The sequence below is a fragment of the Primulina tabacum genome, chromosome 18 (genome assembly GCF_025594145.1).
Source record: "Primulina tabacum isolate GXHZ01 chromosome 18, ASM2559414v2, whole genome shotgun sequence".
Lineage (NCBI taxonomy): Eukaryota > Viridiplantae > Streptophyta > Magnoliopsida > Lamiales > Gesneriaceae > Primulina > Primulina tabacum.
In genome coordinates, this window is record NC_134567.1 from 21,378,553 (window position 1) to 21,447,715 (window position 69,163).

Consider the following 69,163-nt stretch of genomic DNA (forward strand, 5'->3'; position numbering starts at 1 on the left):
GATACAACTTTTCGCATAGTTCGATATCCCCTTACGCATGCACCAAAGGCAAGAAACATCTACTTGAATCGATTTTCCCCGTCGACACATATGTCTGTTATGATTCCTCGATTCATCTTCTCAACCATGTGCAAATAACAAGGCAATACAGTAAAACTCTTCGTAGGATCACCTTTCAAAACATTGTCTGCTAGTTCTTTTCCTCTCCAAACCTTGTAATATGATATATCAGTATTCATACTATTGCGCATCATCGTCATCACCGCTTTTGGTACAATTGGCATTGGATAACCTTGGAAATTATCCACCAACATATCACGAACAACAGCCGAACTCGCTCCGCGGATTCTCTTGCATCTCTCTGTCAAACCACATGTGTGTGTATTGCAATATGTCCAAACGGAGAATGCACGTAAATCATTCTTAATTTTTGAGGTCCAAATTCTCCACTTACAATGAGACACTATACATTTTACGGCGTACACGTTTTGGCTACTTTTTACAATCTCAAATTCAAAGCAGGCTTCCAAACTGATTCTACTTAACTCCTTTTTCACAGCTTCTCTGTTTGGAAATTATTGACCACCAAACAAGTTTGAACCATCCGTGAATGAAAATGTGTCATTACCAATATCCACATCTGCAACCACATTTGCGTCATTACTTGCAACCATATTTGCCTCGACCTCAACATCATTGATGACATTCACATCACGTGCTTCATCGTATATCTCAGTCGTGTTATTACGATCCACATGGATGGCATCCACATTATGTGCTTCGTCGAAAAACTCATTGCTATTATTACGATCCAAAGAAACAATATTCAAGTGAAAATAATAATCAAAATGTCTATGTTCGTTAAAATTACTATTGTATTCATCAATACCAACTCCGTGCACATTATCAGAAACATCAAAAGAAGCAACATGTTCAATTTCAACTTGAAGCACTGGCCTAGTTTTCGGACAACCAAAATACAAATATGTTTTAAAATCATGGTCATTCTCTATATAAATCGGTTGAATGTTGCACGACAACTCTAGAAGATAACTCAACCTCAACTTAGCAGTATCGTCTACTTTCCCAGCTCTATATAGTTCACTTTTTAAATTTTCAAAATAACAAATATCATCATCTACTGGAATAACAACAAACTTTGCATTGGACCCTAGATTCCATTTATATACCAGCTCTTCACTCACTTCCCATTTACCATCGATATGAACAACAATAACTGTAGGCATATCCTACAAAATTCACCAAGGATAATTAGAATGAGCAAAAATTTATATAAAAAAACATAAATAAGCATGGTCGATCAAAAATTTTGTTGGTCGACCAAGAAAAATTCTTCTTGGTCGACCCAAAATTTGTTGGTCGACCAAGAAGAATTCGACCATCTTAATTTTGGTCGAGCAATTCAATTATTTTGGGTGGACTCTTGTTTCTGGTTACTAGCAGCAACCAGGTCTAATAAAAATTTGAATTGGCTAAATGAAGAAAACAATGACATGGGATCCAAGTAAAATGAAGAAAACTTACTTGTGCTGATAGACTTTTTTTCTTCAAATACATAGGCGGTTTCAAATACAGAGAAATCAGACAAGATTTGGAGTAGATCTAGATCTAAGGAATGAGCAAGAAAAGTACACGGAGGGGAGGTGGTGAAGTTGGATTTAATGTAATACGGAAGCAGTTGGAGGATAGATGGCTGTTTTAATGGTTTTTTTTTTATTTCGGGAGCTGATAACCTAATTTTAAACGAAAGATGTGCGTTGACGGAGAAGAAAGAAAAGATGGGAGAAGAAAGAAAAGATGAAAATTAATTAATTAAGTTAAAAGTTAATTACAATTAATGTAATAATCAAGAGTCAACTCCTTGTTTCTTAAAAAAAAGTCAGAATCCTTGTTTTTTAAATAGTTTGTCTCTCGCTCCTATTTTTTTAATTGGGCCTTCAAATTTCCAATGAGCTGCCAATCAGAAATTGCATATTACAACACTGGCCATTTCATTGGCTGCAATTAGATCCTCACAAAGCAGTAAATATGACGAACCCCTTCAACAATGACTAAATAGCTGCGAGCCCCTTGTATTATCGATTCCCATAGCTTTAATACCGGTAGTTAGTAAGAGAATATTTTAGGGCTTTTGATTATTTTAAAAGTGATTTTTCTATATATTATTTTGAATTGCATGAGAAGCAAAAGTAGGAATTGTTTAGAAATAAAAGTTTAAAACTAGTACAAGATAAAATTTGAGTGTTTCGAAAAAAAATTACTTCCAAAATTAATTTTTAGTAAAGTGACAATAATATCTTTAATCTATACTGCATATATCCTTTTAATTATCTAAATTTTGGTATTCACACCATTAACGATGTATTTATATAACTAGTATTATATTTTGTATCAAAATTATTTTATTTTTTTTATAATATGAATGTTTGAAATTTTATATAAGATTAACAAAGAAACACATGAAATTTTTTTGTTTAAATACACAAAAATATATTTAAAAAAAATCATGGGAATGAAAATAAAAAAAATGCAATTTTTTTTTTAAATTCTTGTAATAAAATATGATTGAAATTTTATAAGTTTCATTTGAAACTCTTAAAAACTGATATATAAATAAAATTTAGTATTTTACAAAATCTCCAAAAAAAATTATAAAAATTAAGAGCAATTGTCAAATATTATAATTTTTTTGAGGATACAAATGTCAAATTATAATTTTAAATCATTAACAAAAAAATATAGCAGAAAAAGAATGTCAATCAGAACCTGTCATTTACAAATATCTCAAAACAATTCCACCCATCTAGAATCTAAAAATTGTTTTGTTAATACTTCGTCCAAACATTCACTGAATATATTCAGCAGATTTTCTTTTATATATAATATAAAATAAAGTAAGAGGGATAGACTAGATAACTTTGGTGTGACACATCTCGTAAACTTTAAAAAAAATTTTAAAATTTAAAAAAGTATTTATTTATATTTATCGGAATAATTTGGAAAATGACATTGATCAAATATTTTTTTATTTATGACTTTTCTTCAAATGTTTTTCTTTTTAAACGACCTTCAAACAAACATGAAATGCAGAAATTAAATAAATAATAATAATTGAGAAGGTTGGATTTCAAATTTATGATTAAATAAAAGTCATTTATTTAAATAATTCATATCTTATTTTTTATCTCAATGTCATAACATTTTTAGTATCATTAATAATAATAAAAATAAAAAAAATTATATTATAATTATTTCAACTCTATAAGCACACATGCATGGACCAAGACACTAATATTATATAAGTTGAGGGGTTTAAAACTATCTTTTCTGTCATTATATGTTTTTTATGAGTCAAAAATACTCATCTTATCATATTATGAAATAGTCATTTATTTAATAAAAATATCATAAAACATATTTTTAGTAACTTTGTGTCTCGTCTCCTTAGATTTAGAAACTCTAACAATCTTGATTTTAATGATAACAAAACTTGTTATTGTATTGTATTCTAACATATTTACTCAGGTGTGAAGTTGCTAACTTAAGATGGAAGCTAAAACACGAATTTAGCCAAATTGAAAATCTGGCGAGCTGCAGCATTTATATGATATCTCACAACTCAAGGATGAAATGACCAGCCACCAAAATGACTGAACATAAAACTCAACTAGAGACAAGTTGTATTTCACGTCAATTGGGCAAAATTGGATGTTGTACATGCAAACTGATGGCAGCAGCAAGGATCAATTTGGTTGATCAATTGTAGTATTTTGGTCAGCCTGATTAACTAGGTATTTAATTGAAACGATTCAGTATATATTATGAAGGTAATATGATGATCTACAAATCATATGCACAAGTCAAAGTTTGAAATGAAGTGTAAGATGTTGATAAATAATGATGAATTTATGAGTTCTGCGCAGATTGGCAGACCTCATAAGTTTGGTTTAGTCTAGCTGATTAGCCCAGCGTATAGCGGATCTCAAAATTAGTTAGGCTCGGGAAAAGTGGCCACGAACGCGGAGATGACAGTAAAGTTGAGTTTCAAAGTTTAGATAAGACATTAAACATTATGTGAATTGTGAGGTTGTGACTTGCAATCGAGAGTGTGCTATGATTTTTGACTAGGCAATTGATAAATCTTAAATCGAAATGAGTTTGTACAAAGAGTTGTATAAATTAAAGTCTTATAGTGGATCATTCCTAAGGTTACATCCATAAAAAAATTATATCTGTTTATTTATCACATTTATTTATTATTGCTACTATTTTTAAGATGCATTGTTGAAGCATATTATATGTATTTCAAATACCAAAATATTGCATACCAAATGTTTGATAAAATACTTCAACTAAAAAAGTTTTTACACATTCAACTTGTATATCTTTTTAATATTTTACCAAAATATTTATTCAGTTTCTACGAAGTATTATTTTGAATGTATTTCGTTTGGTTTGAAAACCAAACTCGATTTAATTTATCAATGTTTAATATTTCAAGAACCGAATTATTATAGATAAATGATCACCCCCGAATAGTTTCTATCACATCTATAACTAATATTTATCCCCAAAAATATTTTTAATTTTATCTATATTTTTGAATTTCCAAAACTATCATTCACATATCACATGAAAATTATTATAAAAAACTAATATTTTTAAATTTTATAAGAACCACTAAACTTTTGACATATATTAGTTAAAATAATGTATACATTTATTACGTGTTAATAATGAACACATTGCATGCTTATACAGTTGGTTTTTATGAATAATTACTGTTAAATTAAATTAATATTATATTACGAAAAAAAATTGTATTTAGTTTTTATAATTCGTAAAATTATTGTGCGTATAATCTGTGTGTTTTTTTAAAGAAATAACAACGATGTAATTTATTGTGGAATGAGAGCTTATTTTGTTTTAAAAAATATTATTTTTAGTACGATATAAAATAGTATAAAAGATGATATAGATAACATGCCTAAAATTTTAGATGGAATGTCAAAATATATATACCCTTCACATCTTTATATCTAATAATGAATATTACGCTCGAGCTAAGTAAACGTAACCTACTAGTATTCCAACACACTAAATGCATATACCAATGTCAATCATAAAACAAACCCGAATAATATACATTGAAAAATAACGACTATAAATTACATACTTCCATAGTCTCAAGGAAATGAGAGTTTTTTTTTCCTCACATGTTAATACAAGTGAATCCATGGCTTTGTTTATGGTGTCATATCAGGCATGACTTGATCTTAAAAGGGTTGCGTAAAGTGTTTGTATTCTTGGATTTTTATTTTGGATCCTTTTGAAATTTGACTTTTGGATCATTGTTTTACCTAATCAATTTACTTCTTTTTTTTAAAAAAAAAATCAAAATTTTAGTATTTATTTGTGGTTTAAAGGTATTTTTTCACATTGTTATTTTTCTATGGTTCATTTATTTTAAATGTATTATATTATTATATAAATTCTATGGTCCATATATTTAATTATTATATATAATAAACCAAACCCCCTCTTCTCCTATGAGAGGCCAAAAAGCGAAAATCAACCTTCCATTAGAAAACCGAGTCCTGGTAATGGACATACACCTAACATACATACTCAGTTGAAAAAAAAAAAAAAAAAAAAAAAAATGGTGGCGGAGGAGGAGACGGCGGCGCTGATATTCACCTACGGCACCCTCAAGCGGGGATTCTCGAATCACCCGCTGTTGCAGGATATGATGGCCACGGGCGATGCTTCCTACGTGGGATCCTACCGCACCCGCGACAGCCTACCCCTTGTATGCGGGCCCTACCGCGTGCCGTTCCTCCTCAACCTTCCCGGCCGCGGTCAACGAGTCTCCGGCGAGCTCTACGCCGTGTCGCAGCGGGCGCTGGAGAAGATGGACGAGTTAGAGGGCCTGCAGAGAGGGCACTACGAGAGGCTGGCAATCGAGCTGGTGCGCGGCGACGATGAGGAGGAGAAGAAGAGGTCGCCGGATCCTACGCCGGCGCAGGCGTACTACGCACACCGGAGCTACGCGGAGGAGATGTGGAAGAAGAATGGGGAGGAGGGATATAGCTGTTACACGGAGAAAGTGGCGAGGGGATACGTCAGGCGTAAAGATAGGCCGCAAACGCTTACTTTCTTGGATCAAATTCGTCTCTTTCTTTCTGAATGAAACAAGAAATTTGAGCAACATTATGTTCACGTGTGATTGAAATTACGGATTAAATATAATCCCTCTTCCAGATTTTAATTTTTGTCCACGATAACATTTCTTTCAAACTCGGGTTAATTTGTTTGCTGAAAATCTCGAGCCCATATAATTTTAGTTTTCGAGGGTGATGCCCATGGAATCTGTTCAAGAATATGTTTGATTGCGTTCTCCATGATTTCGATTTTATAGGATATGTAAACGAAAAGAAATGCAATTGGTTATCAACAACAGCATACAATAGATTATAAGATTACAGAGCAGAAGATCACTTTGAACTACAACAAATGTCTTCCACTATGTTCTATGTTACATCTTGCAAGAAATTATATGGTACATTGTCCGACTGAACTAAGTGTTGATCTGGGAAAATGATACGAGAGGTGGAGGCAGGTCGAGAAATTAAAGGACACGACTCCGTACCTTATTTTTCTTTGAATCATTGAGCTCCATCAGTGGTTGTGACCTGCAGAGGCAATGCCAATAAAATACACTACGAAACACCACATGATACCGAAGATGAACGTGACGAATTCATCTACAAAATTCTGAAGTATAGGATTATATCAAAAACTGTACATTACCAAGAATAATAATGAGTCAAATCGGGTTACCAGTGATACCAGTCCTACAATTTTTCGACTTTCATATTAATTAATATTTGTTGCACATAACATGGGGAAACAGAACAAGGACTCGCTAGCAAACTGCACGACTGGAATTGACTTTTTGTGGACTGATGTAATCTGTTGTTACATCATTAAACAGCAGGCATATGAAATCTATAGCTTAACATAAGTCCCTGAGTTCACCTAAACTTCATCCTTTGTTTCAGCTTGATAGCTTCCCCTGATAAGAACCACCAAATATTAAACGCCATTACCCTGTCTATCATTGCTTATCTACATCCAACGCTGCGATTTCCAACTCAATGGATAAAAGTTAGAACACAGCTTCTTCTCCACTCATTTTCATTTGCATTTACCACATTACTATAAAAAGCAATCCTTTTATCACCACAAACTTCATACTATCACCAGAGACCTAGTATTAATACGATGTGACACGCACCAATGCCCCACAACATTTGCACACATGAACATATGGCAATGATGTAGGCACTCTATTTGAAAAGGTAATAAAAAATCTATCACAACATATACTGTAGCAATCATACCAAATTGATGTGTGACTAATGCCAAGCCCATTACTGGTAAGTATCATCCCTTTAAATCTCGACAAATACTCCTGTATCAAAGGTAAAATCCAAATTATCAACAAACAAGTATCAAAGTACAGTCTATCCAAAAAGTTGAGTTTCCAGGGATTGAAACAAGAAGCTCTGAAAAGAAGCCAAAATATTCAGGACAAACAAAACAACCACATGACCAACACTAACCTGTAAAGTATATTTTTCAATCTCATACTTTCCATTCAGATCGTACTCTAGTCGTTTATCAGGATCAATTAACACTGCAAGGAAATGTGCAGAAAAATATTACCCACGACATAATCATAATCAAAGGAAAATAGGTTTGGTAACAGACTAACAGTCCTATGATGACAATTAATTTGTTCTTGCAATGCGTGGCATGTCAAAAGTCCATAGATTTGAATTGCCTAATAACAAATTTTCCAGCAGCTATTTTTGGGATTTCGATGATTAATCATGCCGTTTTAAGATCCTAACCATAAAAGAAGCACTTGGAAGGTAACCCCGACTATACCTTTTGTCTAAATAAAGAAAGAATCAGGTAACGGTGCCCATATTACAATAAAAAAAACTTGACAGTCCTTGTCTTCATTAAAAATAAATGATGCTAAAAGTCGATTCTTACTTCCTGCCCTATAAATTATCTTTGTTTTATATGATTTTGAACTTGAGATCATAACACAACTTAGCACTTACCGAGTTTCCTATAAAGGAAGTATAGAAGAGGTATTTTTTTAAGCACTGTAAAAGACTGCCGATATGGCAAAACCAGCGGTTCCACAATTTCCGGTCAGTGGAATATGTTTGGACTCATCCGACCTAGTGGAGGAATCAACATTTTAATCTATTTTTTAAAATTTTGGTTAGCCAGTTCCGACCCAAATTGGCCAGAATCCATCAACCGGATCACCGAATACTGGCATGTTTATATATATTAATTTTTTTAATAATTTGTTTCCGTCCCTCTCTATATTACAATTTCTTTCTCAATTTCCATTCAAATTTCTCCATCACTACTTTCCCATTCAATTTCACTTCCCTAAGTACCATACATAATCTAAAATACCTCATCCTCAAACACCTCTACCTGAAATACTTTCCCCTACACAGGTGAGAGCTTTGAGTTTGAGATATGTGGTATTTATAGATGAAAACTTCGGATATTTAAAAAAAGAGAAATTGAATTTTTAAAACCAATATTTTTGCAACTTAGGCAAGTTGCCCAAGTTGATCAATTATTGCTGCAAAAAAATTTAAAAAATGTTTTAAAATAATAAAACCCAGCCAAAATATACCAATGGCCAAGTTGGGTCAGCAAGTTCCACTGAACCAGGCAACCAGCCCACCAAAAGTTAAAAACAAAAAAGAAATAAAATGGTTCAAAAGAAAAACAGAAAAAAAATGTTGGTAGAGTCGAAGCATATTCTGCCAATCCGTTCGGTGTTTTGTATCCGCCGAAAATAAAATGGCAAAACCAGCGGTTTTCTACAATATGTTTTTTGAAAAAAAGAACTTAAAAGAAGAAGGCCACAAAGCTGCATTTACCCTGGTTGAACTAAGGTCATACTTAATAAATTGATTTTGATATAAGGTTCACAATAATTTTGTCAAAGGGAAATATATTTTGCAATCGATTAAAATTGCGGCTTGCACAGGTAAGACCAAATAATTCATATGCTAGCATAAACAAATCACCGGTATAGGCTTCGTTGATCTCTTGAAAATTTTCAGTAACAGCACAGTCTCCCTTGTGTTTATCAGGATGCCATTTCTGTAGAACAATAAAAAAGTTCAAGAAAGTTCCCATAAAATATCCATCAGGAGTCAGGACCCTTCGCATGATGGTTCAGAGAAGATAAAATACCAACCAATGCTAGCTTCCGATAATTCAATTTGATTTTCTCATCAGTAGCATCGTAGTCTACTTCTAAGACCTTGTAGTAATCCTAAAACAACAAGAAATCAAAACAACATCCTCTTAGCCACTTGGTCAAGTTACACAAGAAGATTAATGATAAGCAGTTAGTAATTCGAATTTACCTACCATGGAAAGGATTGAAATTGAATTAAAGAATAAATCAACAGCCTAATTTAGCTTGCTCAATTTTATTTCTGAATTGACTTTAGAATTCAATGGTGAAACCTTTCAATCTTCCCCTCATTTCGGACACTATAAAGGCAACGGAGAAACGGTTAGTTAATGTTTGGTATCGGATGATATGGGTACTGTAGAAGTAGTAAGTCGTTACCCTGGGAATCAAGCCTCTAAATATTAAGTATGTTTCCATTTCAGGTAAACAGTTCCAAATTTTCTGAATTCCACAGTTCTGCTCTGTCTATTCCGTTTCAATTTGAATTCTGAGCTAAGCTTATAAGATAATCTGTTTGCCCATAAGTAGCAAGTTGCGCTTTTAATGCATCTGGTTTTAACCCTTGTACCTTGATATATACACATCCATTCAATTTCCTTAGCACCCGTGTGATACGTCAATGCAAATATGTTCTGAGAAAATTGTGACTAAACAATAGTGCCAAAAATTCCAAGTTACATATATGCTTCAATTTCAGCTTTTGTTATCACTGTATTATGCGTAAAATACTCCCAAGAATATCAGAAATAAGATGATAAGCAAATTTTAAGTCACGCAAAAGAAAAAATGAAAGAAAGAGAAAATATGCAAATATTACTAGCAAAAAAAGAGCAGCCGAAGAGAACTACTACCGGAGCTCAAAACTAACAGTGAAAAGGATTAAAACCCTAAAGAAACTCATTTTCGGTCAAACAAAACAATCGGAATTCATGAAAAACAAATCAAGATTGCCAAAAAACATTCACCGATAGCATCAAAATTGAGTACCTTGGAGGTGCTTCGATGGTTATCGTCCATAAGCAGCAGCGAATAATTGAAGCTACAAAGAGATTCATTTGATGGAAGAATCCAGACAGAGAGATTCACACATGGGAATGAAGAAGAATGGATAGAATCGCAGTCACGTGGAGAGAGAATTGAAGTTGAGGGCACGGGCTTATTGGGCTAAATAAATAAAGGCCTTTATTCCCGACCCGACCCGACCCATTCGACAACTGAGATATTTTTAAAATAGTCACCTCCAATGTATTTCAGAAGAGATCCAAACTTCTCGCTATATTCTAGTCACCGAGTCTTCTTCATAACCAAATCTCTCAACTCAAAATGCTCGAATTATAAGCTCGGGTCATTCTTTTACGACAAGTATTGAATCGGATAATTGCTCGGCTTCTCTTTTTTTTTATTAAATCTAAATCCATGGCCCGAAAGTTGTCAGTATCCGAGCGATAATTTATTACTCGAACACTATCTTGACTGATTTTCGTGGATAGGAACGACGCAAATTGAATTAAGTGATAAAAGAAGGTCGTTGATGTCAAAATAGAATCAAACTTTATATATTTTTTAAAGAATAATAATTCTAATTTTGTTTGGTTGAATTATGGGTGAAATTGATTCTACCACATAACAAATCTGACACATTGACACCAAAGTGTGCACAATAGTCATAGCTTAGAGTTTTATTTATTGTCTCCCATTTTTGGTAGTCATTTTTATTTATCCTATTACTACTCCAACGTGAGATTGACTGATATGAGTCGTATTTATATGTTGTATTGTGTTGATTTTAGTCTATTTTGACATGAATTCGTATATCAAGTTCATATTTCATTTATATTTGTTTTTACATATTGCATATGATCACGGCTCACCTTGATTTAATAATTTGCAGGAAAAGATGGAAATTTAGGAGATTTAAGGAAGTTGAACAGTGCAGGTCACGTCGTGGCAATTAATTTTTACCGCTCGGTGCGAGAAAGAAGAAAATGGTGTGCGCGGACAGAAGATCTCGCTAGGAGGTCACTTTTTACTGCCCCAGTAGGCCCGAGGAATCTGCAAGAACATAGACAATTAATGACATTCTAGGACAGTCGCTTTTTACCGTCCCAACACGACGAATTATGGAAATTTTTTGGGACGCGATTTCTTTTCTTATCTGGTGGGTTATTGGACACAATTAGAAGCAAGCAGTCATGATACACAAAATATTGGATGAGATTATCACTTTTCAGCAGTCACAATCAAAATAAATAGATATATAAGTGCTCGGAGTCGAGGAGGCAAACAAAAAACTTGAGATTTTCACGCAACATTTTATTTCTTCTTCATTTCTTTTAGTATCTCTAGTTTAAAAACACTGTTTTGATAATTTGATGACGTCGTTTAATAGCTAAATTTTCTTATTTGTTGGAATTAAGGGGAACCTACCCCAATACGTTGTTTTAGTTAATTTAATTTTGACTTTTGGTTTACTGCTTTATTGTGTTATTGTTTTCTTTAAATTATTGAAGCCTAGGTAACTTCTTTAATATTCTATATTTTTAATGAAATTGAGAAAATTAGTTTGCAATAAGAACAGTAGCATAATCCGTGAATTTACAGTTTGTTTAGACATATAAAATTGAATGCACGTTGATAATGATAACCCAATAGTTCAAAAGCTAAGGGATTCCATAAATCGTTCATTCAATCACCTTTGATAAATAATTGTGTTGAATTAATTTAACATAGTTTGAGATATTATGTTAATAATTTAGAGAATCTTGTCAAAAGTATGAGTAATTGTTGAGATTAATTAGTTGAAATAAACGAGGGTTAGATGAACTAAAATTCTCAACAAATTACTTCCCACTTGATTTTAATCTGAATTCAAATTGCTTAGTTGATTTATTCTTTGAATTTTAATTTTACTTTGAATGCATTTTAGAATTGTAACATTTCAAAATATCGTTTATACTTTATCAAAGATTAATTTCTGAAAATAATAATTGTTTGATATAGTCTCTGTGGGACGATATCTGTACTTAATACATTATACTATAACTTGACTCTTGTACTTGCGATTTATTCGGTCATAGAAGGTTAATTTTATTGGGGATTTCAGTGAAAAAAAGATCGATCAAATTTTTGGTGCCGTTGCCGGGGATTGTTAATTCACGATTATTTTTTCATTTATTTTTCTTGGTATTACTTATTTTCATTGATCTAATATCCTCTCTTTTATTTTTAATACCTCTCTCGCTGCATGTCAAGATAAAATAACTTTGAATTTTAGCAGTTTGATCCTGAGATCGAGACAATCTTTTGTAGACGAAGACAAAAAAGCATACATGATGGAAGGACCTAGACAAGACGAATAACAGCATCACGAGGTGTCATGACGCATACCCATGCTGGAGTATGAACAACCCTCTCTTGATGGGACATGTCCGAACATAGTGCGATCAGTTGTGAACGTAAATCAATTTGAAATCAAGCCAACAATAATTCAGATGATTCAGAACACAGTCGAGATTGGGGAAACCACACTTGATGATCCCAACATTCATATCGCAAATTTCCTTGACATTTGCGACACTGTTAAACACAATTGAGTTTCTGATGATGCTATTCGTTAATGTTTATTTTCATTATTTTAAAAAGACAGAGATAAAACTTTGTAGACTTATTTGCTTGTAGGTTCCATCGCAACTTGGCTGGATATGACCAAGGCATTTCATACTAAGTAATTTTCTTTATCAAAGAAAATAAATTTGAGAGCTGAGATCAATGAAATTTTGAGAGCATGGGAGCGCTACAAGGATCTATTGCGGAGATAAATTTGAGAGCTGAGATAAATTTGATGTATGAGGCATGGGAGCGCTACAAGGATCTATTGCGGAGATGTCCACATCACGAACTGTGTAAGGGCCTGATATCATATTATCGTAAATCATATTGTGATTATCGATAATTCCTGAAATTGTTATGTGATGACGTGTATAATAAAATATTTGAATATAAATTGATTTGTAATTGAATGGTGTGCTGGACCGCGGTAGAAAAATTACACATGTTATGGTTTTCAGCATAATCATCTAAGTATTAGTCCAAATGAAATGAAACTAATTTCGTTGAAAAGCTAATACATAGTATTACAAATTTCATGTTCACCATTTTTGTTAATTTTGAACTGAGGATGTTGGACAGAACATCCCGCGCCCGAGCGCGGCACAATATGCATTCGAAGACAGAACACCTCGCGCCCGAGCGCGAGATGTTACCTCCCGAGCGCGGAAACGGTGAGGTGATAAGAACAAATTTTCTTCTTCAATTTCTTCATTTCCTTTGAAAGCTTTGAGAAGCAAACGGAGAGAATCGATTTCTACCGTACGAAATCACCTTGAAACGTTATCCAAATGAGACACAAATTATATATTCGGAATCTTCGCGTCGAGAGCTTTCTTTTGAGGTAAGATTCTTTTGATTTCAACAGCTTTCATTATTGAAATGTTGGAATATCACGTATTTGAAGTCGAGATTTATATATGTAATAGAATAACCGACAAAAACTAAGTTTTGAAGTCGAAATTGAATTATGTTTTGATTTCGATTTGATATGAATTTTCAAAGTTTCAAAAGATATTTGAAACTTATATTGTTGATTTTGAATGATGTTATTGATTGCAATGAATATGTTATTGATGTAGATAAATTTTTATACTGATATCTTCAGGCTACATCGACTGGAAACGAAAAATTGAAGTATGTTGCGACCGAGTAACATACGACATGTATCTGTATCATATGATATATGTTTGATTGATTTGATTGAGAATATATGTCTATATGCCTTAATTGTTGAGTAGATGTGGCATACATGACAAACACGTTGAGCTATGATCCTTGGATACCTGTTATGATTGGATTTGATTCTGGGGTTTGTGAACACGATGCTATGTTTGGCATTAAATGGCCCTTAAAGCATAATTATTAATGGCTCCGATGATTGATTGAGATTTGAGATTTGATGGCGCTTTGTCGACGCTATCATACGAGTATCCTTGAGGCCAGTGTGCCAGCTCGAACATTGATTTGATAGCAATTCTATTGATTCTGATATATGCTCAGTGGATGTGCATTTGACCTGATACCTCCACGACATACATGCATTGCATATCATATATCATTGTTTAGATACTTGTAGTATATATTGTGGTTGTTTCAGACTGAGCTTTGCTCACCCCAGAGGGGGCTGTTGTTGTCTTTGTATGTGGACAATGACAGGTACTCCAGGATATCAGGAGACCAGAAAGGGTGCTTCTGGAGGAAATCACAGTTTGAGCTGAGGTTTAGTGGTCTTTACCAGTATATAAATATATAAATATATACATACATATATATATATATATATATATATATATATATATATACCGGGGCATGTCCCGAGGATATGAGTTTGTTTTTATGTAGTTTTTTTGGATTACGTGTGGGCTTGTTTTATATTGTGACGTGACAAGACGAGACTATATTATATATTATTTTAAGCATTATAATTACAATTAAAACGTTTTGGGCTCATTGTAAAGAAAAATGTTTACTCGTTTTTCGTTGTGATTAATTAACCCTAATCAAATTGCATTGTAATAACGATTAGGAGCTAAGGGCCCCACAAACTGCCTCTTGGACTTGTGGTACAAACCTTTTACTATAGTTTAATTACTTCTAATCGTACTATGATAGATGCAACTGCACGTGGAACACTCTTGAAAAAGAAGACGAAAGAAATATATGAGTTGTTAGAGGAGATGGTTGCTACCAGTTATCACCCTCAGTATGAGAGAAACAATCAAATGGGAACTTTGGGAATTCATCAGGTAAACAATCTTACTGTTATATCTGCACAACTTGAGGATTTGAAAAAAACAAGATAAAGAATTTGAGTATGAGTGGCACTGCTATGCGCATTCAAGAAGTATTATGCGATATTTGTGGGGGTGAACACTTCACTAAGGATTGTCAAGATAGAAATCCTTTTTATGTGCTTGATGGGCACCAGTAAATTATGCGGGTAGCCATAATCACCCAAGGAACAACCCATACTCTAATACATACAATCCTAGATGGATAAAATATCCAAAATTTTCATTGAGAGACCAAAACAATTAGAATAGTGCTCAAGGAGCTCAACAATGTGGGAAGCATCCTATGTACAAGCTTGAGCCTTAAGTGGAGAAGTCTAGTTTGTAGCAAATTATGTCAGTTTATTTCTTCTACTAAAACTAGGCTACAAAATCAAGATACACCAATTAAGGGCTTGAAAAATCAAATAGGACAATTGGCCAAGATGATGATCAATAGTAATTCTGACCACCTTGCCAAGCTATTGAGTTGAAGAGTGGAAAAGTACTAGAGTTTGAGGGAGGTAAGAAAAAAATTAAGGACAAGGAGGAACAACTAGAGGCACAACATATGACTCTACACATGAACCCATTGCACAATCTAACTTTTTTATATCCCTACATTTTCCTGCACCACTTAAGAAAGCAAATATGGATGCAAAATTTGGTAAATTTCTAGAAGTTTTTAAGAAATTACATATTAATATTTTCTTTATTAATGCTTTGGTGCAAATGCCTAGTTTTGTTAAATTTTTAAAGGACATCTTAGCCAATAAAAAAAAGTTTGTGGATCACATGACTGTGAATCTGACAGAAATTTGTTCTGCATTGGTACAAAACAAAATTCCACCAAAGCTAAAAGATCTATGGAGTTTTCAATTTCTTGCATGATTGGTGATGTTACTTCTCATAAAATGTTGTGTGATCTAGGTGCAAACATTAGTTTGATGTCTTTTTTTGTGTTCATGTAGCTAGGACTGGGAAAGACGGTTTTTTTTTGTAAAATAATATATTTTTAAAATTTATGTATTAAAATATTGCAGATTTGAAAACTTTGTGAAAATATTACAATCTGGAAATCCAAACTCCGGATTCAGATTATTATTTTTTTTTAAAAAAAGAAATTGTGTCACAGATTCGTTCCGTGACACTGTCCCGGATTCAGAATCCGGGGCAGTGGGTTGACCTTTTTTCCTCCCTATAAATTGCACCGAGTATTCAGAATTCTTTCATCGATCTTTGGCGCAAATATTCTTTCATCGATCCTTCGGCACAAATGTCCTATGCAATTTTTTTTCTTCGCTCCGTGGTACTTTTTGATAGTTATATTTTTTAGAATCCGTGACTCTCCTCCTTTTATAAATTGCGTCGATCTTGTGATTATTAGAATTTATAATTTGATTTGAGGGAATTCTGTTGAATATCAGAATTTTAGAGATTTGCGTCGAGTCTCAGTAATTCAGAAGTTGATTTGAGAGAATTGTGCTGAGTATCAGAATTTGGGAGAGTTGCACCGAGTCTCAGTCGAATATCTGTTTTTTCTTTCTATATTGAATATTTTTTTGTATAATATTTATGATAATGTTTGTAATTTATTGCAGATATTAAATATCGTTCGCTGATTCAATTACAATTTGCGTACAACAACATTTGAAAAAGGTAATTTCAATAATTTCTTATATTTTAATTTTATTATTTATGTTTTATTAATGAAATTATAAATTGTTTCCGTTGCATTTTAATATTATGTATAATTTTTTTATATTTTACATTTTTAATATTATTATTATATTATAAAATTATTAATACGAATAGTAATAATAAATATAAATTGTTGATGTTTGAAAAAAAATTTCAAAGTTCGCATTTAAATGTAATTATATTATATTATTAAAATATGAGAATGAGTTAATATTAGCGGGTTTTTCACTGCTTAGTGTATTAATCACAATGATGTAATAAAATAAAGTGAGAAAAAAATAATTGTAAAATTAATGTATCACACCTACTTGGTAAGTGTTACATGTATTTACCATTTTTTTTTAAAAATAATAATATAAATGACTCTTTATAATTATTTCAAAGTTAAACGCCTCGACAGTACATATATTAAATTAATATTAATAATAATAATAATACTAATATATTTTTATTCAATGATATATTTTGAATTAATTTAATTAAAACTTTTATTTTAGTAACTAAATTAAGTTTTAAGCAAAATTTTTTTTATCACGTGCTTATGTGGAAAAATAATTTTGAAAAATATAAGTTTATTTTGTAAAATTTTCATTTGTTTATGTTTATTTTTATTTTATAATTTATTGATACTCTTAATTGTTAAAATTGTTCATATAAAAAATTGATATATTTAATATTATAATTACACATGTTTAAAAATTTAAAATTTTAAATAAGGCATAACAATTTTTATTATTATTATGAAACAAACACTGATATTATTAAATATAAGTTTTAATTAAATTGATTTGACAATATAAATTTGAATAATAATAAAAAAACTTGTAAATGATTCTTGAAATTTTATTATGGTTGTATACATTATGTCATAGTTTTAATATATTTGTAAGAAACTCATAATTAAATTTTGTTATGATTGTATACATTATGTCATAGTTTTCGGTGCAGACATGGATACTGTGAGGGCCTTACTTTGCATAGGTGGCTATGTCATTAATGAAGATGGTAGGGTTGGATATAGTATCCCTGCGACCAGGCCCATTAAAATCTCTCGGTCTACTACATTGTCCCAACTGGTGAATTATGTGCATCGCAAACTGGAGATCGACCAATCAAAATTCTGCATCAAATTGTCAACGAAATATTGTTATAGCTCGTTGTCTCGTTACATTGAAGAGCATGTTTATATCACAGATGATGATAGTCTACAATTTATGTTTGGGTTGCCGACACTGGATTGCATGTACTTGTATGTTGATTCATCGCTAGTGATACAGAACGTAAGTGATTACGATTTTGATACAGTCATGCCGGTAATAACGCAAGGTTTGGGAACAATTGGTTTAAATGAAGCGGGACCTTCTATGTATCACGTCGATGAACAGTCAGCTTAGACATACTCTGGAATTGACACTGGTCATTGGGATCACCATATTACGACTCACACTGTAGAAGACCATGCATGGGGGATGAATAGAACACATGAATGGGATTTTACCTCAGGGTGTTGGGATCATCATATCACGGTTCCATCAGGAGTTGATGTCGCATGGGGTTCTAGTAGAACAGGCCAATTGGATTTAAATTCATGGGTTGATGAAGAAAATACCACAAATGTCATACATTTTGATAGTTCTGCTGAGGCTGCAAATATTCCCACCCCAATTACAAAACACATGGATAAGCAAGATGATTTATTTGGGGACAGTTCGCAGCATGTCATGAATAGCGATGATGATTTGTATACTACATCAATTGATGGAGAAGATGATGATCATGTTGACAATAGAAATGAAGGGACATTGGCGCGTGTGTTAATGTCTGGAGCAACAATGACAGAGAACATTCCTATTGCACCAGAGCAACATTTATGTGAAATTCCCCAATTTTTCAATGAAGTGTATGACGAACAAATTCCGGATTTATTTGGTATTCCTTCTGCATCACGAACAAACTTTTACAATACTGAAAGGCCAGAGCTCAGTGTAAAAATGGTTTTTAAGAGCAAAAATTATTTAATAGCTTCAGTGAAGGATTTATCTGTTCGGGTTTTGAGACGTGAATATATCGTTGTCCAAAGTTCTCCGACAATTTGGAAGGTCAAATGCAAGAACTGGTCCGAAGGTGGCAATTGTGGGCTTGTTTTTTCATTACTATAACTTTATATGTAAATTTATTAGTAAAAGAATAATAAATCACAACCACTACATTCCACGCTATTAAAAAGTCAATAATAAATTGTATACAATATTCCAATACAAATGTTACAGCAACAACTTCAAATTAAAATAAAAAAATTGAACAACATACAACAATACGACGTAAGTAATTGTGCATCTCTAAATAAATAATTAATGATGATGGTGACGATGCCCCCAGTGCCACATGGTGGTCTTCCAATTACTCTACGTCCACGACCTAACATCTGCTCAGCATCTCCATGCGTACTTGTTTGGGCTGCAGATGTACTGTGTTGGAACTTTTCAAGTTCGCAATCTTGATTTTGATGATAACAAAACTTGTTAATTGTGTTACTAATGATCTACCTTAGTATGCAGCATCTAGGATCACTCACGAGATGTTTACATCGCAAAACTAAAGACCCAACTGATCGCACAAAATGAATCAGTCTAACTGGTTACGTCAATTGAGCAGTCCAGCTGATTGTCCAGTTGATAGGTGATTCAACAGGAAAACCTCAGAAGCCTGGCCAGCCGAAGGAGTGTTCAACTGATGAAGAAACCCAGCTGATCAGTACAACTGAATAAGTGTGAAATCAGTTAAACTGCCGAGTCAACTGATTTCACCAGCCCAACTGAAACTGACTAGTTCGAAGCATCAGTTAGAATCTTTCAGTTATGGATGAAGGCAAACTCTTTCAAGTGGAATCCAGCTGTACGTAAAGGTACAAAGCCATTATCCAGTCAAAGGACAATAATGAACGTTGCATCAGTGCATTAAAGACAAAACGTTTCAGAAGGACAATCAAAAAGTCGAGATACAAAGGCCAAGAAACGAATTCAAGATGCAACGGATACAATAAATGAGTCTCACTGTACGATCAGTTCTCCCGCCTATATAAAGAGAAGATCAGTGAAGACTCAAATATATACAACTCAAGAGAGAAAAGAAAAGGGCAGGCTTCAAAGTCATATCAGCTTAAGAGAAGAATTCAGCCCAGTAGATGGAACTCTTTACAGATACATCAGCTTAGATTAGAAGCGTATTTCCCTCAGTGTGTGAGAACATCCTTGTTCAGTTCTCACACACACAAACACTCTCAACCACTCAAATATAGTCTTGCACAAAGACGTTAAACTTGTGTATGTAGTTTTTCTCACATAGACATTAAAGAAGTGTTGACTAGAAGGTGCTGCCTTCAGTCTAAGAGTTCAGTTTAGGCAGTGGGTAAGTCCTAGCTGAGTGGGTTTGTACAAGTGTTTGTATAAATCAAAGTCTTCTAGTGGATCCTACCCGAGGCGGTAGAAGGGGTGACGTAGGAGCAGTTGAAGTCTCCGAATATTCATAAACATATCTTGTGTATTTAACTGTCTAACTATTGTTTTCAAACTGTTTGGATTAGTTAGATTATCCATCAGTTCTGTTGTCACCATAACTGAACTGATGAATGCAAAAGCTAATCTGTCCCTTTTCGGTTATTCAGTTTACATAAGATAAAAAATGATTTCTAATGTAACAGTTTTCTTCGCGAAGGATTACTTCGAGTTTCTTCCACTTGGTTTTTAACCAAACTCGATTTAATTCATCGGTGTTAATATTCTTAGAACACGAGCTATTGCAGCTCATTGGAGAATATTTTGTTTGAAGCATCCGAAAGATTGCTCAGCAAACAATCCTTCATACTGGTATCGGCAATGTTCCCACCAACCTCATACCCTTCTGTCTCAGAATATTGTTGAAATGGTATGGACGACGTGTTAAATGTAGGACGACTCTCATTCATACCCGGTCGAAAGTCACTTTGTAAAAATTGTGTAAAACTACCGGCAAATGGAGTGTAGTAACCAGAGTCGTACGATGGAAAACTTGAAACCACAGGCGGAGTAGTGTATGCCATATTTGAAGATGATGGTCCGGGTTCAAACTCATTTCATGTCCACATCGGTGGATATTGCTCATGAGCTGGGCGTGTCTGTGACATAGATGCATATGTTATGTAACCTATATTTAATACAATAAATTAAATTTACGTAAGTTGAACATGTCTTGCAATAAATTGTCGGTAGTTTGCATCAACAGCATGGTAGCGCATGATGTTTGAAGGTACCACTGGCACGAGAGAAATATTTGTGAAATGCGATGATATCAACTAACATAGTCCACTGTTATGCCGGGTGAACCAGGTATGACATAATCCCCACCAATCACAAAATTATATCTGTCATTCCACATTTCTACAAAATCTTTGTGATATGTCGCCCAATCACAGTTGTTTCGGCCTTGTCGCGTAAATTTATGGAAATTATCGAAGTTAGTAGCAGGTGGCGGGATACCGTGACGCATTCCAAATTTTCGGAGACACCGCTCTGGTCTATGCATCTCAACTATATGAAAATTGATCAATGCACATGCCGACCGACATAGATGAATTCTATTTCCATCAAGAATTCTAGCAACCTCCGAGGACTCCATATCATAAACTGTCCATATAAACTGAAGCAAATAAAATAAAAAAAAAAGATTATCAAGTTGATAATATAAAACTCATACTGAATTTTTAAAAAATTTCAAACTCTAAACAACTAATTTATATATCTACCTGCCCTTCTATCATCCTGTCAAGCATATCTCTCATTATACGGACCAAATGATGGGCCGTGTGTGTCCAAGAGAATCCTCGTCTCCACCTTCAATTTATAAAAGTACACAATACAGTCATTAAAGAAACATAACAAAATAATAATAATAAATGTTAAATAATTCTTATTAGTACCGTGCGCCATATGGTGGGAATGATAGACCCTGAAGCACATCTGCAGCTTGCTCTTCTGAAATAGATACTTCTTGCGCTTTATCAGGGCAAATAAGAGTAATTTTAGACCATACCCAATTTTTCAATAACATACAACATAAATTGTCAAATCATAAGAAAAATTAAGTACAACAAATATAATGACCGTAGAAGTGTAAAAATACCTGCAATATCTGAACATGCACACACAAATCGACCTTTAATCTCATTAATGTGTCGCACAGCTCTCTATAAAGATATTCCAACACAGCAGAACCTCAGCTAAACGTATTCACCATTTCTATGTCCTCAAGAAACTGCAAATACATAAGTTTCACAGCAGCACCTTCTAAGTCCGAAAACATACAGCCACCAATGATCATTAATGCAGCACAACGAGAAAATTGTGTCACGTCATCTTCAGTGATTTGATCATTAATCGTATTATTTAGGCAATGTTCTAGCAAAGCGGTCAGATAAAGATGTGCACCTTTAATCTGACAAGATGTAGGCGTAAAACCCAACCAAGTTGCGCAGCGCTATTGTAAAGTATGTTTGTTGTACGCGGTATCTCTACCAGTGATGGGCATGCCATCAATATTCAACCCCCAAATAAAGGCAATGTCCTGTAGGGTGATTGTTGCCTCGTCGACTGTAAGGTGAAATGTGTGTGTCTCACGACACCATCTCTCAACAATGGCTGTAAGCAAATGATTACCATAATTTTTAATAGGACCACACTGAATGACACCATAGAAGCCCATGCGTGCTAGACATAGGCAGACACGGAGGTGAATCCCAGCATTAAGCAATCTCCAAAGATATTTGTCAGAACGGCGTGACAGAATTAGTGCATCCATATTTTTAGTGTTGATATTATTTGATATGTGTCTACCCCACAAATACAACACATTATCCGTATTTTCAGCTATTTTGCAAACAAAAAATCATTAGTTAACAAATATTATATTTTTTATCAACAAAATTTTTAACTACATATTTTATAGTAAACGAAATTTATTTGCAATTTCCGGCTCGAAAAAATAAAACGTATATTTTGATGATAAATTGGTAATAAAACTAATTACTGTAAATAAACTAATTTCTTTTAAAATTAAATAATACTTCATAATACGTAAATAAACTAATTACTGTAAATAATTATATTATATTTACTTATAATAGTAACATATAATTATAATAAATACAATAGTAATAAGAATAACTATACATATTCTAATTCCAATAATAAAATTAATATTATAATTATTGTAATTAAAATAATTATAGTTATTATTATTACTATTGTTATTACTTAAAACTACTATGATGCATTGATGAAGTGCTCGGTGATGCAAAAAATTCTAAATTATAGTATTATAATTCCAATAATACAATTAATATTATAACTATTGTTATTACTTAAAATTAATATTAAAACAATAAATGCTCGATGACTATTATTATCATTATTATTTAAAGTTAATCAGTACAAATAAAAATATTTAAATTATTGTCATCAATAAAACTAATGTAATTTTTTAAAAAAAACTTATCTTAAGGATGCCGAACAATAATAAATATTAAGGACAATAAAAAATATGTTATTTTTATTACATTAAGCTAATTTTCATAATATTTATTGATTCAAGAATAAAATTCAGTCAATCAAATTTAGTTCAATAAATCAACGAATAATAATAAATATAATAAACAAAAATAATAACGTTACATCTTAATATTCTGAAAAAATTCCCAAGACTTGCGCTAATGAAAAGGGAACTCGGTGCTCGGTGATGATCGAAAGAAAATTGTTCATAAGGGAAAGGGAACACGGTGATCGAAAATGAAGTGCTCGGTTTCATTTAAATAATTGAGAAGTCAATGATTCTAGAATCCGTGACATACTGTAACGGATTCTGAATCCGTGGCAGTCTGCCACGGATTCTGAATCCGTGACAGTATAGCACAGATTCTAAGAATCCGTGAAACCTTAATTTTTTTTATAAGAATCAGTGAAGGCTTAAAAATCCGTGAAGGCTTAAGAATCCGGGGTTCCACTTTCCAGATTGTCATATTTTTACAAATGTCCCACTTCTGCAATATTTTAATACATAAATTTTAAAATTATATTATTTAAAAAAAAAACCCGGGAAAGCCAAAACCCACGAGGATGTTATTGCAATTGGCAGATAGGTCGACAAAGTACCCACGAGGAATTATTGAGGATGCAATACTTAAAATATGAAAGTTAATTTTTCCCGTTGATTTCATGGTATTTGATATGGAAGGACTTCGATATGTCATTAATCTTGGGTCGAACATTTCTTGAAACTGGAAAAGCTCTAATCGATTTCCAACATAGGAAGTTGAGATTGAGATTTAAGATTAAAAAATTATTTTTAATGTTTTTAATGTACTTAAGAACACACTGCACAATCAAGATTGGCTTAGAATTGATGTTATGGATTCAATTGTTCACGATTTTGTGCAGGACTCTTAGAAGAATCCAGTGGAAGTCACACTCACTACTGAGTTGCAAAATAAGGAGTTAGATGAGGCACAAACTGAAGTTGTGGCACACTTCAATGCCAATCCACCATGGAAGAAGCAAGTCAGACTCAGAATAGAAGGCTTGGAAGATATGAGAGACTTGTATCCTCAAAAGTCAAGTATAGATTAACCACCAACTCTATAGCTCAAGCCTTTACCTCCACATATGAAGTATGCATACATAGGTGAGAATAATAATTCAACTATTATTATTTCTTCTTTTATGACATATATAATGGAGGTGAAATTGCTAAACGTGTTGAAAGATCATAAGAAAACATTCGCTTGGTAGTGGCAGACATCAAATGAATAAATCCATCAGTACATATGCACAAAATTTTGATGGAATAAAAGTACTTACCTGTAACGTACCGTTGTTTTAATTACTTAAATTTGCGGAAAAATAAAAATTTTCTTAAATAAATAATAATCTTTCAAATTGCGATAAAAATAAACTATTCGTCTAAAATATTTGAAATAAAAACGATTACAAATATAGTTTGCAAAAAGAACTAGCTTAAACAACGTAAAACAATATCGTGAAAATCAGAGTATTTGAATCAGCATGCACAAATTCTTAAAACATAGGCGGTCCTGATGTTTAGCCTCCGCGTAGTCCAAGCCAACGCACTAGTCCCCACCTCTCGCCTCCTCAAACTCATCCTCACCTGCATCGATCAAGTCTAGTGAGTCTAAAGACTCAACATGTATAAATTGAGAATAACAAGTAATACATAATAAAACCACATGCATTTTAAAGTAGACCATACTTAAACTTGAACGTACATACATAAACATAGACGTGACACCGTTTCATAAAACTTTTCATAAACATACTTGCATCATACATATTTGAGCATAGATAAATATCATCATTTTGCGGAGAGATATGTTTCAAAGGAAGTGACCCATACATAAATGCGTCTGATCAGACTAAGCCACAGTACTGGGCTGGCAGAGATGTCCACTACCACATACATGAGATCCCAGGTCATGCTTTACTGCGTGGATTGGTCACTGTTCATTCTTTACCGCTTTCCAATCCTGATCTAAACCCGGTCATGCTTTACCGGGGTGGAGAGGTCACCGGCCACATTCACCGGCTTCCAAACCCGTTCATATTTGGTCACAAGATATTTAGCATACCTCAAAAATAAAATATTTTACTTTTGCACGTCGAACATACTTATACATTATGCATGCCTGCCCAAGACAAAAATTTTAATTTTTTTTCCAGAATGCTTGGCACTCGGGCGGTAATTCCTTATCACTTGAGCGCGCCCTGTCCAGAAGGTCTGGCGCTCGAGCAGTAAGATCTCGCGCCGGAGCGCTGCCCTGCGCGAAAATTTTGAAAACCAACACAGTTGAGTAGTCACACGAGAATGATCATAACTCACTCATCTCTTGTCTAAAAATTACGAATTTACTGTCAAATCGAAGATATCGAAACGTACTACGTTTTATATGTTGAAAGTTTTTCCAGAAAGTAGACCAAAAATTCACAGTAATCGAAGTGACAGCAAACTCGTTTTTTTGAAATCTAAAATCGTTTAAACATCACAGTTTGAGCAGTCACACGAAAATGATCATATGTTGAAAACTTTTTCAGAAGATCGATCAAAAAGTACAGTACATGAAATGACAGCAACATCCAATTTTGAGATCTAAAAACTTTCAAGAATCATTCCAAACGTTTTTGCTAAAACATTTGTATAACAAACATAAATTTTTACACACAATAAACATCAAAACATATACTATGACAATATCGATACAAAAACAAAATAATATACATGCATTTAATCTTTAAAACTCACGATACGGCGATATCGAAGCGAAAGGAATGCGAGGGTTGATCCGAGACGAATTGTGGCACGATTTCTACTGCTAAAATAAACGTTTTTCAGCTGAAAGAAATCGAAGCAAGGGTGGCTGCTGGGGAAAAGCTTGGAACCGTTGATTTTCAGCTGAAAGAAATCGAAGCAAGGGTGGCTGCTGGGGAAAAGCTTGGAACCCTAACTAATCTCTCAAGAATAAAACAACACAATGAAGTTTGTGTGTGGAAGAAAACCAATGGATGTGTGTGTGTGTTTAAGTGTTGACGTGTGTGTGTTTAATTAGGGGTAAATATTTGCTTAATTAATAATTAAAATGTTAATTAAAAATTTAATCCACCCTAAATTTTACAAAAATCCCCTAATTAAAAATAAAATGCACAAGTGTTAAAATTTAAAGGTTTAAAATTTAAAAAATCACCTAATAAATAAATTAGGCTTTAGAATGCTTAAAACTTAATAAATCATTTAAAATGACACTTTCATGACTTGAAATAAAATATCACGTTTTACTAATCGCCCAAATCATCGCCAGTCTCATTTCTCCCATTCCGCATCGAATAATCGCCTGAAACATGAAACTCAAGGAAACAATTCAACGTGCATCACATAAACATAAATAATAAAAATAATTCAAATTCATAAATCATGCATCACTATAATCTTTTTAAAAAATAAATGCATGAGTTTTTCGTATACTGATTTTGGGCTCTACAATTTCTCCCCCACTTAAATAAATTTCGTCCTCGAAATTAAGTCTTACCGAACAGTTCGGGGTAGCGACTTGTCATGCCTGCTTCGGCCTCCCAAGTGGCCTCCTCCACTGATTGCTTCAGCCACCGGACCTTGACCAACTTGGTCACTTTGTTCCGAAGTCTCCTCTCCTGTCTGTTTTGGATTTGGACAAGTCTTTCCTCATACGACAGGTCTGGAGCCAACTACAACGGCTCAAAACTCAAAACATGCGAAGGGTTTGCTATATACTTCCTCAGCATCAAGACGTGGAATACGTTGTGTGCTCCGAACAATTTTGGCGGTAGGGCTACATGATAAGCTAGTGTCCCAACTTTTTCAAGAATTTCTAATGGTCCAATGAATTTCGGACTAATCTTGCCTCTCTTCCCAAACCTCATAACACTCTTTATAGGTGCTATTTTAACGAATACATGATATCCTACGGCAAACTCGAGATCTCTCATTCTCTTGTCAGCATAACTCTTTTGGCGACTCTGGGCGGTCTTCATCCTGTCTCGGATCTTGATCACCACATCTGCTGTCTGCTGAACAATCTATGGGCCAAGTTTTGATCTCTCACCGACTTCATCCCAATGAATGGGCAATCTGCACTTCTTTCTATACAGTGCCTCGTAGGGAGCCATACCTATAGATGATTGAAAACTGTTGTTGTAGGTAAACTCCACTAGAGGTAGCTTTGATTCCCAATTCCCATGAAAATCTATCACACAAGCTCGCAACAGATTTTCCAATATCTGAATCACTCGCTCAGACTGGCCATCTGTCTGAGGGTGAATTTCGTACTGAATAGCAGCTTCGTCCCCATAGCTGAATGCAAACTCTTCCAAAAGGATGATGGGAATCTCGGGTCATTTTCGGACACAATAGAAACTGGGATCCCGTGCAATCAGACTATCTCCCTGATATAGAGCTCTGCATAATGAGTCATGGAGAAAGTTGTCTTCACTGGAAAGAAATGTGCTGACTTAGTAAGTTGATCCACTATAACCCAAAAGAATTGGATCCTCTAACTGACATCGTCAAACCAACAACGAAGTCCATGGTGATATTCTCCCATTTTCACTCGGGAATAGGGAGTGGCTTAAGCATTCCTGCTGGCTGGTCGAGCAAAACTTGCACAGTGAATAATCCCAAAATTTATTTTATAAATGAAAGCTCGATTTAAATATCGCAAGTGCACGATAGTCAAGTTCTAATAAACGTAAGTAAATACGAGTATCGTTCCACAAGGACTGCGTTACACTATTTTTATTTTCAATTAAAATTTCTTTAGCAACGATAAATTGAGTTGATGATTAAACTAATGTAAAGTAAACAATTAAAATAATTAAAATGCAAAGAAAACGTGTTCAAGAACGCAATGATTAATTTGGATTAAATCAAATGAGAAATGAATTTGTTGGGAATTATCAGTTCACCTACCGCTCGTGTTTAACTAATTACACTCAACTTTTACTCGTGCGTTCGACGGAATTCCCTAGACTAATTAATATACTCTGTCGAGCTATATTAATACTAATAAAAAACATGCAGTACTCAAGTGTCCTCAAATATTTAACAGTTCAAGATTGCATTTCATTCTATGGAATCCACTAGCTTTCATTCGGGTGAACTATCACTATCGACACGTACCCAATTCCGTATATCTACTAAAATTGTAAATCCGTGGTTTATACTATTTGATCGTATTGTTAACTATTCTATCGAACTCATCAAACACATGAAATAATCAAAGGAAGTTAGCTAGGCTTCGATTGAAACACGAAAGAACAATAGCATAAACAAATCACTAATAAAAACGTCGAGAAATAATGTTCAACACCGAGTGCGGGGTAGGATCCCCTCAAATCCCAACAAATCTAGAGTTTAGCTACTGAAATTCATGATAAAAACCAACAATCAATGTAAGAAATAAAATACTGAATAATGAAAATACTAAAGATGACGATGGATGACGGCCACGACGCGTGGAAATCTCGAGGTCTTCGAAATCTCCTTTGCTCCTAGCCTCCTCTCCAAGAAAAATTAATGAAAATTCTGATAAAGTGTGTCCAAAAACGGCTGATCTCGTGTGTTAGGTTATAGTGTAGAATAGAGTCCCTAGAAATTTGGAAACAAATCTTTCTCAATCTCGCTTCTCGCTAGGGCGGTATATTTTGACCGCCCTAGCGAGAGGTCCTGGAATAAGCTTCCTCGAGCTTGTCCCTGGTTTCGCTGGGGCGGTCACTTTTGACAGCCCTAGCGAGACACTTGCGCAAAATAATCCTCGGCCAGACCACAATGCTCGCTGGGGCGGTCACTTTTGACCGCCCTAGCGAGACCTCTTCGATATTATGCCAAAGTTTCTCCCACTTTTTGGTTCAATTCCTACAAAATAACCACAGAATACACGAGATTAGTCAAATGCTCAATAATTCTAAAAAATTGCAAAATTCAACTAAAACAAACTAATATGATGCATGAACGCGACTCAAAAACAACACTAAAAACACGTAAAAACGAGTCCTATCAACCCCCTCATACTAACCTTTTGCTCGCCCTCGAGCAAAATAGGTTAAAGCACGAGATTCTAAACAAACAAAACAAATACAAAATACTCAAACAAGAAATAACCAACACAAGTAAATGTCAATGGTGAGTTAACAACTGTTATGCTCATGCCTCAGTGAACTTTCTCACACACAAATTCATAATCAAGTCGAATCACAAACGAATACTCATTCTCATCTACACATAAATCTCGACACTAATTTGAACGTGTGTGTGTGTCATGATGGGTCTAGTCATTCGTACTTCAAATAGATCAATCATCCGATCATGCGAGTCACTCAATTAGCACTTCAATACAAGTATCACTAGCATGCCCCCCCGTGCCCATTTATCACTAACCATAATTTGAACTTTATTCGATTCTTAAGTGCAGAGAAGGGTGTCGAAAAGAAGGAAAATAAGCTCAAGTGGCTAACAGTCGGGAGTACACCGATCATTTTCATTGTGCAATCGTCAAGACTTTTCGTCTGACTTTCCTCGTCTCCTTACATCTCCAACTTTTAGCCCAGGAATAGAATTTCATTCCTTTTATTTCGGCTCCCCCTCACCTTAAATCTCCACCAATTTTTTCTTTTTCGATATATTTTTTCGATATATATATATATATATATATATTTTTGATGCACAATTTTCACACGTGTACTCCATAGGCTAAGAATATATACTTTGGATTACAGCTGGTTAGGAGTATGATATTTTAATTCAGTGCATTGAAAAAAAAAAGGTATATGTAAAGTTCAAGGCAAATCACATGTTCTCATTCAAGGTCCCAATTAGTGACTTATTTTCACGGGTTTACATGCTAAATCAACTCATAAATGATGCCTTTCAAGTTAACCACACAAAACCTTCAAATTTCACCATTATTCCTACAAAATTCTAGTCCCCACACATATGTGCTCAAAAAATTCAACTTTGTGCCAAAATTCATGATTTAACAATCAAGAGTACCATTCATGAGGTGACCCAATCAATACTTTTGTATACTATCAATTCAACATCATCATTGGCTCATACACTATGTTTTCTCACCATAAACAACACCAAATAAAAGAAATACAACAATTTAAAACCAATTAACTCAGCAAACAAAACAATCTACCCCCGTCATACTAGAGTTGTGCAATGCCCTCAGTGCACAAAACGAAACAAACACTAAAAACATAAAAAAAACTCATGAATGTAAATGCAAAGAAAGAATATGCAAAATAAAAGGCAAGGGGAAACAGTGAACTCCCCTAATCAGAAATCGTCCTCCTCCTCATTCTCAGGCGGTGGGACTCCCTCTTCAGCCGCTGGGGGCATAGGATAATGGTATTGAAACTGGAAGGGTGGCGGGTATGCTGGTGTAGGTGGCCGGCCGGACGTGTCGATGTCCAAATGAGTTGAGATCCCCTGCACCAAGTATTCGATGTTCTGAATGTGGGCTTGATTAACGGCCTGGTACTCAGTCTGATAAGTGGCCCAAGCGCCCAATTCGGCGACGCGATCTCGCATGGCATGGCGGCGTGGCTGCGGGGGTGGTGGTGCATGTCCTAGGAAAATTCTAACTCCTTTTATTGATGAAGGTGGGGGTAAGTTTTTGATTACTTCCACCTTGGCTTTGTCAACCTCAATTCCATTCTCCGATACCTTGTGTCCTAACACAATCCCCTCTTGAACCATAAAATGACACTTCTCCCAATTCAACACCAAATTGCTCTCCTCACATCTAACTAACACCAAGTTCAAATTCTCTAAACATTCATTAAATGAGGAGCCAAAAATAGAGAAGTCATCCATAAAGATTTCAAGGAAATTTTCAGTCATGTCATGAAAGATAGCGGTCATGCATCTTTGAAATGTTGCAGGTGCATTGCATAAACCAAAGGGCATACGCCTAAACGCAAAAGTACCATAAGGGCAAGTGAAAGTAGTTTTCTCTTGGTCCTCAGGTGCAATTGTGATTTGATTGTATCCCGAGTATCCATCTAAAAAGCAATAAAATTCATGACCTGCTAATCGTTCAATCATTTGATCGATAAATGGCAAGGGAAAGTGATCTTTACGGGTTGCATCATTCAATTTCCTATAATCTATGCATACACGCCAACCCGTAACAGTTCTAGTGGGAATCAACTCATTTTTTTCATTAGTAATAACAGTAATCCCACCCTTTTTAGGCACACATTGTACAGGACTTACCCACGCACTATCAGAGATAGGATATATAATACCTGCATCCAGGTTTAATTGTTTCAGCTTTTACTACCTCTTGCATCTTTGGATTGAGTCTCCTTTGTGGTTGTGCTAGAGGTGAGTATTTATCTTCCATCAGAATTTTGTGCATGCAGATCGAAGGACTTATCCCTTTTATGTTCGAAACCTTCCAAGCAAACGCTCCTTTATGCTCCTTGAGAACTCCCAAGAGCTTACTCTCCATATCATCTGTCAAAGAAGAGGAAATAATAACAGGCAATTTATTATTTTCTCCTAGATATACGTACTTGAGATGTGGAGGTAATGGTTTGAGCTCCAAACTAGGTGGCTCCTCTAGGCTTGACTTTTGAGGCATTAAATCTTTTCTGTCTCCCAATTCCTCTAGTCTAAGCCTCACTTGCTTTCTCCAAGGTGGAATGGCATTCAAATGAGCTACCATCTCCATCTTTTCCTCGTCCAGCTCGTCCTTATGCTTTTCAGTAGTGAGAGTGGCCTCCAATGGTTCTTTCAATCCATCCTGCACAAAATCACAAACAAGCGAATCCAAGACATCAACACGAAAGCAACTATCATTGTGCATTGTGTGCTTGAGAGTATTGAAAACATCAAAAATAATTTCTTCTTCTCCAACTCTCAGTCTCAATTTCCCCTCCTCAACATCAATCAGTGCTTTCCCTGTAGCCAGAAAAGGTCTCCCTAGGATTAAAGGCATCTCTAAATCTTCCTCCATGTCAAGTACCACAAAGTCTGCAGGAAAAATAAACTTATCCACTTTCACCAGAACATCTTCGATAATCCCACGTGGATACTTGACAGATCTGTCAGCCAGCTGCAACGACATCCTAGTTGGCTTGGGTTCACCTAATCCCAGTCTCCTAAACACAGAAAAAGGCATAAGATTAATACTCGTACCAAGATCACATAAAGCTTTATGAAAATTAATGTCACCAATAATGCAAGGTATCGAGAAACTCCCTGGATCTTTTTGCTTCGGAGGCATCTTGTTTTGAACTAAAGCGGAGCAATTTTCAGTCAAATTCACCGTCATATGATCTTCTAGCTTCCGCTTATTTGCTAAGATATCTTTCAAGAATTTTGCATAACTTGGCATATTCAATAAAGCATCAGCAAAAGGAATGTTAATATGCAATTTTTTAAATATCTCAAGAAATTTACCAAATTGTGCATCTAATTTAGCTTTCTTCATTGCTGCAGGAAAAGGTGGAGGGATAACAATTTTATTCTGTGCAATAGGTGTAGCTGTAGAGTTATAAGACTTACCTCCTCAATTTTTCACCTCATCCTCACCGTGCTTGGTCTTTTCCTCATTAGACCCGAGTGTTTTTCCACTACGCAATTCCACTGCCTTCACATGTTCTCTTGGGTTAGTTTCTGTGTTGCTTGGTAAAGTTCCTTGCTCCCTATTAGCAATCAACTTAGCCAATTGTCATTTGATTCTCTAACCCCTTTATGGATGCATCTTGGTTCTGAAATCTCGTCTCTGTTGCAGAAATAAATTTAGTCATCATTTGCTCTAAATTGGACTTCTCCCGATATGGTTCTGGCTTGAATCCTTGGTGCATCACATATGGTGGACCTCTTTGTTGGCGATGTTGGTTGTTTTGACCTCCCCATGAAAAGTTTGGGTGATTCCTCCATCCCGGATTATATGTGTTCGAGTAAGGGTCATTTCTAGGACGGTTCTGGAATCCCACTTGTTTTACCGGTGCTCCCTCAGGCACATAGAATGGGTTGCCATCTTGGCAATCCTGCACATCATGCTCACCCCCACACTTATCACAGAAAATTTCTTGCAGACGCATAGCCGACCCACTCATGCTCATCCCATCAATCTTTCTATTCAAAGCCTCTAACTGTGCTGAAACCGCTGACAAATCATTAACTTGATTAACTCCAGCACCTCGTCTCTGCCTATCAGACTGAGGATGATAGCTACTAGCAGCCATCTCCTCCAATAACTCATATCCTTCCTCCGCCGTCTTTCTCAGTAAGTTACCACAGGCAGCAGCATCTATCATAGTACGGTTAGGAGTAAGCAGACCGTAGTAGAAAGTTTGAACAACTAACCCAAGAGGCAGTTCATGGTGTGGACATCTCCTCAACAAGTCCTTGTAGCGCTCCCATGCCTCGTAAAGTGACTCTTGCTCATATTGAGCAAAAGTAGTAATGTCGGCTCTGAGCTTCATAGTCTTCGACGGAGGAAAGTACTTGATCAGGAACGCCTTTGCCATATCTTCCCATGTAGTAATAGACCCTACAGGCAAACAGTTTAACCACGACTTAGCTTTATCTCTCAGTGAAAATGAAAATAAACGCAAACGAATAGCGTCATCAGACACGCCATTAAACTTAAAAAGTATCACAAATTTCAAGAAAGTCAGCTATATGAGAATTAGGGTCGTCAAGTGCACTTCCCCCAAATTGGACAGTGTTCTGAATCATCTGAATGATAGCTGGCTTGATCTCAAACTGATTAGCTCGGATGACTGGTCTTACGATGCTTGGACGTGCTCCATCAAGAGACGGCTGTGCATAATCCAACATCGGTATACGCCTTGGCTCCTCTCTTTGTTGATCGCCTTCCATTCTTTCCTTCGCTCTTTGCTGCTGTAGTCGACGTCTAGCTGTGCGTTCGATCTCGGGGTCAAAAGGCTCAAGCTTAAACTCGAGTGATCTTCGCATGCACCACAAGAAAAATTTGCAACACAATGAGAGTATCAAATAACAATAAAATAAATAATACTAAAGAATTTAACTGAAAAATAAAAAATTGTGAATCAACAGTCCCCGGCAACGGCGCCAAAAACTTGGTCGAGCAAAACTTGCACAGTGAATAATCCCAAAATTTATTTTATAAATGAAAGCTCGATTTAAATATCGCAAGTGCACGATAGTCAAGTTATAATAAACGTAAGTAAATACGAGTATCGTTCCACAAGGACTGCGTTACACTATTTTTATTTTCAATTAAAATTTCTTTAGCAACGATAAATTGAGTTGATGATTAAACTAATGTAAAGTAAACAATTAAAATAATTAAAATGCAAAGAAAACGTGTTCAAGAACGCAATGATTAATTTGGATTAAATCAAATGAGAAATGAATTTGTTGGGAATTATCAGTTCACCTACCGCTCGTGTTTAACTAATTACACTCGACTTTTACTCGTGCGTTCGACGGAATTCCCTAGACTAATAAATATACTCTGTCGAGCTATATTAATACTAATAAAAAACATGCAGTACTCAAGTGTCCTCAAATATTTAACAGTTCAAGATTGCATTTCATTCTATGGAATCCACTAGCTTTCATTCGGGTGAACTATCACTATCGACACGTACCCAATTCCGTATATCTACTAAAATTGTAAATCCGTGGTTTATACTATTTGATCGTATTGTTAACTATTCTATCGAACTCATCAAACACATGAAATAATCAAAGGAAGTTAGCTAGGCTTCGATTGAAACACGAAAGAACAATAGCATAAACAAATCACTAATAAAAACGTCGAGAAATAATGTTCAACACCGAGTGCGAGGTAGGATCCCCTCAAATCCCAACAAATCTAGAGTTTAGCTACTGAAATTCATGATAAAAACCAACAATCAATGTAAGAAATAAAATACTGAATAATGAAAATACTAAAGATGACGATGGATGACGGCCACGACGCGTGGAAATCTCGAGGTCTTCGAAATCTCCTTTGCTCCTAGCCTCCTCTCCAAGAAAAATTAATGAAAATTCTGATAAAGTGTGTCCAAAAACGGCTGATCTCGTGTGTTAGGTTATAGTGTAGAATAGAGTCCCTAGAAATTTGGAAACAAATCTTTCTCAATCTCGCTTCTCGCTAGGGCGGTATATTTTGACCGCCCTAGCGAGAGGTCCTGGAATAAGCTTCCTCGAGCTTGTCCCTGGTTTCGCTGGGGCGGTCACTTTTGACCGCCCTAGCGAGACACTTGCGCAAAATAATCCTCGGCCAGACCACAATGCTCGCTGGGGCGGTCACTTTTGACCGCCCTAGCGAGACCTCTTCGATATTATGCCAAAGTTTCTCCCACTTTTTGGTTCAATTCCTACAAAATAACCACAGAATACACGAGATTAGTCAAATGCTCAATAATGCTAAAAAATTGCAAAATTCAACTAAAACAAACTAATATGATGCATGAACGCGACTCAAAAACAACACTAAAAACACGTAAACACGAGTCCTATCACTGGCCTCTGATGCTCCGCTTTCACTTGCTGACAAGTGAGACATTCAGATACAAATCGACGGATGTCTCGCTTCATACCTAGCCACCAACACAGCATCTGCAAATCCTTGTACAGCTTGGTATCTCCTAGATGGATGGAATACGGAGATGTATGCGCCTCTGTCACAATATCCTCTCTGATCGAATCTACACTATGAACCCACATCCTTCCTCTGTACTTCAAAATACTATCGAACACTGTGTAGAGTACACTGCCCTTGGCCTCATTCTTCAGTCTCCAAATCTGTAACTGCTCATCCGAAGGCTGACCTCTACGAATTCGGTCTAGCAAAGAAGACTGTACTGTCAGATTAGAAAGCTTAGGAGCTCTGCCCTTAGGATAAACTTCCAGGCCAAACTTCTGAATCTCTGACTGAAAAGATCTATGCGTTGACAGCTGTGCTACCACTGCAACTTTTCTGCTCAAAGAATCTGCCACAACATTAGCTTTCCCTGGATGGTAGCTAATTTCACAATCGTAGTCTCTTACCAATTTCAACCACCGTCTTTCTCTCATATTCAGCTCTTTTTGCGTGAAGAAGTACTTGAGACTCTTGTGATCAGTGAATATCTGGCATTTCTCGCCGTACAAATAATGTCTCCAAATCTTCAACGCAAAGAAAACGACAACTAACTCGAGCTCGTGAGTCGGGTAGTTCTTCTCATGCACTTTCAACTGTCTGGAGGCATAAGCTATAACCCGACCATGCTGCATCAATACTGCGCCTAACCCGAGCTTAGAAGCATCAGCGTATATCACAAAATTGCCTTGCACTGATGGCATGGATAAAATTGGCGCTGTGATAAGAGCTTGCTTCAAAGTATCAAAGCTCTTCTGACATCCTTCAATCCATACAAACTTAGCATTCTTCTTAGTCAGTTAAATGAGTGGAACTGCAATCGAGGAAAACCTTGAATAAATTTCCTGTAATAGCCTCCCAAGCCTAGGAAACTGTGGATCTCTGACGCGTTCTTCGGCTCAACCCATTCCTTAACTTCTGTCAATTTAGCTATATCCACCTCAATGCCACTGCTAGATATTATATGACCCAAAAATGCTACTTTCTCCAACCATAATTCACACTTACTGAATTTTGCAAACAACTTGAGACTCTACAAGACCTTCAAAACTGTACCCAAATGCTGACTGTGCTCCTCATGGCTCTTCGAGTAGATGAGAATGTTGTCAATGAACACTATGATGAACTGATCTAGATAGGGCTGAAATACTCGATTCATAAGGTCCATAAAAATTGCTGGAGCATTCGTCAATACAAACGGCATTACTAAGAACTCGTATTGCCCATACCTGGTTCTGAAGGGTGTCTTATGAACATCTGCATCTTTACCTTCAATTGATGATGCACAGATCGTAGATATACCTTAGAGAACACTGTAGCTCCCTGCAACTGATCGAACAAATCCTTGATCCTTGGTAGTGGGTACTTATTCTTGATCGTTACCTTGTTCAGTTCTCGGTAATCGATACACAACCTCATGCTCCTATTTTTTTTTTTCACGAAGAGCACTAGTACGCCCCATGGTGAGAAACTAGGGCGGATGAATTTTTATCTAGGAGCTCCTGGATCTGCTGTTTGAGCTCTAACATCTCAGTTGGAGCTAAACGGTACGGTGCCTTAGAGATTGGCACAGTGCCTGGCACAAGGTCAATGGCAAACTCCACCTCTCTCTCTGGTGGAAGGCATGTGATGTCATCAGGAAAAACGTTAGGAAAATCTTTGACTACTGGTACATCAGATATCGACGGAGTGGGTACGTCAGTTGTGGAAATAATACTGGCCAAGAAAGCCTGACACCCCTTATGAATAAGTCTTCGTGCCTGCATGCAAGAGATCATGCGAGAGAAACTCCTACATCTATCCGGCTCAAAGAGAAATTGCTCCACGCCCAACGGTCTTACCAACACTGATCTTTTCTGAAAGTCAATAAGAACTCTATTCTTCGTTGGCCAGTCCATTCCATAGATAATGTCAAACTCTGGTATCGACAACACAATTAGATCGGCATACACTAGGTGACCCTGCAGTTCAAGATCAATGTCTCTGACCACGCTAGTAGCTGGTAACTCTTCCCCTGATAGGACTGTAACTGAATAGCTCACGTCGAGTCCAATAGACTTGACGTCCAAATGATTAGCGAACGTCTCCGAAATAAAAGAGTGAGTGGCCCCGGAATCTATCAAGACCTTCGTGGCGACTCTCTTTATGAAAATATTTCTAGTCAACAGGGTCGTGTCCGGGTTTGCCTCCTCTGCCTGCATGGCGAACACTCTCCCCTGGGTCGGCTACCTCCACTGCTGGCAGTCCTTCAGCATATGATCACTGGCTCCACACTTGAAGCATTTTTCCGATCCCCATAAACACTATCCTGCATGTTGGCGGTGGCACTTTGGGCACACCGGGTACTCACTAGGCCTCTGAGGAGCTTTCTGCTGAGGAATAGGACCCTTTTTTTTCGGCGGTCCCTGAAATGGCTTCTTCCCCTGCTGTCCCTGGAAATGCCTCTTAAACTAAGGATGCTGCTACTGCTGAGTTGCCTGATAAAGCCTCTTGCCCTGCCTGTCATTCTCAATGTCCCTCTGGTCCTGCTCTGCCGCCAGGGCTCTCGACACGACAACAACATAAGTAGTAGGACCAGCAACTCTCACATCACGATGGAATATCGGCCGTAACCCATCAATAAAATTCATCAGCTTCTCCCGGGCATCATTCGTAATTAGGGGTACAAAGTGACACCCCCTCTAAAATTTCCTGACAAACTCTGCCATGCTGCTATCCCCTGTCGCAACGTCATGAACTCCCTGGTCAGGCGGGAGCGTACTTCCTCAGTGAAGTAATTGGAGTAGAAAACTTCTTTAAAACCATCTCAAGTCATTGTTTGCAAATTCACTGATACTGATGCGCTCTCCCACCAAAGTCTGGCATCTCTTGTCAGCAGGAAAGTGGCACACCTGACCCTTTTTGCAATCTGCAGCTCCATGAAAGCAAAAATTACCTCGATGGACTTAATCCATCCCTCATCTATCATCGGGTACGTAGTCCCCGAGAACTCCTTCGGGTCTATCTTCCTGAACCTCTCATACACAGCCTCTGGCCTGGGCCTCGCTCCTGTATCTACTGCAGCATTGTTCCCTGCAAATTGTGCGAAGAACTGAGTCATTCTTGCAAGCATCTAAGCATCCATATCTGGCGGTGGACGAGGAGGAGGGCCCTCTCCCCATCATGAGCCTCTCTATTCTCATCCCTTGCTCCACGGACAACCATACGTCTATGAGGCATACTGTTCCAACATTTACCCAACACGTAAACACAACATGCATGAACATAATATTAATATCGTAATATGCACGTAATTCGAGCTTAAAACATGTACATGCTGAAATCATGACTTGATGCTTACTACATGAAAGAATTTAAAACTTTAAAATTTACAAACTTGAGGTGTGACTTCATGAGCTTCTCGCAACTGGCAGTAGGCATAACCATTTACAAGAACACCGCTCTGATACCAACTGTAACGTACCGTATTTTTAACTAATTAAAATTTGTGGAAAAATAAATTTTTTTAAATAAATAATAATCTTTCAAATTGCGGTAAAAATAAACTATTCGTCTAAAATATTTGAAATAAAAACAATTACAAATATAGTTTGCAAAAAGAACTGGTTTAAACAACGTAAAGCAATCTCGTGAAAATCAAAGTATTTGAATCAACATGCACAAATTCTTAAAACATAAGGGGTCCCCGGGTTTAGCTTCCGCACAGTCCAAGCCAACTCACTGGTCTCCACCTCTCGCCTCCTCAAACTCATCCTCACCTGCATCGATCAAGTCTAGTGAGTCTAAAGACTCAACATGTATACTTGCATCATACATACTTGAGCATATATAAACATCATCATTTTGCGTAGATATACGTTTCAAAGCAAGTGACCCATACATAAATGCGCCTGATCAGACTAAACCACAGCACTGGGCTGGCAGTGATGTCCACTACCACATATATGAGATCCCCGATCATGTTTTACCGGGTGGATTGGTCCCTGGTCATGCTTTACCTCTTTCCAATCCTGATCTAAACCCGGTCATGCTTTACCGGGGTGGAGAGGTCACCGGCCACATTCACCGGCTTCGAAACTCATTAATATTTGGTCATAAGAAATTTAGCATACCTAAAAAATAAAAAATTTTACTTTTGCACGTTGAACATACTTATACATTATCCATGCCTGCCAAAGACAAAAATTTTAATTTTTTTTTTCCAGAATGCTTGGCGCTCGGGCGGTAATTTATCGCTGGAGCGCGGTAAGATCTCGCGCCCAAGCGCTGCCCTGTGCGAAAATTTTGAAAACCAACATAGTTGAGCAGTCACACAAGAATGTTCATAACTCACTCATCTATTGTCCAAAAATTACGAATTTACTTTCAAATCGAAGATATCAAAATGTACTACGTTTTATATGTTGAAAGAAAATTCACAGTACTCGAAGTGACAGCAGACTCATTTTTTTGAGATCTAAAATCGTTAAAACATCACACTTTGCACTGTCACACGAAAATAATCATAACTCACTCATTTCTTGTCCAAAGATCACAAATTTACTGTCAAATCGAAGGTATCAAAATGTATGATGTTTTATATGATGAAAACGTTTCTAGAAAATCGACCAAAAAAGTACAGTACACGAAATGACAGCAAAATTTGGTTTTGAGATCTAAAAACTTTCAAGAATCGTTCCAAACGTTTTTGCTCAAATTTTTGTATAACAAACATGGATTTTTACACACAATAAACATCAAAACTATACTATGACAAGATCGATGTAAAAACGAAAGAATATACGTGCCTTTAATCTTTAAAACTCACGATACGGCGATACCGAAGCGAAGGGAATGCGAGGGTTGATCTGGGATGAATTGTGGCGCGATTTCTACTGCTAAAATCGACTTTTTTCTGCTGAAAGAAATCGAAGCAAGGGTGGCTGCTGGGGAAAAGCTTGGAACCCTAACTAATCTCTCAAAACAACACAATGAAGTGTGTGTGTGTGGAAGAAAACCGATGGATGTGTGTGTGTGTTTAAGTGTTAACGTGTGTGTGTTTAATTAGAGGCAAATATTTGCTTAATTAATAACTAAAATGTTAATTAAAAAGTTAATCCACCCTAAATTTTACAAAAATCCCCTAATTAAAAATAAAATGCACAAGTGTTAAACTTTAAAGGTCTAAAATCTTTAAAATCACCTAATAGATAAATTAGGTTTTAGAATGCTTAAAACTTAATAAATAATTTAAAATGACACTTTCATGACTTGAAATAAAATACCAGTTTACAAATCGCTCAAATCGTCGTCGGTCTCATTTTTCCGATCCCGCATCGAATAATCGCCTGAAACATAAAATTCAAGGAAACAATTTAACGTGCATCACATAAACATAAATAATTTAAAATAATATAAATTCATAAATCATGCATCGCTAAAATAATTTTAAATTTAAATAAATAATTTAACAATTTAAATAAATCCATTAGTTTTTCGTGTACTGATTTTGGGCTCTACATCACCGTTATTGTAACCTCAAAGGAGACTTAACTCAAATATGCAAGAGATAGTAAAAGCTGAGACATTCGAACTCCTTGATGCAGATATTTTCTATCCTATATCTGACAGCGCATAGGTAAGTTCTGTCAGTGTGTGCCCAAAAAAGGTGGGATAACTATGATTACAAATGAGAAAAGTGAATTCATACCCACTAGGACAGTCACATGTTGTCATGTGTGCATAGATTATAGAAAACTGAATGGTGCTACTCGTAAAGATTATTTTTCCCACCCCTTCATTGATCAAATGATATAGAGATTGGCAGGTCATGAGTTTTATTGCTTCTTAAATGGGTATTGTGGCTACAATTAGCTTTTAAGAGCACTGAGGACAAAGAGAAAACTACTTTAAATTGTCAATATAACACTTTTGCATTTAGGCGTATGCCCTTTGATTTATGCAACACCTCAGCTACTTTTTAAAGATGCATGACTGCAATTTTTTATGATATGAATAATTTTTTTTAGAATTATTCATGGATGATTTCTCAATATTGGATCCACGTTTGATGATTGTTTGCAGAATTTGAACATGGTTTTGATGAGATGCGAGAAGACAAATTTAGTGCTGAACTGGAAGAAGTGTCATTTTGTGGTACAAGAAATGACCATCTTGGTATACACGATTTCAGAGAAAGGGATTGAGGTTGATAGGGACCAGGTAGAAGTTATCAAGAACTTACCATAACCAACATCGATAAAGGAGTCAGAAGTTTCTTTGGGCACGTCGGCTTTTATCGACGCTTTATTAAATATTTTAAAAAATTTCTAAACCTCGATATTCTTTATTGATGACATATGTTGTGTTTGATTTTAATTCTGATTGTCTGAAGACATTTGAGATCTTGAAGGAGCGATTAATGACTGCACCTAATTGGGAGGCGTTTGAGATCTTGAAGGAGCGATTAATGATTGTACATATGTTAGCTGCACCTAATTGGGATAGGTAATATGTGATTCTAGTAACACTGCCGTGGGTGTCATGCTTGGGCAAAGGAAAAACAAGATATTTCACACTATATACTATGAAAGTAAGAACTTAAATGAGGCTCAAAACTCAATTATGAAACTACTAAAAAGGAATTACTTGTTATAGTATTTGCATTTGAAAATTTTCATTCATACCTTGTTTTGTCCATAGTCGTTGTGTACATTGGTCACTCTGCACTAAAATACATGCTTGCTAAGAAAGAGGTGAAGCCTAGACTCATTAGGTGGATTTTACTGTTGCAAGAATTTGACTTTGAGATAAAAAATAAAAGGGTGTAGAAAATTTAGTGACAAATCATTTGTCTAGACTTGAAAACATTTACAATGAATGTTTAGATAATGACAGGTTCTTCGATGAACAATTTTTTGTAATGCAGAGATGCCCCTGGTATGAAAATTATGTTAATTTTCTTGTCATAGATACACCTCCACCAAACTTATCGCTTCACCAAAGAAAGAAATTCTTTTCTGACGTAAAATATTATTTTTTGGAAGAACCGTTTTGTTTAAAATTTGTGCAAATTTCATGATATGGAGATATGTGTTGCGGAAGAAGAGATGAGACAAATTCTAAATCACTGCCATGACCGTGAGTCAGGTCGTCATTTTGGACCAACGAGAACAATGTCGAATGTACTTGAATATGGTTTTTATTCACCTACTCTCTTTAAGGATGCCCGTTTGTATGTTCTTGCATGTGAAAGATGCCAACAAACATGTAACATTTATAACTGCCATGAAATGTCTTTGAATAATATTGTTGAGTGTGAAGTGTTCGATGTGCGGAGAATAGCTTTCATGGGACCATTTCATGTTTCTTTATATAAAAAAAGTACATTTTGGTGGTTGTTGATTATGTGTTTAAATGGGTAGAGGCATATTCTTGTGTGATTAATGATATGTATGCGGTGTTGCAATTTTCGTACAAAAATCTGTTTAATGGTTTTGCATATCTTGAACAATCATTAGTGATGATGACACTCACTTTTGCAATAAGATTTTTGAATAACTATTGAGTAAATATGATGTCAACCACAAGGTCTCTACCCCATATCATCCCCAAACGAACGGTCAAGTTGAAGTGTCGAATCGGGAAATCAAGAGAATCCTGGAAAATCGGTGAGTGTAAATATGAAAGATGGTTGTTGAGATTAGATGATGTTTTATGGGCATATCATACTGCTTATAAAATACATATAGGCACTATACTATATAGGTTGATTTTTGGTAAGACATGTCATTTACCTGTTGAATTAGATCACAAAGCATATTAGACAATTAAAACATTAAACTTCGATTTTGATTATGTAGGTGAAAAAATATTGTTGCAATTGAACCAACTGGAGGAATTTGGGGATCGAGCCTATGACTTGGCGTTGTCATACAAAGAAGGGACAAAAAAGGCTTACAACAGACACATCAAGCATAGAAAATTCAAGAAAAGTGACACAGTTCTGTTGTACAATTCCAGACTGAGGCTGTTCGCGAGAAAGTTTAAATCACGGTGGTCTGGACTATTTGTGATCACCAAGGTGTACCCGTCGGGTGCTGTAGCTCTGAAAGATGATAAGGAATGGACGTTCACAATAAATCCCAGAGATTGAAGCCATATTTAAGTGATGAAGTGCAGCCATGTATTGGGACCACACGGTTCCAAGACAATCAGAATTGTGAGGGGAACTCAGTCGAGCTCTAGTCTATAAAATGAGAATTAAATTTCTTTTCCTTTATAATTTTTATTTTAACATTTATTTCGACCTTTTTTTTTATTTTACTTGCTATGTTGTTTTACTTATTTTTGGGGAAAAAAAAGAAAATAAAGGGTGGGACAATTTTTATTGTGCTAGGACGGTTATTCCCAACCGCCCCCAAAATTGATTTACACAGACTCATACTAGGCGGTTACTTTTTACTGCCCGACGTCATATGATTTATCGATTACTTTGAGGAACGACCGAGGGCACCCTAAAACGATAATTCGCGACGGTCCCAGCACGCCACGCTTTATAAATTCTCCTCTATCTTATTTTCTCTCCAATATCAAAACCCCTTACACTGAAGTATGAAAATTCACCCCTTTCTCACTAATTCACTCTTGAGTTGCAGTCTAATCTTCAAGGATTGCTCTCTCGGTCGGTTTTCTGGCGCCACCACTCACTCATTCATCCTCACACGCCATGATTTCTTTCCGGGCACCTTCATATCATAATCTCAATTCTATCCACTATGACACCAAAAAAGAGCAAGGTAACACAAGTATCATCTTCCTTCTTTATTGATTTGGGTAGATTTGTGAGCGAAAGTGCTAAACACTGGTATGAACTTGGAAAAAGTGAATCGAAATCCAATTGCAGAACATGGGTTTGATATTTCAACTAAGGTGACTGATACCCCCATAAGGATCCGGGTCATTGATGACCTGGGCACTACCCTCAAGAACCCGGGCACTACGTCTCTTCCCGAGCGTTTATCGAAGGAGCCTGTCTCTCGCGCAATCACCCATACATTTCTCCTCTGCCCGAGCTGTCATCATAACCCGGGATCTCATATAAATACCCGGGTAATCGACTACCCGGGTTACCTCGAGAGTTGCACCGCACTCAAGTATGATTGATACAGGCAGTCTAATATGTCAGAACAACTTGGGCTTGGAGTGTCCTAGAAGCCATCAGAAGCTATAAGTATGGGCAGCCGACTTGCCATACTTAGTAGGTGGCACGAAAATCGAGGTACCTACCCCATTTTTTACTATAAATAGCAGTTATTAATGTCATTTAAACATTCTGAAATCTTTTAACTCTCAAGCAATACACATATTTTCCCTCAAATATTGCTTGTGTTCACCTGAAAAGCTTGCTGACTTAAGCATCAGAGTGGCCACGCCGGACACCCCTCCGGCGCCCATTCACGAGTTACTTTCTTATTTAAATGTACTGTCCAAGCCATTATTTTCACTCAAAATTCCCAAACACTATAAATTGTTGATTTGATCCATTGGAGCTCCTTACCCGGCTCATCCATTACAGACAGATCACATCATTAGCGCCGTCTATGGGAAATACTTGAGTTCAAGACGTTGATATGGCTCGTACGAGAAGAACCAACCAAGATAATTCTCGGGCCCAGGAAGATGGAGGGCAGACCTCCAGACAAGTTGGTGTTAATAACGCTGGGCCAAATCTCATTACCATGACCCCGGAAGAATTGAAAAAGATGATATCCGATGCAGTGAAGCAAGCTATGACCAGGAAAGAAGTTTCTCAGCAGGTTACACCGCCCGAAAATAGACAAGAGCGTGAGCAGGAGCAAGAACAGGAGTTGGGGGAGGAGGAGGAGAGACAAGAGGCTGAGGAGTCCAGTGCCGAGTCCAAATCTCCAACCGTGGCAGAAGAGTTGCTGGAGCTGAGGCAGAAGATGAAGGTCCTGGAAGGACAATTGGAAAACCGGAGCACTTCCCGGGCAATCACTAGAGGATGCCCATTTGCTGACATTATTGTCCGGGAACCCCTGCCTGGAAATTTCAAGTCTGCCAAAATAAAAGACTATGATGGCAACGCAGACCCTGAGGAACACTTGGCCAGATTTGAGAACATGGCCATGCTGCACTGTTACACTGATAGAATAAAGTGCAAAGTGTTCCTAACAATATTGGTAGATTCGGCTCAGAGATGGTTTGAGGGTTTGGCCCCCTAGAGTATCAGTTCTTTCAAAGATTTCCAGAAGTTGTTCTCACACCATTTCATCAGCAGCAAAAAGTACAAAAAGACTGCTTTCAGTCTTTTCGAAGTCAAGCAGAGCCCGGAGGAAAGTTTAAGGGCTTATATCCGAAAATTCAACAGAGTGGCTCTGGATGTCCCCACTTGTGCCACTGAGACAAAGACTACCGCATTTACCCAAGGCTTAAGGGAGGGTGAGTTTTTCAAATCACTGACCAAGAAGGTGCCCGGCGATTTCGAGGACCTATTATCCCGGGCAGAAAAGTACATCAATATGGAAGAGGCTCAGAAGCAGAAGAGGGAGGCTGTAAAAAAGGAGAGAGGAGACCGGGTTTCTAAGCCCGAGGAGAGGGGACATAAGACGGGTAATCTAGGGCACTTTTCTCATCACATTCCTTTAAAGATTGCCCGGGAGAGGAAGTGCAAGAATGCAGCAAAGACTTGGCCCCGGACCATCAGTTATCCCGTCCGGAGAGGAGAGGATTTTGCACTTTCCACAAACTGTGTTATCATAACACCGAGGACTGCAAAACACTGAAGGAAAATTATGCCTTACCTTCCATCCCGGGACCCAGTCACGAAAACCAGAGGCCGAGATTGCCACCTTGGACATCTCGGCAACCAGGATCCAGTGCCCGAGGAGGAGGTATGAGGAATAATCCGAGGAGTGAGCCCGGGAGAAGAAGGGAGCCTGAGCCCGAGAGAAGAAATAATTCGCCCCCTGCAACGGGGTTGATTAAAATGATATCAGGAGGCTCTACTGATGGAGACTCCAACCGGGCGAGAAAGTCGAGAAGTAGGAGGGAGTGTATGGAGGTAGAGGGAGCAAGGAGGAACGAGGCGGTCATCAGTTTTGGCCCAGAAGATTTGATAGGGGTGAATCTGCCCCACAATGATGCCCTGGTTATCCAATCCCGGGTGGCAAATTATGACATTTTAAGGGTCTTTGTTGATTCGGGCAGTTCTGTAAATATGATTTTTAAAGATGCCTTTGCACAGATGGATTTGCAGGGTTTTCACTTGGAAGCTGTGGAAACTGCCCTCTTTGGCTTTGTTGGCCACGTGGTCTACCCGGAAGGGAAGATTGTCCTACCACTAACCCTGGGCTCTCAAGATCTCAAGAAGACAGTGATGACCTCTTTCATTGTAGTGGACTCCCCATCTTCATACAATATCATTTTGGGGAGGCCGGCTATGAATGAATTAAGGGCTGTGGCATCCACTTACCATCAAAAGATAAAGTTTCTTGTGGGAGCCCGGGTAGGAGAAGTAAGGGGAGATCAACCTTCTTCCCGAAAATGTTATGTGGAGGCAGTCCGGGTTGATCAAAGCAGAACCAAGAGAGAAGGGAAGAAGGCAAGGACGGATGAAGTTGGAGGAAGAGTGGTGGAGAAAGGGGAAGTACATTTTGTAGCAGAGGAGGAGCAGGAGATGATAGAAATCGGACCAGGCCAGCAAATCCGGGTGGCTCGGGACCTCAATGCATCCACCCGGGTTAGTTTGATTAACTGTTTGAAAGCTAATATTAATGTATTTGCTTGGTTCCAGCAGGAGTTGACAGGGATTTCTCCCCTGATATCGGAGCACCAACTGAACATATTCCTGGGATCTCACCCGGTGAAGCAGAAAAAGAGACACTTTGGTCCTGAAAAGGACAAAGTTATTGATGAGCAAGTGAAGGAGCTGCTGAAGGCCGGTCACATTTGAGAAATTCAATTCCCCACATGGCTTTCGAATGTGGTGCTGGTACCTAAATCCACTGGAAAGTGGCGAATGTGTGTAGATTTCCGCGATCTCAACAAGGCTTACCCTAAAGACCATTACCCCTTGCCTAGGATTGACCAGCTAGTGGACTCCACCTCGGGTTTTGAACTATTGAGCTTCATGGACGCATACCAGGGATATCATCAAATTCCTCTGGCCAAGAGTGACCAAGATAAGTCCAGCTTCATCACCTCGGGAGGTACATTTTGTTATATTGTAATGCCTTTCGGGTTGAAGAATGCAGGGGCTACTTACCAGCGTCTAATGAACAAAGTCTTTGAGAAGCAGCTGGGACGAAATATGGAAGTCTATGTGGATGATATTCTGGGCAAGTCCAAGGAGGTTGCGGATTTCATCTTTGATCTGGAAGAAACCTTTGCCACTCTAATGCACTACGGGATCAAGCTTAACCCTGCCAAATGCATTTTTGGTGTCAAGAGTGGCAAATTCTTGGAATTCATAGTGACAGATCGAGGGATCGAGGTGAATCAAGAAAAAGTGAAGTCTGTGTTGTGTATGCCATCCCCCCGTTCTGTCAAAGAAGTATAGAAGCTAACCGGGAGGATTGCTTCCCTGTCTCGATTTATATCCCGGTCAGCACGCAGGAGTTATCCTTTCTTCCAGGTTCTAAGGAAGGCCCAGCAATTCGGGTGGGATGAAAAATGTGAGCAGGCCTTCCAGGACTTGAAGATTCACCTTGCAGAGCTCCCTGTGTTGGTAAAGCCGGAGCCCGGAGAAAAACTATTTGTTTATCTATCTACTACGGAGTATGATATTAGCTCAGTTCTAATAAAAGAAGAAGGCTCTGATCAAAAGCCTGTATACTATGTCAGTCATGCTCTAACAGGCCGAGCTCCGTTACAGTAAAATAGAAAAGGTTGCTTTGGCCTTGATCATGACCGCCCGGAAGCTACGACCTTACTTCCTGTCACATCAAATCATCGTTCTTACCAATATTCCTCTTGGCAGGATCATGACTCATTCAGAGGTATCCGGACGGATGATCAAGTGGACAGTAGAGCTGGGAGAATATGACATTGAGTACAAACCTCGGGTTGCCATCAAAGCACAAGCCTTATCATATTTCTTATCAGAAATGGTTCAACCCGAGGAAGAAGAAGTATGGGGCGTCTAGCCTTGCTGGATGTGGAGTAGGAATTGTGATAATATCTTACCCGGGAGAGAAGATAAAATTGGCACTGAGTATTGACTCCCGGGTAACCAACAATGAAGCCGAGTACGAAGCCGTCCTGGCTGGTATCCAAGCTGCCCGGGAAGTCGGAGCTTCCAGGATTATTCTATATTCTGATTCACAACTCATTACTCAGCAGATAAAGGGCGTGTATGAAGCTAAGGATGACAGAATGCTAAAATACTTACAGCTCATCAAAGCCCGAGCAGAAGTCTTTGCGGATTGGGGTATTGAGCAAATACCACGGGAGAAGAATGGCGAGGCAGATACCCTGGCAAAAATGGCTACTTCCTTATCAAAAGTTAGCACCCAGAAAGTCTTGCATGTTTCCCGGTTGATCCTTTCCACTGAGGAAGAAATATTACCAGTACCCAGTGACTCCTGGATGACACCTCTGATCAAGTTCATGGTAAATAATGAACTACCCGAGGACAGAACCCAAGCTCAGAAGACTAAGAGACAAGCTCCCAGGTTTGTTATCTTAAATAATATGTTGTACATGAGATCATTCCAGGGACCTCTTTTGAAATGCCTATCGGAGAAAGAGGTGGATTATGTCCTCCGAGAAATTCATGAAGGATGTTGTGCCGAGCACCTCGGAGGAATGTCTTTGGCTCGAAAAAAAATGCTTGCTGGTTTCTGGTGGCCAACCTTAAGTCAAGATTCTGCTCGGGTGGTCCAAGCTTGTGAGGGCTGTCAACATCACTCGAATTTTAAGCACAGCCCGGCCACTCTCTTGAAGCCTATCTGGGCATCTTGCCACTTTGATCAATAGGGCATGGATATTGTGGGTCCGTTCTCAATTGATCGGGCTCAGAAAAAATTCTTGTTAGTAGCTGTTGATTACTTTTCCAAATGGGTAGAAGCGGAGCCCTTGGCAAAAATCACTGAGCATGAGGTATTGAAATTTATGTGGAAGAATATCGTGTGCCGATTTGGAGTGCCCAGAAGACTGATCTCGGACAATGGGAGACAGTTTCAGGGCAAAAGAATTACGTCATGGTGCAGGGAAATGAAGATCACTCAATCTTTTACCTCTGTTGCATATCCCCAAGCTAATGGCCAGACAGAGGTTGTCAATAGAATTATTGTACAAGCACTAAAGACAAGGCTACAAGGCAAAGGAAAGGATTGGGTGGAAGAATTACCCAGTGTTCTCTGGGCTTACAGAACTACTCCCCGGGCACCTACCCAAGAAACTCCTTTCAACTTGGTATATGGTTCTGAAGCAGTCCTCTCAGTAGAGATCGGGCAAACTTCTCCCCGGGTAGAATCTTACCCGGAAGACAATGACCAAAGCCGGGCCATGGAATTGGACTTGGTAGAAGAAAGTAGAGACCGGGCATTCATTCACATGGAAGCATACAGGAGCCGGGTTATGAAGTCATATAACAAAAAGGTCCGGATCCGAGATTTCCAAGTAGGGGATCTAGTCATGAAAAAAGTCAACCCTGCTGGGGATATTGGGAAGCTGGAAGCACGGTGGGAAGGACCTTATAAAATCACCCGGAAAGTCAGCTCGGGATCTTTTTATTTAGAAGATGCTCAAGGACATCTCCTCAAAAGGCCTTGGAATGTATTTAATTTAAAGAAGTATTATGCCTAACAGATGTAATGGTTTGGTTGAAGATATAATGAAAGATCTATTTTTTCAAGAAAGGCGTATTATGTATTGTTTCTTGTATCTCGAGCTCGGGAAGTACCAAGCTTCGGTTATTTGAAAAAGACCAGGGCACTACACCCTGGCTCGGGGCACCACACCTCGACCATTCCCAAGTCTCGGGACATGTTCCCTGGCCCAATGCTCCGTACCTTGGTTCTTAAAAGCCCAGGGCACTACACCCTGGCTCGGGGCACCATACCTCGACCATTCCCAAGTCCCGGGACATGTTCCCTGGCCCAAGGCTCCGTACCTTGGTTCTTAAAAGCCAAGGGCACTACACCCTGGCTCGGGGCACCATACCTCGACCATTCCCAAGTCCCGGGACATGTTCCCCGGCCCAAGGCTCCGTACCTTGGTTCTTAAAAGCCCAGGGCACTACACCCTGGCTCGAGGCACCATACCTCGACCCTTCCCAAGTCCCGAGACATGTTCCCCGGCCCAAGGCTCCGTACCTTGGTTCTTAAAAGCCCAGGGCACTACACCCTGGCTCGGGGCACCACACCTCGACCATTACCAAGTCCCGGGACATGTTCCCCGGCCCAAGGCTCCGTACCTTGGTTCTTAAAAGCCCAGGGCACTACACCCTGGCTCGGGACACGACACCTCGATCAGTCTAAATCCCGAGATATGCTCTCTTGTCCGGGTTTTCTACTTGGAATACATGCCAAGGTTTTATATTTGGGTTTCAGATTACTTACATCAGGGTTACTCGTGGAATATAAGGCATTTTATCCATTACAGGGATCAATATCCCGGATACTTATTTAAAGCTACCGGTTAATTCGCAATACTTGGAAAAATTTCTGGATATGATTGCAGAGAAGATAAGGGAAAATGAAATTTTCATTAATAAAAGCCCGAGGACCGAAAAGTTACAAGACAGGAAAAGACAAAAGAAAAATACAAATCCTAGTCTATGTCTACGTGTTCAGGCCTGGGCTACTCTTCTTGGGTCGCCTTCTTCTCCTCCTCACCATCCTTGGGAAGGGATGCAATGGCCAGACCGAAATCAGGAAAATTTTCCTTATCTTTGGGCAGGAGTCCGGCTACCTCAAATTGTTCCCGGCATTTTTCAAAACCGGTCTGAAAAAGAGGGTAGGCCTTGTCCACCACGACCTTCTTGAACTCAGGAGATTGGAGGAAGGAAGCCTGTCACTTGTCCTTATTTTATTCAGCCCGGGCCAGGGCACTCTCAGCTCTCTCAGCCCGATGCAATTGCAACTCTGCCTGTTCAGAAACGGCACGGAGATTCGATTTCGAGACAGACAGAGAGCCCTGCAGACGTTCCTCTCGGACAAGGCCTTCAGTAATATCCTCTTGGGCCTTGTCCAGGGCTGAGCGCAGCTTAGCCACTTCTTCCTTATGGGTGGCTCGAACCCGGGCTAGCTCCTCTTGCAGCCTCTCCTGAGCATCTTGAAAAGATCGGGCTCTCTTGCCAGAGATAGTGGCAGCCCCTGCAACCTCCTCAAAGGCCGAGATCAACAGGTGAGTGGCCTGTTCAAAAGCAAGGTCAAAAAGAATCAACAGTGATCAGAGTAAGAAAAGAGTATGGGGACTAACAAAAAACTTACTGATAAAAGCTTGTTCGAGCCCTCAAAAATTTTGACAGAAGCACGAGCATTCTTCAAACGAGCTTCCTAGTCAGGAGTGAGAAGCTGTTTAAAAATCTTCATCCCCTGTGCCGAAGGCCCCTCCTCAAGGATGTTTATTCGAGGAGGTTGCTCGAGGAGAGGAGGTTGTTGATTGGCCTGCTGCTCGAGCTCGAGGAGGGGAGGCTGTGGGTCAGATTGTTGGAGGGGAGGGGTGTTTGACCGGGTCACAGGAGAGGAGCTTTGACCCACTTCCCGGCTGTTCTCGGCCAAAGTATGCTCCGGGCCTGTGATAGCCTTTCGCTTCCTCTGGGTCAGAGGGACGTGGTCTTCAGGGTCTTTCTGGGATGAATCCCGGGTCATCCCTTCTTGCTGGGCCTTCGCTCGGTTCAACTCAGCTTGCCGGGCTGCCTGCTCCTCGGCCTGTTTCTTTTCTAGAGCAGCTTTCCGGGCTGCCAACTTTTTCTCTTTGGCTGCCTTTTCAGCTGCCCATTTCTTCGCAAAGGCCTCCTGCATTCTTGAGATATCTATACAAATAAAGAAAAGAAACGTCAGTACAAATTGCAAAGTATGTATAAAAGTAAAATTGATAGACAGGTCTGAAAGAGAGTATACCAGGCTGAGCACCCGAGCCAGCAACCTCGTCAATCACCCTGTCCAAAGGGTCCCCAACCCGGGTACTCAACCCATAAGCTTTCAGATTCTCATTTGAAATGAGAACAGAGGAGGAATACTTCTTGCCCTCCACCAGGTTTTGACTCAATAGGAAGGGCTCTTCAAGTTTGTAGGCTTGGGGAAGGGAGGGTTGTGTGGGAAGGGAAGAAAGGAACCCGATTAGACAAGGGAGAGGACCGGGAAGTTGAATAAAAAAGTATCATCCTTTCCACCCTTTCTGAGAGGAAGGGATGTCATCAAGGAATCGGGCATTTTGCCGGGCAGTCAGGGAAAATGCATTATCCCCGAGCCGGCAAGAAAATTAATAATGGAAAATGAGGGGGCTGATAAGAAGATTATTCATTTTAAACAAAACATAGGCCGAGGCCATGATACGGAAGGAGTTAGGGTAGAATTGATTGACAGGCACGCCAAAAAACTCGGCGACTTGAACATAAAAAAGAGGGAGGGGGAAACGAAGACCATTTCTGAGTTGGTCTTGGAAAAAGGTAGTATAGCCTGGGGGAGGGGTGTTTGCCCTATCTGAAACCCCGGGAATTAGAATGGAATAGAAAGAAGGGATAGACCCGAAAGTTCGGAGTTCCTCGATCGCCCCCGAGCGCAAAGAGCTGCTCATTGAGGAAAACCAAGGAACTCCCGGAGCCTCAGAAGAAGGATGGTCAGGAGCCCGGGCTTTACCCTTGCCCTTATCCTGTTTTGGAGCTTGGGAGGTACCCGAGGAAGTAGGTTTTGAAGAAGAGGGTTTGGATTGAAAAATTCTTGATTTTTGAGAAGTCTGAGAAATGAGGCGACGGCGAGGGGGAGATGAGGATGAGTTGGAGCGCAGCGCGGTGGACTCATCACTGGGAGAGCCTCGCGCATTGGCTCCAGAAGTAGAGGAAGTAGAATTAGACATGGTTAGAAGAGAGAACTTACGATTTTTTAAAAAGAAAAGATGGGTGGTTGCAGCGACGGAGATTCACCGAAGACAGAGGAGCTCGCGCGGAAGAGCTTCGAGGAAAAATTTTGCAAGGGCTTCGCTGAGATTTTGAATTTGCAAGTATTTTTTCCGTAATAGGAGGCCTAGTATATATAGGTGGTGGGAATAGATCTCGGCCGTTGACTTAGGTGCACGTGGACGATCAGGATGCAGCTCATAAATTGTACCAGGCAGACGAAAGGACGTATACAGTTATCGAGGCGTCAATCTTATCCATCTCGGAATATGAAACGTCTTTTGGCGGGAATTTAATGCTGATTCATGACCTCATTATAACACCACGTCAATATCTCGGGAGATTTGAGGCCCCGGCATCTTATTTTATATCCCGGGAGATTCGTGAGATTTGAGGCCCCGACACTTTATTTTAAGCACGGGGAATTTTAGGTCCCGGCATTTCAGTTGGTCATTTATTTTATTCAGATCATGATACATATATCAACTGATGAAATTAAACTTTTGGCAACAAAGGTAAACGAGAGAAGCATTTTTTATTTATTCAGAAAAGGTTTCACCGGTTACATTAAAAAACTCCTCTTCTACAAAAGCCATCCACATGGTCATCCATTTTTTTAGATTCCCAGTAGATGTCTTGTGGAAGCTAGCAGAATCGGTGATATTCATCAGAATCTTCCTCTCCTTGTGAAGTAGCAGCTGGTAGACATGTTCATCTTCGAAAATATTCACTATCTCGGCAACGCGCAGGCGTTCCCGGTACTTCTCCAGCTTTGCCACCAGACGACGCATGGTGGCTTCTCCACATTCGTAGAGAAACTGCAGTCCTTGCAGCTCCTCCCAGTAACTAAGGATCTTTTGGAAGACTTCATCTTCCATTTCAGTTTTTTGCTTCTCGAAAGGCTGCGTTCATGAACTCCTCCGCCATATCAGTAGTCTTCGAGCTACTTGAACCTGCCATTACACTTCTCGGATAATAATTTGCTAGTATGATTGAAGAATAGGTGGGTTACTATATATAGGGGAAGGAATTAATCTCCACCGTTGATCCGAATCTAATCGGACGATCAGAATGAGTCTAGGAAATTGTGCATTCAGGCGAAAAGACGTGTACGGATATCGATGAAACACGCTCATTATTGCCTCGGAATACGAACGATTTTTGGTGGTATCAATGCTAATGCATGCGTCATAATGACACCCCTTGGACTTCCCGAGAGTACTAAATGACAAATATTCAAAACCCGGGAGATGTGGGACCCCGACACCCCATCACATCTGTGGAATATTTGAAGACACCCCATCACATCTGTGGAATATTTGAAGACCCAATGCTCTTATTTACTCTGGGTTATGTTTTGACAAAATTACAGGTCTGACTGATCGGGACAACGGGTCAAGCTCTAGCCCGACTATTTTAGTGATGGGTGGTGATACCCCCATAAGGATCCGGTTCATTGGTGACCCGGGCACTATCCTCAAGAACTCGGGCACTACGTCTCTTCCCGAGAGTTTACCGAAGGAGCCTGTCTCTCGCGCAATCACCCAGACATTTTCTCCTCTGCCCGGGCTGTCATCATAGCCCGGGATCTCATATAAATACCCGGGTAATCGACTACCCGGGTTACCTCGAGAGTTGCACCGCACTCAAGTATGATTGATACAGGCAGTCTAATATGTCAGAACAACTTGGGCTTGGAGTGTCCTCGAAGCCATCAGAAGCTATAAGTATGGGCAGCCGACTTGCCATACTTAGTAGGTGGAACGAAAATCGAGGTACCTACCCCATTTTTTACTATAAATAGCAGGTATTAATGTAATTTAAACATTCTGAAATCTTTTAACTCTCAAGCATTACACATATTTTCCCTCAAATATTGCTTGTGTTCACCTGAAAAGTGTTAGAATATAATATATTATTGTTAGCTCTAAAGGGTAGATTAGTCATTTATTCTTTTTGTGTTTACCCTAGGTATATAAACATATTCTCTTTGTATTCTTTATTCAGTTTTACAATACTACGACTTGAGCTTTCCGCTCACTCTCTATTTCTTCATGGTATCAGAGCCTCCATCTCATGGATCTGTCAATCGTAGAGAAGAACTGTTAATCTCATCCACAGCTTTCGCGGACCGAACTTTTCATTCGTTCAGTTTTACAATACTAAGACTTGAGCTTTCCGCTCACTCTCTATTTTTTTGCTGTGTTCGTACAACTTTTCGTTCGTCTAGTTTCTCTTTGGTAATCGACTTCTTCTCTGCATCATGTTTTGTTTTATTCGTTCGGTTTTGTTTGGTTTTGGCATCATGGCTACTCGTAAAGACGATTCTCTTCAATCAATTAGTGTTCAATTGGATGGAAAAAATTATTCGTATTGGGGTTATGTTATGAAGAATTTCTTGCGGGGGAAATCGATGTAGGGCTACGTCACAGGTGTACGAGACAAGCCTACAGACCAGACGAACCCTGATTATGCTGTGTCATTGGATGTTTGGGAGGCAGATAATTCGAAGATTATTACGTGGATTAATAATTCTGTTGCGCACTCAATAGGTGCTCAATTGGCAAAATAGGAGACTGCTAAGGAGGTTTGGGATCATCTGGCACGCTTGTATACACAGTCTAATTTTGCCAAACAATATCAATTGGAGACAGATATTCGTGCCCTTCAGCAGAAAGATATGAGCATCCAAGAATTTTATTCTGCCATGTCGTCACTCTGGGATCAATTGGCATTAACAGAATCTGCAGAATTGCGAGCATTCTCACCTTATATTGCTCGGAGAGAAGAACAGCGCTTGGTACAGTTTTTGATGGCACTTCGGAATGATTTTGAGGGTCTGCGTGGGACGATTCTTCATCTTAACCCTCTTCCTTCTGCTGACTCGGTTGTAAGTGAATTGTTAGCTGAAGAGATTCGTCTTAAGTCTCACGTTGACAAATGAACAATCCCGATTACACCATCTGTCTTTGCAGCTCCTCAACGACCTCAAGCTTATCACCAAAACAGGTCAAATACGAAGGTTTCTCAAGATGAGTGCGCTTTTTGTAAAGAGAACGGGCACTGGAAAGCTCAATGCCCACTATTGTTGAGTAAAGGAAAAGTGCAGCCGCAACAGCAACAACAACGACCACACAACACTCAGTGGAAACCACAGCAGCAACATCAGCCATCTCAGAACACTCCATGGAAACCACAGCAGCAGCAGCAGCCATCTCGGAACACTCCATGGAAACCTGGTAATCCATCAAACCAGTGGACATATCGACCACCTCAGTCTAACAATGCAGTTGCTGCACCGTCTTTGGATCCGTATTTGTTTGAGCAGTTTCAACAGTTCCTCGCTTCACAGCCTCATGCTATGTCAGCTTCTTCACATATAGTTTTGTCATCCTCTGGCACTTCAGGTATATCTTCGTCCATCTGGGTCTTGGATTCAGGAGCATCTCATCATATGTCTCCTGATTTGTCATCTTTTGCTTCTTTGTCTCACAATTCTTCCATTGAAATTGTGACTGCTGATGGTACACCTATGCCATTAGTAGGCGTTGGTTCTCTTGTTACGTGTTGTTTATCTCTTCCCGATGTATACTATATTCTCAATCTTACACTTAATCTTGTTTCGGTCAGTCAATTATGTGAGTCTGGATACTTAGTCTACTTCTCTTCTTCAAATTGTTATGTGCAGGACCCGCGATCCCAGAGGCTGATTGGGACAGGCCGTAGACAGGGGGGACTTTATGTTTTGGATTATCTCAGAGTACCAGATGTTGCAGCATCTAGTGTGGATCTCTCTTCTTTTCGTTTGAGTCAGTCGTCTTCTGTTTTTTATTTATGGCATAATCGTCTAGGACACGTTTCCGCATCTCGTTTGAATTTTTTTAGCGTCTACAGGAGCACTAGGAACTTTGAAAATTCATGATATTTCTGATTGTGGTGGTTGTACACTGGCAAAATTTTCGGCATTACCTTTTTATAAAAGTCTATCTTTTTCTCTTACTCCTTTTGATCTTGTTCATTCAGATGTGTGGGCACCATCTCCTGTTCCCACGAAAGGGGGGTCGAGATATTATTTTTCTTTTATTGATGATTGCACTCGTTATTGTTGGATTTATCTGATGAAACATAGATCTGATTATCTTGCTATTTTCAATGATTTTAGAGCTCTTGTAAAAAATCAACATTCAGCTGTCATCAAGTGTTTTCGTTGTGATTTGGGGGGTGAATACACTTCTAATGATTTTTCGCGTTTGCTTGCTTCTGATGGTACCATACGTCAAACCTTGTGTAGAGAAACCCCTGAACAAAATGGTGTTGCCGAAAGAAAACATAGACATATTGTTGAAACAGCTCGCTCTTTCTTACTGTCTTCTAATATTCCTAGTGCATTTTGGCGTGAAGCAATTCTTACTGCTGTTCACGTGATCAATAGAATCCCAACTTCACACAATTCAGGTTTGTCACCCTTTGAAAAAATGTATGGTCATGCTCCTGATTATTCTTTATTGCGTGTTTTTGGTTGTGCCTGTTTTGTTCTCCGACCGCAGATCGAGCGCAATAAGTTGTCTCCGCGCTCTGCTCTGTGTGTTTTCCTGGGTTATGGTATTGGTCAAAAAGGGTATCGTTGCTTTGATCCAATTAGTCAAAAACTTTATGTCTCTCGTCATGTTGTGTTTCTTGAACATGTTCCATTCTTTTCTATACCTGTTAGTTCGCATAATATGACACATGCAGATCTTATATTCTTATTCGTATTGACCCTTTCACCTCCGACACCGACGAGACTTTGCCCACGACCACACTAGAGACTCCTGCTCCTCCAAATCCCCCTACAACAACCCAATCATCTCCTGGCATCGCGGATAATCCTCTATTCCGTCAGTCCACTCGGGTTTGTAAGTCTACTCGACTACCTGATTTTGCTTATTCGTGTTATTCTAGCTCTTTCGCTTCATTTGTTGCCTCTGTTCATCGTCTCTCTGAGCCTTTATCCTATAGTGAAGCTGTTGGTAATCCACTTTTGCAGAATGCTATGGCTGAGGAACTGACTGCTCTTCATCATACTCATACATGGGATTTGGTTATGTTGCCACCCGGAAAGCACACCATTGGCTCTCGTTGGGTCTACAAGATCAAGACCAAATCTGATGGATCTATTGAATGCTACAAAGCTCGTCTTGTTGCTAAAGGTTACTCTCAGAAGCATGGCATGGATTATGAGGAAACATTTGCCCCCGTTGCTAAAATGACGACAGTTCGTACTCTAATTGCTGTTGCTTCTGTTCATCGATGGAAAATCTCTCAGATGGATGTCAAGAATGCTTTCTTGAATGGTGATCTTCATGAAGAAGTTTTTATGGCTCCTCCTCCTGGTGTTGCTCACCAACCTGGTGAAGTTTGTAGACTTTGTAAGGCTCTTTATGGTCTCAAACAAGCTCCTCGTGCTTGGTTTGAGAAATTTTCTATAGTGATTACTTCGCTTGGGTTTATTCCTAGTCATCATGATTCCGCATTATTTGTCAAGTGTACTCCTGCAGGTCGTATACTTCTGTCTTTATATGTTGATGACATGATAATCACCGGTGATGATATTGATGGTATTGAGGCTTTGAAGTCTGAGTTAGCTCGCTGCTTTGCTATGAAGGATTTAGGTTTGCTATGTTACTTTCTAGGAATTGAGGTTGCCTATTCTCCAAAAGGTTATCTTTTATCTCAGTCAAAGTACATAGCAGATCTGTTTGAGCGTGCACGTCTAACTGATAACAGAATAGTTGATACTCCTCTTGAGACCAATGCTCGGTACTCTCTGTCAGATGGACCTCCTTTGCCAGATCCTACCTTATACCGTACTATTGTTGGCAGCTTGGTTTATCTCACTGTGACTCGTCCAGATATTGCGCATGCTGTTCATGTAGTAAGTCAGTTTGTCACTGCACCAACTACAGTTCATTGGGCTGCTGTTCTTCGCATTCTCAGGTAACTTCGGGGAACTCAGTTTCAAAGTCTTTTGTTTCCCTCTACTTCCTCCTTAGAGCTGCGTGCATACTCTGATGCTGATTGGGCTGGCGATCCCACGGATCGTAAGTCAACCACTGGCTTCTGTATTTTTCTTGGAGATTCTCTTATCTCTTGGAAAAGTAAGAAACAAGCTGTTATCTCTAGATCTTCTACCGAAGCCGAGTATCGTGCTATGGCTTCAACTACTTGCGAGATTGTTTGGTTACGTTGGTTGCTTGCGGATTTCGGTATTCTTCTTCGTCATCCTACTCCGTTATATTGTGATAATCAGAGTGCAATTCAGATTGCACGCAATTCAGTTTTTCATGAGATGACAAAGCACATTGAGATCGATTGTCACGTCACTCGTCATCATCTCCAGCTTGGCACCATCACGTTACCTTTCGTTCCTTCTTCTCTGCAGATAGCTGATATGTTTACCAAGGCACATTCCGCTTCGCGCTTCCGTTTTTTGTCTGACAAACTCTCCATGCTTTTAGCTGTAGCATCGTGAGTTTGAGGGGAGATGTTAGAATATAATATATTATTGTTAGCTCTCAAGGGTAGATTAGTCATTTATTCTTTTTGTGTTTACCCTAGGTATATAAACATATTCTCTTTGTATTCTTTATTCAGTTTTACAATACTACGACTTGAGTTTTCCGCTCACTCTCTATTTCTTCAAAAAGCTTGCTGACTTAAGCATCGGAGTGGCCACGCCGGACACCCCTCCGGCGCCCATTCACGAGTTACTTTCTTATTTACAGGTACTGTCCAAGCCATTATTTTCATTCAAAATTCCAAACACTATAAATTGTTGATTTGATCCGTTGAAGCTCCTTACCCGGCTCATCCATTACAGACAGATCACATCAGTGACTAATCTTCAATTGAGTATTGAACATCTAAAGTGGGAAAATTTTTGTAGTCAACCAAAAGCGGCGGTGGTTCCGATTGTGAGAAAATTCTATGCTAATTTTGGAGAAATGGAGAAATGCCCAACAATAGAGTTTTGGTGAGGGGAAAGTTAGTATCTTTTGATTCCAAAACTTGAAATGAATTGTTGGAAACATTGGCGGTGGACGAATCGGAGTTAGAAGTGTTGATCGCAAATTCAAACTATGTACTCATTCTTCGAACTTATGTTATTTGGGTTCACGTGGAAGACACATAGCTATTTTCTCAAAAAAAATTCTCAAGCTAGAACCATATTTGTGGTATGAATTTCGAGTCAAATGTATGACGCCAGTCTCCCATACCAGTTATGTATTGAAAAAAATTGTTTATATCTATGCATTGATGGAGGATATTCCTATTGATGTGGGGAAATTTCTTTTCTCACAAATACAAATATTCATCAACAATAATCACATTGCTCTTTTCTTTCCGACTATTATAAACGAGCTGTGTCTCAAGGTGGGGGTCAATTTTCAAGATGCCCAACAAGGAATTTCTCTTTGCACTTTTATTTTATTCTTTTGTTTGTGCTTTCCTTTTGTTTGCATATTTTGGTCGTTAGTTTTATTTCTTTGAGTGTCATATAGTGCAATGAGGACATTGCACGACTTTAGTATGTGGATAGAAGTAGTTTTTATTTTCGTTACTTGTGCTAGTGTCTAATTGTTTTGCGTTATGTTATTGATGGTGATATGATTGATGATTGTTGGTCAATGAAGAATATGAGTTACGACATACATGCCCATTGATTTTGACATTTCATTAGTTTAGGATACCCCTATTGTCAAAGCATGAAATTTTTATGTGAACGATGAATTTTTTGCGCACATATGTCGGAATTAGTAAATTGCATGAATGATAGTGCAATTTGAAATTTTAGTGGGGAATTTGAAAAATATGATGTGCTTGTTTAACTTGAGTACATAACTTTTGAAATGAAGCACTCACTAGTAGCATGGAATGACTTAGGAAATTTTTGTGATTATGATATGAAATTTAATTGAGCATTCCTTGAACATCTATTTACGAACACATCCTTACATCGAGCCCAGGTATGGTACCATTAGAAAAATGAACTCAAACCCATATATTCATATTCTAGAGAGTCTATATATGAAAATTTGCAATTCTGAAAAAAAGAAGGAAAAAAACTTCTTGAAAAAAGAACTTTTGAAGAAATTGAGATTTAAGGTGAGGGAGAGGCTAATAAAGGAATAAAATCATATTCCTAGGCTAAAAGGACAGGAATGTATAGAGAATAAAAACATGAGATGAAAAATCTGACCGTTTATAATGAAAATGAGCTGTGTACTCTCACCTTTTTGTTCGTTCTATATTATCCTTGGCAGCATTCATTTGAAGCAAAATGTGCACCTTATAAAGTCCTAAGAATTTGTGTTTGCTGGTGAGTAACCAGTGACTGAGGGTGTATAAGAAAAAGACTTACACTTGTAGATCGGGTGACTCGCAATTCTTGAGAATGAAGCTATTTGAAGCACATGCTACTAGAACCAACATAGCACCCACACGTTCACATCCATTGCAAAGATGTAGTGTGGAGATTTAAGGGGTGTAATAACTTATGTTATGACTTGAGTAATGAGAAATATGTCAAATAAACGTTGATGCACGAAAATTAAAGCTAGAAACTCACCTTTGAATTAGTTTGTATTTATGTTTCACCTATACTTTTGTTGTATCTTATAGCGGTTCTTGAGGACAATCAAAAAGTTAGTATGACGAGTTTTTGGTCGGTTTTCTGGAAAAACTTTCAACATATAAAACGTAGTACTTCTCGATACCTTCGATTTGACAGTAAATTCGTAATTTTCGGACAAAAGACGAGTGAGTTATGATTTTCGTGTGACTTCTCAAACTGTGATGTTTAAAAAAAAGTGTTTATCGTGTGCCGCAGGGCGACGCTCGGGTGCAAGTTTTTACCGCCCGAGCGCCAAGCGCCAAGCCTTCTAGAAAAAAATATATTTCTTGGGCAAGAATTTGTATGTGTTAGTATGTGCAATGCTATGTAACTATACTCGACGTGCAAAAGAAAATATTTTATATTTTTGAGATATGCTAATTGTCTTGTGACCAATTATGAACGGGTTTGGAAGCCGGAGAACGTGTCCGGGGACCTCTCCACCCCGGTAAAGTATGACCGAGTTTTGATCAGGATTGGAAAGTTGTAAAGTATGACAAGGGACCAATCCACCCGGTAAAGTATGATCGAAGATCTTATGTATGTGGTAGTGGACATCTCTGCCAGCCCAGTACTATGTTTTAGTCTGATCAGGCGCACTATGCTATGGGTCACTTGCTTTGAAACATATCTCTACGCAAATGATGATGATTACGTAAGTTTAAGTATGAGGAGAGGGCCACTCCTCCTCGCCCACCCCCAGATATGCAGGCGCAAATGCTTGCGGGGATGACTCAGTTCTTCACATAGTTTTCAGAGAACAAAACTGGAGTTGATACCGAGGCGAGGCCCAAGCCAGAGGTAGTGTATGAGAGGTTCAGGAGGATAAACCCAAAGGAGTTCTGGAGGACTACTGACCCGATGATAGCTGAGGGATGGATTAAGTCCATCGAGGTGATTTTCGCTTTTATGGAGCTGCGGGATGCAGACAGAGTTAGATGTACCATCTTTTTGTTGACAGGGGATGTCAGGCTGTGGTGGGAGAGCACGTCTGTGTCAGTGAATTTGCACTCTGTCTTGGGATGGTTTAAAGGAAGTCTTCTACTCCAAGTACTTCACTGAGGAAGTACGCTTCAGACTAACAAGGGAGTTTATGACCTTGTGGCAGAGAGACAGCAATGTAGCTGAATTTGTGAGGAAGTTTGAGAGGGGGTGTCACTTCGTGCCCCTGATTGCTAATGATGCTCAGGAGAAGCTGAGGTATTTCATTGATGGTTTACGGCCGATCTTGTATCGTGATGTTAGAGTTGCTGGTCCTTCTACTTATATTGTTGTCGTGTCGAGAGCCTTGGCAGCAGAGCAAAACCAGAAAGACATCGAGAATGACAGGCAGGGCAAGAAGCCCTATCAGGCGCCCTAGCAGCAGCAGCAACATCAATTCAACAGGCCTTTCTAAGGACAGCAGGGAAAGAGGTCGTTTCAAGGACCGCCGAAAGGCAAAGGTCCTATACCACAAGAGAAGGCTCCTCAGAAGCCTGAGTACCCAGTGTGCCCGAAGTGCAACCGTCAGCACATGGGACAGTGTTTATGGGGTTCTTGAAAATGCTTCAAGTACGGAGCCAGTGATCATATGTTGAGGGACTGCCCGTAGTGGAGGCAGCCAACCCAGGAGAGAGTGTTTGCCATGCATGCTGAGGAGGAGAACCCAGACACGACTCTACTGACTGGTAACCTATTTAATTCAGCACAATATTTATTTTTGGTCATGCATGCTTCGAATTTTACTTGGGAATATTAGTATGTTGTTTTCGTATTTTGGAGACTTTGGATAGAAATTTCCAACTATGCATGAGGCTAAGATTAGTATTTTGGGGTATAAGTTTATGTGTTGTGCTAACGTCCTTCAGGAAGTATTTTCATAAAGAAAGTGGCCACGAAGGTTTTGTTAGATTCCAAGGCCACCCACTATCTTATCTCAGAGACGTTCGCTAATTATTTGAATGTCAAGTCAATTAGACTCGACGTGAGCTACTCCGTGACAGTCCCATCAGGGGAGGAGTTTTCAGCTACTAGCGTGGTCAGAGATATCGATCTTGAACTACATTGCCACCTAGTTTACGCCGACCTAATTGTGTTGTCAATGCCAGAATTTGATGTTATCTTAGGGATGGAGTGGCTGATGAAGAACAGAGTTCTGATTGACTTTCAGAAAATATCAGTGTTGGTAAGACCGTTGGGCATGGAGCAATTTCTTTTTGAGCCAGACAGGTGAAGAAGTTTCCCTCGCATGATCTTTTGCATGCATGAACGGAGACTTATGCATAAACGGTGTCAGACATTCTTGGCCAGTATTATTTCAGCACTTGACGCACCACCCCGTCGATATCCGATGGGCCAGTTGTCAGAGATTTTCCTAACGTTTTCCCAGACGATGTCACAGGCCTTCCACGAGAGATAACAAGGTGGAGTTCGCCAATGACCTTGTGTCAGACACTGTGCCAATCTCTAAGGCACCGTACCGTTTGGCCCCAGCAGAGATGTTAAAGCTCAAGCAGAAAATCCAGGAGCTCCTAGACAAAGAATTCATCTGCCCTAGTTTCTCACCATGGGGTGCACCAGTGCTCTTTGTAAAGAAGAAAGATGGGAGCATGAGGTTGTGTATCGATTACCGAGAATTGAACAAGGTAACGATCAAGAACAAATACCCATTACCAAGGATCGAGAACTTATTCGATCAGTTGCAGGAAGCTACAGTGTTCTCTAAGATAAATCTACGTTCTGGGGTATCATCAACTGAAGGTAAAAGATGTAGATGTTCATAAGACAGCCTTCAGAACTTGATATAGGCATTACGAGTTCTTAGTGATGCCATTCAGACTGACGAATGCTCCAACAATTTTTATGGGCCTAATGAATCAAGTATTTCAACCCTACCTAGATCAGTTCGTCATAGTATTCATACACGATATTTTTATATACTCAAAGAGCCATGAGAAGCACATTCATCATTTGGGTACATTTTTGCAAGTCTTGCAGAGTCGCAAGTTGTTTGCAAAATTCAGTAAGTGTGAATTCTGGTTGGAGAAAGTAGCATTTTTGTGACATATAATATCTAGCAGTGGCATTGAGGTAGATCTAGCTAAAGTGGCCGCAGTAAAAGAATGGGTTGAGCCGAAGAACGCGTAAGAGATCCGTAGTTTCCTAGGCTTGGCAGGATACTACAGGAAATTTATTCAGGGGTTTTTCTCGATTGCAGTGCCACTCACTTCATTGACTAAGAAAAATGCTAAATTTGTATAGAGTGATGAATTTCAGAAGAGTTTCGATACTTTGAAGCAAGCTCTTATTACAGCATCGGTTTTAGCCATGCCATCAGGGCAGGGCAATTTTCTGTTGTACATCGATGCATCTAAGCTCAGTTTAGGCGCATTATTGATGAGGCATGGTCAGGTTATAGCTTATGCCTCCAGACAGTTGAAGGTGCATGAGAAGAATCACCCGACTCATGATCTCGAGTTAGTTGCCGTTGTCTTTGCGTTGAAGATATGGAGACATTATTTGTACGGCGAGAAATTTCAGATATTCACTAATCACAAGAGTTTCAAGTACTTCTTCACGCAGAAAGAATTGAATATGAAACAAAGACGGTGGTTGGAGTTGGTAAAAGACTACGATTGTAAAATCAGCTACCATCCATGGAAAGCTAATGTTGTGGCAGATGCTTTGAGCAGGAAAGTAGCAGTCGTAGCACAGCTATCAGCGCAGAGATCTCTTCAGTCAGAGACTCAGAGGTTTGGCTTAGAAGTTTATCCTTAGGGCATAGCTCCCAAGTTGTCTAATCTGACAGTTCAATCTTCTTTGCTAGACCGAATCCTTAGAGGTCAGCCTTCAGAAGATCAGCTACAGAAATGGAGACTGAAGGATGAAGCCAAGGGCAGTGTACTCTACATAGTGTCTAATGGTATTGTTAGGTACAGAGGAAGGATGTGGGTGCCTAGTGTAAATTCGATCAGAGAGGATATTTTGACATAGGCACATACATCTCCGTATTTCATCCATCCAGAAGGTACCAAATTGTACAAGGACTTACAGATATTGTATTGGTGTCCAGAGATGAAGCGGGACATTCTCGATTTGTATCAGAGTATCTTACTTGCCAGCAAGTGAAAGCAGAGCATCAGAGGCTTGCAGGTATGCTTAAGCCACTCCCTATTCCCGAGTGAAAATGGGAGAATATCATCATAGATTCCATTGTTAGATTGCCGAAGTCAATCAGAGGATCTAATGCCATTTGGGTTATAGTGGATCGACTTATTAAATCGGCACACTTCTTACCGGTGAAGACGACTTTCTCCATGACTCAGTATGCAGAGCTCTATATCCAGGAGATAGTCTGATTGCACGGGATCCCAGTTTCTATTGTGTCTGACAGAGTCCCGAGGTTCACGTCGTCTTTTTGGAATACTTTGCATTCAGCTATGGGGACGAAGTTGCTATTCAGTACGGCATTCCACCCTCAGACAGATGGCCAGTCTGAGAGAGTGATTCAGATATTGGAAGATTTGCTGCGAGCTTGTGTGATCAATTTCTATGGGAATCTGGAATCGAAGCTTCCTCTAGTGGAGTTTACCTACAATAACAGTTTTCAATCATCAATAAGTATGGCTCCCTACGAAGCACTGTATGAAAGGAACTGCAGATCGCCGATTCATTGGGATGAAGTCGGTGAGAGATCAGAACATGGTCCAGAGATTGTTCAGCAGACTACAGATGTGGTGGTCAAGATCAGAGACAGGATGAAGACCGCCCAGAGTCGTCAAAAAGAGTTATGCTGACAAGAGGAGAAGGGGTCTCGAATTCGCCGTAGAAGATCATGTATTCGTGAAGATAGCACCTATGAAGGGTGTTATGAGATTTGGGAAGAGAGGCAAGTTGAGTCCGAGATTCATTGGGCCATTCGAAATTCTTGACAGGGTTGGGACACTTGCTTATCGTGTAGCTTTACCGTCAAATCTAGTTGGAGTGCACAATGTGTTCCACGTCTCGATGATGAGGAAGTATATGGAAAATCCTTCATATGTTTTGAGCTATGAGCCGTTGCAGCTTGCTCCAGATCTGTCATATGAGGAAACACCTGCCCGAATTCTAGACAGACAGGAGCGGAGACTTCGGAACAAAGTAACCAAGTTGGTTAAAGTCCAGTGGCTAAATCAATCAGTGGAGGAGGCCACTTGGGAGGCCGAAGAAGATATGAGAAGTCGCTACTGGACTTGTTTGGTAAGATTTAATTTCGAGGACGAAATTTACTTAAGTGGGAGAGAAATTGTAGATCCCAAAATCAGTACACGTAAAACCCATGCATTTATTAAATTTTTTAAATTACTTATTTAATTTTAAAATGCTTTTAACGATTATGATTTATGATTTGCATCATTTTAAATTATTACATGTTTATTTGATGCACGTTAAAATGTTTTTTTGAGTTTTATGTTTCAGGCGAATATTCGATGCGGGATCGGAAAAGAGACCGATGACGTTTTAGACGATTCATGAAAATGTGATATTTTATTTCAAGTCTAGAAAATTGTTATTTCAAATGATTATGAAATTTTAAGCCTTTTAAAACCTAATTTAATTCATTATGTGAGTTTAAGATTTAATGATTTTCTAAAATACTAATTTGGTTAGTTAAGAAATTTTTTTAAATCTTGAAAGTTTAGCATGTGTATTTTATTTAAATTAGAGTTGTTAATTAGTTATTAGTATTTTTAATTAATCTAATTATCCCCTAATTATCTCCCTAACCTCTACACACACAGTCTTACGCCACACACACACACTCAGCACACACTCACACACACATTTTTGTGTTCTTTCTTTTGATAAGAAAACCTAGGGTTCTTGAATTCTAGCAGCAGCCACCCCTTCCTTGCAAAATTTCTGGAGATTTACGTTGGTTTTTCGAACAAGAATTGTGTAGCAAGCGTCTCCCGATCATCTCCCGTAATCCACCGCGTCGGTATTCGTTATCTTCAAGTGTTTAGACGCAAAGGCATGCATATTATTTCATTTTTTTGCATCGATCTTGTCGTAATAAATATTTTGATTCATATTGTGTGCAAAAATTGGTTACGTTATGCAAAGTTTGAGAAAAAATGGTTGAAACGATTTTGAACAAGTTTTTAGATCTCAAAAACCGAGTTTGCTATCATTTTGAATGCTGCGAATTTTTGGTCAGTTTTCTGGATAAACTTTCAAGTAGTACTTTTCGATACCTTCGATTTGACAATAAATTCGTAATTTTCGGACAAGAGACGAGTGAGTTATGATCATTTTCGTGCGACTGCTCAAACTGTGATGTTTTAAAAAA

At 38.4% G+C, this 69,163-nt stretch overlaps 3 protein-coding genes, 1 long non-coding RNA gene and 1 other non-coding gene across 6 annotated transcripts; 2 read left to right on the forward strand and 3 right to left on the reverse strand.

Moving 5' to 3' along the window:
• The first annotated feature begins 5,557 nt into the window (after positions 1–5,557).
• Positions 5,558–6,289, forward strand: LOC142532759 (putative gamma-glutamylcyclotransferase At3g02910). Its single transcript, XM_075639185.1, has one exon. It carries the CDS (start codon positions 5,681–5,683, stop codon positions 6,209–6,211), a length of 531 nt encoding a protein of 176 aa, XP_075495300.1. The 5' UTR covers positions 5,558–5,680; the 3' UTR covers positions 6,212–6,289.
• Positions 6,290–6,445: 156 nt separating this feature from the next.
• Positions 6,446–10,529, reverse strand: LOC142532760 (uncharacterized). 2 transcript variants are annotated; one of them, XM_075639186.1, is made up of 6 exons: positions 10,319–10,529; positions 9,329–9,406; positions 9,156–9,231; positions 7,647–7,720; positions 7,425–7,495; positions 6,446–6,713 (listed from the first exon to the last, which is right to left on the reverse strand). In XM_075639186.1, exons 1-6 carry the CDS (start codon positions 10,346–10,348, stop codon positions 6,650–6,652), a joined length of 393 nt encoding a protein of 130 aa, XP_075495301.1. In that variant the 5' UTR covers positions 10,349–10,529; the 3' UTR covers positions 6,446–6,649. The 2 variants fall into 2 exon arrangements, with proteins under 2 accessions (XP_075495301.1, XP_075495304.1); XM_075639189.1 differs by having other exon boundaries at positions 6,671–7,096.
• A 5,267-nt stretch (positions 10,530–15,796) lies between these two features.
• Positions 15,797–42,543, reverse strand: LOC142533597 (uncharacterized). Its single transcript, XR_012816769.1, has 3 exons — positions 41,636–42,543; positions 24,033–24,792; positions 15,797–16,187 (listed from the first exon to the last, which is right to left on the reverse strand). It is a non-coding gene; the product is annotated as an uncharacterized LOC142533597 (long non-coding RNA).
• On the reverse strand, positions 21,193–22,135 carry LOC142533569 (serine/threonine-protein phosphatase 7 long form homolog). Its single transcript, XM_075640392.1, has 3 exons — positions 21,866–22,135; positions 21,692–21,779; positions 21,193–21,585 (listed from the first exon to the last, which is right to left on the reverse strand). The coding sequence occupies exons 1-3, from the start codon at positions 21,994–21,996 to the stop codon at positions 21,238–21,240; spliced, it is 567 nt and encodes a 188-aa protein (XP_075496507.1). The 5' UTR covers positions 21,997–22,135; the 3' UTR covers positions 21,193–21,237.
• Positions 33,874–33,980, forward strand: LOC142533990 (small nucleolar RNA R71). Its single transcript, XR_012816863.1, has one exon. It is a non-coding gene; the product is annotated as a small nucleolar RNA R71 (small nucleolar RNA).
• Positions 42,544–69,163: the final 26,620 nt, after the last annotated feature.

Coding starts and splice junctions, on each gene's coding strand:
- LOC142532759 (XM_075639185.1), top strand. CDS start 5,681: ATGGTGGCGGAGGAGGAGACGGCGGCGCTGATATTCACCTACGGCACC.
- LOC142532760 (XM_075639186.1), bottom strand. CDS start 10,348: ATGGACGATAACCATCGAAGCACCTCCAAG. Junction 9,232..9,328: donor ATTATCGGAAGCTAGCATTG/GTTGGTATTTTA, acceptor ATTGTTCTACAG/AAATGGCATCCTGATAAACA. Junction 7,496..7,646: donor TTGAAAAATATACTTTACAG/GTTAGTGTTGGT, acceptor CCTTTGATACAG/GAGTATTTGTCGAGATTTAA.
- LOC142533569 (XM_075640392.1), bottom strand. CDS start 21,996: ATGTTATTGAAAAATTGGGTATGGTCTAAAATTACTCTTATTTGCCCT. Junction 21,780..21,865: donor TTCCCACCATATGGCGCACG/GTACTAATAAGA, acceptor TATAAATTGAAG/GTGGAGACGAGGATTCTCTT. Junction 21,586..21,691: donor ACAGGATGATAGAAGGGCAG/GTAGATATATAA, acceptor TATTTGCTTCAG/TTTATATGGACAGTTTATGA.